Source organism: Microtus pennsylvanicus, chromosome 3, assembly GCF_037038515.1.
Source record: "Microtus pennsylvanicus isolate mMicPen1 chromosome 3, mMicPen1.hap1, whole genome shotgun sequence".
Classification (NCBI taxonomy): domain Eukaryota; kingdom Metazoa; phylum Chordata; class Mammalia; order Rodentia; family Cricetidae; genus Microtus; species Microtus pennsylvanicus.
The window spans coordinates 84,778,282-84,849,960 of record NC_134581.1 but is presented as its reverse complement, the minus strand read 5'-3'; the positions used below and the strand labels follow the sequence as shown (position 1 = coordinate 84,849,960).

Below are 71,679 nucleotides of genomic sequence, written 5' to 3'. Positions count from 1 at the left end.
CCTGTCCACATGTGCCTGTTGTAATTTTTCCTCAATCATTGTCAGTTCCTTTTCTGCTTCAGCTGTTAATTCTCTGGGACTGTTTAAATCTTTATCACCATCCAAGGTTTTGTTCAAATGAATTATTAGATCAGGTGTTATCCCAATAGCTGGTCGTAGACTGGAAATGTCTCCTAACAGTCTTTGAAAGTCATTAAGAGTCCGTAGGCGATCTCTTCTAATTTGTGCCTTTTATGTCTTAATTTTTTGCAAACCTATTTTATAACCTAAATAATTATCAGAATCTCCCCTCTGAATCTTTTCAGCAGCAATCTGCAATCCCCATTTAGGTAAAAGTATCTTTATTTCTTCAAACAGTCTGTTCAAGGTATTCATGTTTGAATCGGATAACAAAATGTCCATGTAATGATATACTATAGATTTGGGAAATTTCTTGCGTATTATTTGCAATGGTTTATTCACAAAGTATTGGCACAGGGAGGGGCTATTTAACATACCTGGGGGAGGACGGTCCTCCTCGAAGGTTGAGAATTGTTATAAGTAGGCACTGTGAAGGCAAATTTTTCTCTATCTTCTTTTTGTAAAGATATAGTGAAAAAGCAATCCTTTAAATCAATAACTATGAAAGGCCATCCTTTTGGTAATAAAGAGGGCAAAGGAATTCCAGATTACAGAGGGCCCATAGGTTGAATAACCTTGTTGATAGCCCTGAGATCTGTCACCATTCTCCATTTACCTGATTTTTTCTTAACCACAAATACAGGAGAATTCCAAGGGCTGGTAGATTCTTCTATATGTCCAGCATCTAGTTGCTCTTGTACCAGCTGTTCTAAAGCCTGTAACTTTTCCTCAGCTAAAGGCCATTGCTTTGTCCATATTGGTTTCTCAGTCAACCATTTTAGAGGCAAGGCTGTTGATATCTCTGAAGGGATATCAATTGTTTTGTGTTCTTGTACAGCCCGAATGGCCAGTTTTCTCCGTTTGTAATATCTTTTAATATTATTCTCAGAAATATAGGCTCTAGAAGTAGCAGGAATGTTAATTTGGGTATTCCATTGTTGTAATAGGTCATGACCCCATATATTCACTACAATATTGGCTACATATGGCCTTAATTTTCCTATTTGTCCTTCTGGCCCTATGCATTCAACCCATCTCATGCCCTGCTTTACTCGAGATAGGGTTCCAATTCCCAGGAACTGAACATTTACATCCTGAAGAGGCCAATACGGATGCCAAGATTCTGGGATAATGATACTTACATCAGCTCCTGTGTCCAGCAGGCCAGTAATAAAAATGCCATTTACACATACTCTTAGCTTTGGTCTTTGATCACTTATAGAAGTTTGCCAAAAGACACGGAACTCCTCCTTCTGATCATTATTCCTTGTAACAGTAGTCATGGGGCTTCCTAATTGTCCTGACGAAGCATGTTCTCTGCAGTAACTGGAAATGACTGAACCATGTTTGCCATGGCGGCCTGTGAGGCCCCCCTCTCACGTTTCCCATCTGTAACAGGTTGCCTTGTCTATCTCTTGTAGACCTGCATTCATTCATCCAGGGTCTGCCTTTCCCACATCTTCTACATAAATCTGAAGGCTGAGTCCTCCTATTTCTGTTATTTCTAGAAGATGCATTATTATTATTTCTGAAAATCTGTTGTCTACAATTCCTTTTCATATGACCCATTTTGCCACAATTAAAACATTTGGTATTCTGGTGTCTCCTTTTACCATTGGAAATTGCTTCTTCTACCCATGCTTCAGTGACATAATCAAATGGATCAACATTCAGTGTATGCAAGACCCATTCTTCCAAGGGCACTGATCTGAGCTTTAAAGGCCCCAAGATCCTTTTGCATTCCACATTTTTATTTTCATAAGCCAAAGACTCAATCATTATACATCTTGTTTCTGGGTCAGATATCCCTATTTGTACAGCTTTAGTTAGTCTTTGTGAAAAATCACTAAAGGGTTCTCTCTGACCCTGCTTAACTCTGACAAATGATTCCATTCTCTGTCCTGGGTCTTGCACCCTGTCCCAAGCCCGTAAGACTGCTATAGTACATATGGAGAGTGTGTTTTCATCAAAATTAGCTTGTTCCTGAGGGTCTGAAAAGAGCCCTTCACCTAGAATTTTATCTAAGGAAATCTCAATTCCCTTTGCTCTTTCCTGCTGTTCTAAGAGTCTAGCCTCTTGCCTGAATAAGCATTTCCAGTTCAATTGTGGTCCACTCTCAAGTACCACAGAAGCTAACTGAATCTAGTCAAAGTGCGTGGCCCTGTTTATTGTGGCCCAAGATTTTAACATCTCTTTAACAAAGGAGGCATGCATCCCAAAAGTCATAACAGCCTGTTTAATTTCTTTGAGATCATTCATACGGACAGGCTCCCATGTATCTTCCTTGATGACCCTAGGGTTTCTGGAACCAATCACTTTCTCTGTTGTTATTAGTGGAAAGGCAGGTAGAGCTGTAGGTAGAGCTTTGTGGGAATTATCTCAGAGAGATTTACCCACAGATGGAGTTAAAATTTGCCTTTCTACCCTTTGCTCCTCTTCATCAGAATTTAGAAATTCCTCAATCTTTTCAATTCTATTCACCATTGCTTTTTGTAATGTCTGAATCTCCTGTCCAGAATTATGTTCCAAAGCCTTCATTGAGGATTCTAAAGTGTGAAGTTTGTCCATTAGAGATAACATCTCATCTTTGGACATAATTTTTATGGCATAAACTGTGCCTTCTTGAATTGACAATATTTCTACCAATCTGTCACAAGCTTTAGACAAAATCCAATTGTCGCATTCAGCAGTTTTGATTCTCTCAGTTAATGTTTCATTTCCTACAGAAAGGGACTGAAGCTTACGATCCAAATCAGCTGTTCCCTCTTCCATAGTAATGAATTTCTCCTTAACATCAGCCTGTACCTTTTCTAAATTTTGCTCAGTTGATCGAGTCATGTTAAACAAAGATCTGTTCTCTTCCTGGAGAACTTCAAACTGATTCTTGAGAAGATTGTTGTCATTTTCAATTGTTTTTAAGCGTTCAACCTCTGCCTTAAGAATCCTGGCTTCGTCTCGTAAAGACTTTATCATATTTCTATTATCAAACCATATATACGGAGGAAAACTATGAATCCCAGAAAGATCCATAGATGTGGGGTGACACCTCTTGTAAAATCTCCCACATGGTACAATTCAAAAGGCTGTTAAAGTCTTGAATGGTAACGTTTTTAGACATTTTCAATCAAATCAGTGTTTTATTTATAAAAGAAGCTTTTTACCTGTAATGACCGTTTTCTGCCAGTGGTGGTGAAATGCACCTTAGTCCACGTGGCCGAAGTCAGAGCTGGTCTGAAAAGTTTACTCAAAACCCAAAACTGAAAGTTAACTGTTAGCAGCAGGGGGGAGGGCCAGGAAACGGGGCAGAGCCAAGGCAGGACTCAGCCACCCTCGGGGAGGGAACACAGAGCAGTCATGTGCGCGGAGTGGCATTGTGTACTGATCACGCTGTTAAATACAGAGGCGCTTGCACCAGTTGCTAGATCCGAGCAATTCTGGTGGGCAGGGCTGGGCCGCACAGACTTGTGCTGGGCGTGGCTCTGTTTAGTATGGTGGGCGGGGCCAAGTAGGGTCACGGAACTGCCGAGCTGCTACTGTACGTGGCCTGGGCTGAGCTGGTGATGAACCTGCAGCTGGATGGGAGTGGGGGATGGGAAAACTAGCTGGGAGCACACTGTGAAAGCTAGTGGGCTATGCCCGCTGGAGCCTAGTCATGCTTCCTGAGCTCCGGTAGCTGACTTGCTCTCAAAGGCTGGGAAAGATAGAGCTTGCACCCCCAGCTGTGCAGGGGCCGGGTAAAAAAGCCCGACGTTGGAGCGCCAAACTGTAAACGGCATAATAACCAGGCTAGCTTAATATGAAACAGCAAATTTTAATGAAGGGATAGCTTACAACACCAGGGATCCAGCGATGAGCAGGAGATACAAAAAAGAGAGCAGCAGGGCTCACGCCTGCCAGATTTATATGTAAACATTAGCCCCAGGTGAACACGCCCCCCCTAGTGGGCTGGGCTTTCCCTACATAGAGCTAATGGGCCAAGCAGTGATTTAATTAATATGGTTTCTGTGTGATTATTTCAGTTCTGGGTGGCCTGGACAAACAAGCGGCCTCCTGACTACAGTGGTAGGGTACGGTTAGCTTCAAAGTCATATCTAAAAGATTATGTGCATCATATGGTGAGGCTGAATTTTTAGGACTAACTTTCATTTGTTCCCAGCACTTTCTCTGCATTCCTATCATGGTTTGAAAGAAAATGACCCCCAGAGGGAGTGGCACTAATGGGAGGTGTGGCCTTCTTGGAGTAGGTATGTTGGAGGAAGTATATCACTGTGGGGGTGGCCTTTGAGGTTTCCTATGCTCAAGCTACACACAGTGAGTTAGACCATGTCCTGTTGCCTGTGAGTCAAGATGTTCAGCTTCTGTTTCAGCACCACATCTGCCTCCATGCTACCATAGCGCACCATTATGATAGTGGATGACACCTCTGAAAATTCAAGCCACTTCAATTCAATGTTTTTTGTTTATAAGAGTTGCCAGTGTCATGGTGTCTCTTCACAGCAATAGAAACCCAAACTAAGATACCTCTCCTCTGGCAGGTTACCCTAAATCTGGAACAAAGAATTTTATATTGCTCCCTGAGTAGGGGGTGGGTCAGGATTGCCAATTCTTTTAATTCCTAGACACTTATTGGATTGTTTTAATTTCTTATTATTGAGATAATAAATGATTACAAACTTAAGTGCTTAAAACAACACATATTTATTCAATTTGTAGAACTCTGGAGTTACAAATAAATCATCTGGGGATAAAATCAAGTAGCAGCATTGCACTGAGGAAAATTAATTTCATTGTCCTTCTCAGCTTCTGAATCTTTGTTTCATCTTCAAGGGACATCACTCCAGTTACTGCTTTCACAACCATACAATAATTTCCTCTTCTAGAGTCAATTCACCCCTCATCTTAGAAGGACATTTGTACTTGCAATTAGGATCTACCCTGACAAAAAAAATAACCTTCCATTAATAAAATCCTTACCCACATTTTCTATGCCTCTTTTGCCATCTACAGCAGCATTCACAGATTCCAGATAATAAAATTAAAACCTTTGGGAGACTATTGCAGGTCTAGAGACTGCAAGCTGGATAAGTAAAATAACATGGTAGGTACAGGATCATTTTGCAATGGTCATGAATTTAAGGGTCTAATGGTACAATCAAGGAGCCCTTCAATGAAATGAAGACACAGCTCCTGTTGCTATCTCAGGGATCTCTGGCCAGTATAGAAACAGTGTAGGAAAACACATTCCTCATATTTCTTGGTATGTAATTTTGGATCTTGTACAGAAGATGATCTTCTCCAAGAGACTCTTCTCCACCTAGAAAGTGTTACACAAGTTTTTGTCACAGCACATTAAGAAAGTCTCTTTCCCATCCTTAAGGACACTCCCTTCCGTGCAGTTAGTCTTGCACAGTTGCCTGGAGGACTCATGTTTACTTCCTAAAAATAAAGAAGCCGGTTATACATGCTGGAGGAGATTATCTTAATACAACTTCCTAAAATCACTGCCAAGAGGAAAACCCTTTCACACTGGATCCCCTTCCTAGGCTCCTTGGGGTCACACTCCCATCCTGATTCTGACTCTGGATGCCAAGCCCCTCAATGATAAATTAGAAAGTACTCTTTTCCCTCCTCCCCACATTTCACTCACTGCCTTACCCCTTAGCAAGGCTCAACAATGTTTAGTCCTTTATCCCAGGTACTAGAAGGAGTAATAGTCTTCTGATGGCATTTTTTTTGTAGTCTGCATCAGCCTCACTTACCCAAATATTCTGATTCGGTAGCACATAACTGATCAGGGTATGCAAAGCATCTGCCTCGGCCCCTTTTACATATTGATTGTTCTGCATCGTCACAGACATTACAGATCAGACCTGTATTTGTTGAGTAAGGAGAGAATAGGATATTTAGGATCAACTATAAGGCTATGGGAATGAGTGATTATGAGATCAAAGAGAAGCTTCAGTGTTACACATGGACTGTACTGTCCATTTACTCCCTCAGCTACTATTCAGTTTAGCTTTGTGAGTTAAGCTAGGTGGTGGATTAACATAATGGTGGCATTATTTCTGTTACCTGGTTAGTGCCTACGTACATTCGAAGATGAAATAAAAACACTGAGAATCAAATATATATATGTAGTCAATTGGATAAATTGTGTGATGCAGTTTGAGTATAACAACAGACAGATTCCACTGGGCTGAGAAGGCCTTGGACTTCAGTTGATTATTGGAGACATGGAGATGTAGGTTAGATCTGGGTAATTGTGTGTTGAGGATCCTATGAGGGCGTGAATAAAGATTGGAATAATAGTGGAACATACAGAGCGGACTGCGGTTACATTCATTGCTGATGATCCCACCTAGCTCAGCTCTACTTTCTCTCTCTTTACCAAGCAGAAAAATGATCTAGGAATCTCTGTGATCAGGTAGCAACAGGGCAAGGGAGGTAGGGCACAGAGATGACATCAGAAGCGATGACAGATTTAGCATTTAGGATTAAGCAATATTGATGGAGAAGAGGTAGTACATTATTTGAACCTTTCATCCTAGACATTTTGAGATTATTGAGTCAGACTCTGTATGGAGTCTAGGAGGACTTGAGTGCCATTGACTTACGTCTGGTTTTGAAGACAGTTGTGCCACATCTGTCTTATATATTCCATGCTCCCTGCTCCACTAAAACCGCCTTTACAAATGTTGCTAGTAATCTCCAATGACAGATCTACTTGTCCTTGCATGACCAAGGGTTTGTTCACTTCTAAGTAATGATGATTTAAAGCATACGGGAAGATGTTCACAGGTTAGAGGCAAACATAGTGTAAAATTTTATATCAAGAATTTGAACATTCATGGATTTTGGTATCAGGAACAGACCTGGAGTGAGTTCCCTTTTATAAGTCAGTGAGATGGCTATACACCATACATAATATGCACTTTGATTTCTTTTGAACAATATATGATATAAGAAAAATATTCCATTATAACTTTGTAGCATGCTTTAATTAATCAATTCCTTATGTATATTTATTTCTATGTTTTGATATTACTTGGCACAGTAAATGATCCTGAACACTATTCATTATAATATAATAAGGTTGTTATTATATAATTCATTTGCATGTGGTTATATCTGTAATATAATTTAATATAAGCAGAATTGCTGGATAATAAATTATTGTTTTGATAGTTTTGCAAGATTTCACTTTAAAGGCAATGAAACTATTTATACTCTTGTTATCAATTTTTAGGCAGTTCTCACCTCACTACAATAAGGACACTACACAGTGTTATTCAGTTTCTGAATGTTGACAATCTGACAGGTTCTTTGAATATGTACTTCTTCACTATATAAGGAGTGAGTCTGAGCACATTTTTGTACATTTAATAGTTATTGGTATTTACTGTATGATGAACTTTTGATGTCTCTAACTTATTTTTCTGTTAGATTATTAGTGTATTTTAAGTGTTTTTATTGAAAGTCATCATATATTAGGGACGTCAGCCATTTGTTCACAACATGAATTGACTTTTTGCTTTTTATTATGAGGAATTTTTTGATTTTTATTTCTTTCTTTATATTATTTTTATTTTTGAGATTATAGTATACTTACATCACTTATCTCTTCTTTTCCTCTATACAAGCCCCCCATATGGCCCTCTTTGCTCTCTTTCAAATTTATATGGTCTTTTTTTTTTAAGAACTCTAGTTTTTTGAGTTATAGTTAGAAAGGTCTTCCCCAAACTGGTAAAAGAATAATCTTACATTTTCTCTAATATTTTATGGTTTAGCATTTCTTAGTATTAAAAGGGTGGCAGAATAGAAACACCATTGTACTTTGAGTACATTTAATAAGTAAGATGAATACAAATTAGACATTAATTTTAATTTAGTCATGAGCAACAGCTATGTGGTCAAGGCTGCCTTTCAAGCAGAGTGTGCACTCACTGGTGTAAGACGGAGTCTCAGCAGAGAGATCTGCCTGAGGAGTGGAGCTCACTATTTTCAGCTCTAAGTTATAATTGGAGCCTTGGAGGTGGGAGAGGACCTGTGTGAGTAGTGCTGAGCTTTGAAGGTAAATAAAGATTCCTACTGACCTAACACCTGCAAAATACGTGGAAAAGAAGTAATGAGGCAAAGAAGGGGGAAGAAGAAGGGTGTTGTGCAGGGTGCAGCATAACAGTGTTTCAGGAGAAAGGAAGATAAGCTGAAAACCTGTGCATAAAAACTGGGGGTCTGAAAATTGCTGTCCTGTTTGTCTGCGATTCTTCTGTTTTCTTCTTGATTAGTATACCACATGATCTCCCTAATGCTCAGCACTTCAGTCTTTAGATTTGCGTTGCAATGATGCCCAAGTGTGACTGGGGCACAGTGGTTTAGGTAACATCGCCCCTAAGACCTCCCTCCACTCCCCATGGTGGAAACTTACCCTCTGCCAAACAGAGAAAAGACAGGGTCACGATGAGCACTGTGCTGACTTTGGTCGCAGGACTCATGCTGGGTGATAGATGGTACCTTGAGATACTGTGTAAAGGAAGGCCACCTGGTCTCTTTATAAAGCTGGAGACCAGGAAGTAATCTCCAAAATCAGCACAGGAAGAAATGCCCTTTCCTTTTTCAAAAAGTCAGATGTGCGATAACATGGGAAGCACAGGGTGCCCAGCTGTCTAGCTACAGCCGAGTCAGATCATTTCTCCTCCCTTATCTCATCTCCTGTGTGTACAAGTGTGTGAGACGCAGTTTTCTGCTCCTCCAGAAACCCCTCTCTATATACTAAGTGGGAAATGTTTGCTCATCCTAGGATTCAGAAATGGGAAACGGTGACTTTGAATTCAAGGACTTCCAGAGAAGGAACATGGAACATGAAGATTTCCTGCACAGCTTATTCCAGTGTTGGAGCATTCTCCGGTTTGAGTCACAAGACAGGAGGAGTTTAGAGCCTGAGAGTCTACACACAACTCCCTAGCTCCTGTCTCCTAAGGCCTCCATCTTTCCTCCTTAGAGAGTTCTAGTGCTCTTCACTCTGGAAGTCTGGGATCTCAGGTTCCCAGCAGATCTTACAGTTGGGAGTTCAGGGGTGAGGGGAGAAATGAGGGTGCTTCTTCAGAGGCATTTCCAGTGAGCTCCTTCTTGGGGTCTGAGCACAGTTTCTGTGTATTTCCTGTCCTGGACGTTCTGGAATTAAAGCTAGGACCATGCCTCCACCACACTCAACCCTGTCTCAATGCTCCTGCTGTGTGTACTCTAGAAAAATGAAAGGTCATGGTCCCAACCTCACGCTGAGCCATTCAGCTCCATTCTAGAACAAACTTGTAAATCGAAATTTCTTGCTTGTTCTTGTGACCTCCCAACTTCTCAGGGGGATTTACTTCCTTCATGAATGCTGCCATCTCTGGTGGGGTGTACTGTCTCCACCCCCATTCTAGTTGTTCCAGGTCTCATTACCTTCCTTTTCCAGGTGACCGTGACTTTGTGTAGCTCCATTGTCTGGGCTTCATTTCAAACCAATATCCATGAAGGTCTTTTCTGTTTCCTTGTTGCCCTTGTCCTCTGTGGGATTAGCTGTGTGGCATGTTCTAAGACCATAACAGATGGGTTCTCTTCCTTTTCTTCTGCTCCTTCCATATACTGGATCCTAAAAACAACTCTGGGAGTATGTGTAATACTTATTGTTTCCTTGAATGAAATAATAAGTCCAGAAAAATTCAGTAATGGACCCAAGGTCACATAGCAGCTAGCAAGTTGCAGATGAAGTGAAACCATGATTGTCTGCAGCAAGGTTATATTTGAGATAAATTTACAGATCATGCATTTATTCCTATTAGTGGGGTTTTTATGTATTTATCAATCCTTGAGAAAATATTATTTTTTAGTCAACTTACTGGAAGTTCACCATAGTGAACAAGAAATTCAATTCTATATTCTTAGAGTTATAAACATATGTTTCCTATGAAACTTCCAACAGTAGCTTATAATGCTATGAATTACTCAAGTTCAAGAGGGATAACATCTTATGGAGCTAAACAATAAAGATGTCAGTTGCAGGTTAGCTCCTTCTGGAGACACTAAAGAAAAAAAATGTATTTCCTTCAGTATCCCATATCTCACGACCCATTTCTCCATCTTCAAAGCATGTAACTTCAAAACCTACTTTCATCGTTACATCTCCCATCCTCATTCTATAGTCGACCCTACTCCCAGACTCTGGCAATCAAATACTTGGCTTTGCCAATGCTAGGCAAGTTCTCTCCCTTTCAACTCTGACCTCGTCCTCCACTTCTCTTTTATAAGATTATTTGTGATCATATTTAGGGGCTCAACCACATGAAACATGATAACCTTTCACCCAACAGTCCTTAACGTAATCAGATGTTAAAAGTCCTTTGGGGACATTATAGTAGCATTCCTTGATAACAGAAACTGGGGTATAAAAATCTTTGGAAATTATTATACCAATTTCCCTATTTAGTACTCTCAACTGGACACAGCCTGGGTCATTTGAAAAAGACTCAATTTGATAGTTATCTTTATCAGGTTAGTCTGTGGGGGGATTTTCTTGGTTGTTAATTGATTCAGAAAAGTCCAGCTCACTGTGGGTGCCACTGTGGGTGGCACCACTCCTATGCAGGTGATCAATAACTTTGAACCTGTGTGTGTGTGTGTGTGTGTGTGTGTGTGTGTGTGTGAGAGAGAGAGAGAGAGAGAGAGAGAGAGAACCTGTGTGTGTGTGTGTGTGTGTGAGAGAGAGAGAGAGAGAACCTGTGTGTGTGTGTGTGAGAGAGAGAGAGAGAGAGAGAGAACCTGTGTGTGTGTGTGTGTGTGTGAGAGAGAGAGAGAGAGAGAGAGAGAGAGAGAGAGAGAGAGAGAGATAAGAAAGAGAGAGTCAGTCAGAAAGCAGTGTTCCTTCATGGCTCCTGTCTCCAGATTCCTGCCTTGAGTTCATGCCCCAACCTTCTTCAGTGGTGGATCATGGTAGTGTAAGCCAAATAAACTCTTTCTTCCCTAAGTTGCCTTGGTCTTAGTGAGAATGATTTGTCATGGCAGCATAAGAAGACTAAAACACTGTTCACCACACACTCTCAGTATCATGATCATGACACCTTCTGTTTGCCCAACGCTACCTCTACAATAAGGTACAATTGTTTCAATACGTACATCCTTATATTCACCTCATTTATGCAGCAGCAAACACCTGCTTCTTTAACAGTCTGTCCAATTATTTAAAACTTCTAATCTTTGACATTTGCGGTTCCTCTGGTGCCTTCATGATCAGTCTTTCCCCACCCAAATATGTTCTTACTAGTTTTCAAAGTCTTCTTTTCTCTCTATTAGTTAAATTTTATTTTAATTAAAATTAAGCATAACACCCCTTCCCCTTTCCAACTCCTTCTGTGTTCTTCCCATCACTCTCTCAAATTCATGGCTTTACCCCCCCCCTCTCTCTCTATATATATGTATATATATATATATATATACATACATATATATATTTGTAATCTGATGAGTCCTTTTTTATTGTTGCTTGTGTGTATTTGATTTCAGGGCTGATAATCGATAACCATGATACCTCAACACTATTGCTGCCTAGACAAGATGTGAACAGTAAAACCCCAAAGACATGCTAGCATGGAAGGGGGAAATGTCATAGGACCCCACCCTTAGACAAAGGAGCACATGTAATTAATAGGTGCCGAGAGAAGGAGAATTAGTCTTTTAATTGACTAGGTAATACTGAGTAGCCAGTCAAAGTCCTTCTTTCTGAAGAGAGGCTTCCCTGGTAAACCCGTTTCATCTGAATCCCTTCTGGGCCCCGATGGCCAGCTATGCTGGACACACTTGTGACCTCATTGAGATGATTTCATGTTCTGTGAGGTTCCTCAACCAGTGTCTTGGTTTAGCAGAAAGCCTCACACTTAGTAAAATGATCACTGAGAGTTTAATGAGTTGGAAAATTTGTCAGTGAGGAGAAATTTTAAGGGCAGGGACTTAGTTTAACTGTAGGGAGAATTTTATAATAAAGAGTGCAAAGCTACAATAGGGCACATTGTGCAGCGGCTTCCCAGTGATTGTGGAGTTAGGGTGCACTCTCTCCTGGGAGTGCAGGGGTGAATCAGGTAGGGGCACTGTGTTTTTGGAAATGTCCTTTCTGTAATGTGATCTTATAATCTGTGACATTACATGACTAGTCTAAGGGCATATCACCAAGGGGACAGTGAACTCATCCCCCAGGGAGGGACATGGTGAACATCAGAGAATACCTGATCCTTGCCTTTGCCCATACTGAGAACAAACATTCTGCTCTGTGTTTACAAATAATTTCTGGAAATGCAGGAGCAATTGGCAGGAGAGAGAGAGAGAGAGAGAGAGAGAGAGAGAGAGAGAGAGAGAGAGAGAGAGAGAGAGAGAATCATATTGTTTTTAAAAATGGCCACAAGAAAATACGGTAGTTGAGTGTGAAATTATCAGTCGGCAGTTGGCAGAGAGAAAGAGAGAGAGAGAGAGAGAGAGAGAGAGAGAGAGAGAGAGAGAGAATATCATATTGTTTTTAAAAATGGCCACAAGGAAATATGATAGTCGAGTGTGAAATTATAAGAATTTTCAATAGCACAATACTAGGTTAAGTCTGTGTCCTTGTGAAGTCTTTGAAGAATGTTTACTTAGGAGGATGGCTGTATTTGACTCCCTCACTGTGAGTATCTCCATCCCTCTATTCTCCTACTTGATCCTCAGCCTGTTGACTTCTCCCCAAATTTATCCCTCCTCCATTGTAAGGCTTACTGGCTAAGCTAGAGTTCTTGCCTTGTGTTCCTTGGATAACCTTCATAGCAACTCTATCTACCTGAGAATATAATACTGCTTCCATATTTGTGCAAACTGCCAAATGAGAGGTCAGGAGAACCACGAATTATAAAAGAGCCATAAATTGGGCAATATCAAAACTAACTTTCTTCATCAGTGAAATGGAGAATGAAAAATACTGGTCTCAGACTTGAACAGTTCAACTGCTATTGACAACTGAACTCTGATTATTCTCTTGAAACACTATAAATAAGGACAAATGCACTGCTTAAAGTCTTAGCTAAGAGCAATAAGATGAGAGAAGGAAATAAATGGGATAGAAACAGAACAGTGAAGTCATAGTATCCCTACTTGCTGATGACATCATTCTATATCTAATCAACCTTAGAGATCACACCTTAGATAGATACTTTCAGCAAAGTGGAGGACTACAACATGAATACATAAAACTTTATTTTTTCTCTGCAGCTGTGTCAGCATTTGTTGCTTTGTTTTCTTAGTAATAAACAGTTCAACTAGGCAGCCGGAGAGATGACTCAATGGTTACAAGCACTGGCTGCTCTTCCAGAGGACTGGAGTTCAATTCCCAGCACCCACATTACAGTTCACAACTATTTGTAACTCCAGTTTCAAAGGATCCAATGCCATCTTCTGGCCTCCATGGACACTAGACATGAATGGTATATAGACATTCACTCAGACAAAACAATGATGCACAGAAAATTAGAAACAAAATCCAATGCACACTTAACATAGTTTTCATTTACAGTTTCCTGGTGGCTAAATATAATTAATTATTTTTTTGTGGTTGCTGTGATAAAATGCAACTTAAAGAAGTTTATTTGGCCTCACAGTGCCAAGGTTACAGCAGGAAGTCATGGCAGCAGGAGCAGGGGCAGCTGGTCACATTGCATCTGAGGTCAGGAAGCAAGAGAGATGAATCCCCACGTCCCTGTTATGTAGTCCAGGACCCAAGTACACAGGATGGCGCCACCATATTCCATTCTCTGATGCTTACTGCCCACTCCTCTACTGAAGGACGTTGCTGTTTCTGAGTTTAGTCAGTTATCAATAAGGCTGCTGTCAACAGCTATGTGTGGACAGCATAAATTATAAGTCCCTTTGCCAAAGATCGGGATGGCTGGATCATATGATAACAGTGAAAAGAATTTTTAATTTAGTAAGAAATTGCTAAATTATGTTCCAAAATGGTTGCATATTTGCATTTCCATCTAGGAAGATTAGATAAGAACCTATGTGCCCCTGCCCCAGGCTCGCCACCTCCCATAGCTCAGTGGCTTGGTCCACTAGTGAATCAATATGCTGAAGAGCCCGGCTCTGGGTTTGGTCTGGGATCAGGTTCTCTTTTAATCTTTCTGGACCAGAGTTTATGGATATTCTAGAAGAAAATTTACTTGAACCTCAGAGCTTGCCTCTAAGAGAGATGACCCTCAGAGGCTCTCAGAACATCCCCAGGAGAAGGAAAGTCTGAGATGAAGGAAGAAAGCAAGGCACTGGTCACGTGTGTGGAGGTCTCTGATGGCCACAGCCCTCCGAGTGTGTCTTTGCTTACTCTGGCCTGCGGGAGGTACAGCTCCAGGCTTCTCTTTTCCAGGCTAATCGGTTTGTTTTGCTAATCTGTTTGCTCAGCTATCTGAGAGAATTCAGCCTGTTCTGAACCTCAGCCCAGACTTCAAAGGCTGCTTAGAAGAACTTGCTCTTGATTTCTTGCTCACTCTAACATGCATACCATACTGAAGCCATGTGGCCTTTTTTTTAGATAACTGTTTCCTACAGCTCTCCCCACTGTCAGGTTCTTTTCTTTCCCATGCCAGGGTGTCACCCATAGGCCTTGAGCGGCTCCCCACTCTGCCCCCCTCCTCATGATCTCTAAAAGTGGCTCCTCACTGAAGCATTTGAGTCTTTTATTTTTCTTCAAGACAAGGTCTCACTCTGCAGTCCTGACTATCCTGGAACTCACTATATAGATCAGGCTGGCTTCGGGCCCACAGTGATCTGCTTGCCTCTGCCTGCTCCTGGAGTGCAGAGATGAAAGAGGTACACCACCTCCCCTAGCTCTGAGACCTGATTTTGCTAGAGATTCCAGATGGCTCCCGAGAATTCCAAATGCCAAGAGTTCTATGATCTCACATCTCTTATCGGGTTGTGCTTTGGTATTGGAGAGCAAGGCTGACACAGCCCTGGGGTCACTTTTGCTGATTGAATGGATTCTATACAATGATGTTGCTGGGCAGTGCGTCCCCCGGGAACCTGTTTGGGAATCTGTACAAACGGAAGGAAGGCCCACATGGTGGTGATTCCGTCTTGGGATCTTGCTCAGGTTCAATTCCTCTTCCAGTTAAAGAACTAGAAGGCAGGAAAATCTCCTGGCACCCACCAGGAGGCAGCGGAGAAATCTCTTTGAAATCTAGACAGCAGCAGACAGAATTAGCAGTTGGGAAAAGGCTTTTATTAGGGCCGAGGAAACACATACGTGCAGCAGACACACAGAGAAAAGGACTTTTTGCAAAAGGGGTGGTGGCAGTGATGGGGAGCCAAAAATTTCAGTCTCTTTGTAAGGGTCAGTTTTTCTTTTTTTTTCTTTTTCTTTTTTCAGTCCCAAAGCGGGAAGCCATTTTTTTAATTGATTTTTTTTTTTTATTGAGCTCTACATTTTTCTCTGTTCCCCTTCCTGCCTCTCCCCTCCCTTCAACCCTCTCCCATGATAGCCATGCTCCCAATTTACTCAGGAGATCTTTTCTTTTTCTACTTCCCATGTAAATCCATGTATGTTTTTCTTAGGGTCCTCATTGTTGTCTAGGTTCTCTGGGATTGTGATTTGTAGGCTGTTTTTTGTTTGTTTGTGTTTAAAAACCACTTATTAGTGAGGACATATGATAATTGTCCTTCTGAGTCTGGGTTACCTCACTCAAAATGATGTTTTCTAGTTCCATCCATTTGCCTGCAAATTTCAAGATGTCATTATTTTTTCTGCTGTGTAGTACTTTATTGTGTAAATGGACCACATTTTGCTTATTCCTTCTTTGGTAGAGGGTCATTTAGGTTGTTTTCAGGTTCTAGCTATAACAAACAATGCTGTTATGAACATAGTTGAGCACATGTCTTTGTGGTACAGTTAAGCATCCTTTGGGTATATATCCAAAAGTGGTATTGCTGAGTCTTGAGGAAGATTGTTTCCTAATTTTCTGAGAAATCTCCACACTGACATCCAAAGGGTTGTACCAGTTTGCACTCCCACCAGCAATGCAGACGTGTTCCCCTTTCCCTACAACCTCTCCAGCATAAGTTGTCATCAGTGTTTTTGATCTTGGCCGTTCTTGCAGGTATAAGATGGAATCTCAGAGTTGTTTTGATTTGCATTTCCCTGATGACTAAGGATGTTGAGCTTTTCCTTAAGTGTCTTTCAGACATTTTAGATTTCTCTGTTGAGAGTTTTCTGTTTTTAGGTCTGTACTCCATTTTTTTTTATTGGATTATTTGTTCTTTTGATGACCAATTTCTTGAGTTCTTTGTATATTTTGGATATCAGACCTTTGTCTGATGTGGAGTTGGTGAAGATCTTTTCCCATTCTATAGGCTGTCATTTTGTCTTGTTGACCATGTCCTTTACTTTACAGAAGCTTTTCAATTTCAGGAGGTCCCATTTATTAATTGTTTTCTCAGTCAGTAAGCCATTTTCTTTTTTTCTCTCTTTTTAAAATTTTTTTTATATAGAAAAAAATTTTCGCCTCCTCCCAGCCTCCCACTCCTCTCCCCCTCCCTCCACTCCTCTCCCCTCCCCCGGCTCCTCTCCCCTTCCCCCACTCCTCTCCCCTCCCCCACTCCTCTCCCCCTCCCCCACTCCTCTCCCCCTATCTCTCCAGTGGAAGAGCAATCAGGGTTCCCTGCCCTATGGAAAGTCCAAGGTCCTTCCCCCTCCATCCAGGTCTAGGAAGGTGAACATCCAAACTGGCTAGGCTCCCACAAAGCCAGAACATGAAGTAGGATCAAAACCCAGTGCCATTGTCCTAGGCTTCTCATCAACCCTCATTGTTCGCCATGTTCAGAGAGTCCGGTTTTATCCCATGCTTTTTCAGTCCCAGTCCAGCTGGCCTTGGTGGGCTCCCAATAGATCAGCCAAATCGTCTCAGTGGGTGGGTACACCCCTCGCGGTCCTGACTTCCTTGCTCATGTTCTCCCTCCTTCTGCTTCTCATTGGGACCTTGGGAGCTCATTCTGGTGCTCCAATGTGGGTCTCTGTCTCTATCTCCATCCATCGCCAGATGAAGGTTCCCAGTGATGGCTCTCCTGGTGCTGAGAACAGATCTCCGTGCTGGTCAGGTAACTCGTAAACAAAGGGCCTACCTTGCTTGCTGCAGGCAGGCTATTGAGACAAAGGAACTACCGCCTGCCCGGTTGCCCTCACGACTCCCGACTCCGTCCCAGCACCCAAACAGGCTGAGCTGGGTGATGTTATGTGCCCGAAGAGGGGAGGGAGGCAGAAGTGGGGAGGGGTTTCTGGATGCAAGCTGGGTGGGATAGGAAGAGAGAGGCAGTATCCGGGGAGTATAGCCCCTGCAGGAAGACAGGAAGTATAGCCAGTTTTTCTTTTTTTTTCTTCTTTTTTTTTAAAAATATTTATTTATTTATTATGTACACAATGTTCTGTCTGTGTGTACGCCTGAAGGCCAGAAGAGGGCACCAGACCTCATTACAGATGGCTGTGAGCCACCATGTGGTTGCTGGGAATTGAACTCAGGACCTTTAGAAGAGCAGGCAATGATCTTAACCTCTGAGCTATCTCTCCAGTCCCCAGTTTTGTTTTAATTCACCATTCCTTCCATTCATTTCCTCGACCTCCCTCCTGCCCCTACCCTGCTCCTGCTCCATCTCCGTTCATATGGGGTAAAACCTTCCATGGGAACCAACATAGCATGGTGTATCAAGTAGAGGCAGGACCAAGCTCCTCCCTCTCTTTACCCCCTATCAGGGCTGAACAAAGCATCCTGCCATAGGGTATAGGTTCCAAAGAGACAGCTCATGCATCGGGAACAGGTCCCAGTCCCACTGCTAGGGACCCCACAAAGGACCATGCTACACAACTGTCACCCAGATGCAGAGGGACTAAGTCAGTCCCATGCCGGTTCCCCGGCTACCCGTCCAGAGTCCATGAGCTCCCACAAGCTCAGGTCAGCTGTCTCTGTGGGTTTTCCCATCATGATCTTGATCCCCCTCCTCCTTGCTCCCTCCACCCTCTCTTCAACTGGCCTCTTGGAGCTCAGCCCAGTGCTGAGCTGTGGATCACTGCATCTACCTCCATCAGGTACTGGATGACAGCTCTCTGACAAAAATTAGGGTAGTGATCAGTCTGCTTACAGGGGAAGGTCAGTTCAGGCACTTTCTCCACTATTGCCCCTCCCTTGGCAGCAGAGGGGGAATGGGTGAGGGGAGGCTCTGGGTAGGAAGAGAGCAGGACAGAACAGTTTGTTCTACAATCCTTGGACTAAGAAAGAGCAGTGAGGAATGACAAGGCTTTGGGTCAGAGCCAGTGTTGAGGGTGAGAAGGTTATATTTTCCAGGCTTAGAAGAAGACTCAAGGAAAGGCCAGCGTGACTCTGGAAGTCTAGATAAAGGGGTGGGGAGGAGAGGTTGGATAACAAGTCTCCTCTCTGTGGGAGGGAGAGGGGTCTTCAGGTATCACAGGACTGTCTATGGTCCACACAAACCTCGTTAGGTTGAATGTTTTCAAGGCCCTTCATGGGGTTCCTCTGACTATTGAGACATGGACTTGTGATATATGTGGGGAAATAAGACTGGATGGAAAAATGGTCCACCATTTCTTAGAGGTAGATGTTATGCCCAGAACTGTGAAGTCCCTCCAAAACCAACAAGGAGACTGAGTCCCATATGTAAAAGCAAAGAGCCTTTATTTTATACAAGTTTGCAAACTCGGTCTCTCCATGTGCCCAATGTATTGGAATAATCAGAGAGGCTTGAGCCCAGATAGAGTTGGGTTTTTATAGCAGTAAAAGTGAGGGTGAGAAATTTCTAAGGTTCAGGACCCCTGATTGGCTGACATTTGTCTAGGGGTGTCCTGGTGAGTGTGTGTTGGCAGGTGATCCTACCTACAATGGTTGGAATATTAGGAATTTCCTTTGGATGGTCTGTTCTTGGGTGGTGCCTGCGTAATCTCTGTTTGTGGTCCTTCCTGCAACCAGGTATTGCTTTAGGATAAACTACTGAGACTCAGACCTCCATTAAGCTTATCCTGGCTGGGTCCAACACTGCCAGGTGATAATGGCTCGAAGGTAAGAACTTCCTTTAGGTGGTCTGTTCCTATTAAGCTTCTCATGGCTGGGTCCTACAGTAGAGACAGAAAGGTGATTTTCACTTACTTTTTAACAATCTTGGTATTGTTCTAAATTTCCTATTACTCTTATTCTGGGAAAGATGTTCAGAGTTGTCTGGAAAACTATAGAAGACTGGGGTTGGGTGGAGCTGGGCATTCCATCAACATGTTTAAACACTGGACACCCATGACATCTTTCTGGATGGGGCAGGAGTCTTTTGCTGGGAGGAATGAGATGATGCTCTTAGCTCCAGCCCCTGAAGACTGTGCTGAGAATCACATGTTCCAAATGAGAGTCCTATAAAGGGGGTCTGCAAAGCAGCATGGGAATTCTTTCCTGCAATAGCCTGTAAATTCTAGAGTCCAGTCAGGTCCTTGGAGCCTTCTAGTCTCAACAGGATCTGCTAGTAACTGTAATCTCTGCTAGGCAGAAAGAAATTCATTTTTGTTTTGAGGAGAGAGACTCTCAGTTGTGTCTCACTTCCCATTGTTGTGAGGAGCCTAGGCAGATACCTTCCAGATCAACCCTGGAAACCCGATTCTAGACTCTGGATGCAGAGCTGGACTGGAAAGATCTAGGTTATTCAGACAGCTGTGCACCTTTGTTGTCTTGGTGAAAAACCATTTCGTCTCTAACACCCCCTTGGTCTTCATCAGTAAGATGAAGTCAGTTATTTCTAACCCACGATACTGTCAGAGAATTCAAATGTAAATGAGCAACATTCTGGAGAAAGTCTAAATTTTCATTCTTAAATTGGGCATTGTTAAATGTAAGCACCCACGCTTCCTTACCGGGTCAAGGTCACCTGATACAGCTGCGAGGAATTAAACTGGCCAGTTGGAAGGGGCCACTGCAAGACTGAAGCTGTGACAATTTTATTGAGAACAGTCAGGCTTTTCATACCTTTAACAGAAACAGAATATAATGGCAATTACCAGAATCAATATAGTTGTAGTTGCCCAGTTACAGTGATATTTGCAAGTTTTACAGGGTTTATAAGATTAATGTCTGAAGCCTATTTTCCTGATGAGCATCATGATTCTTTGACTTCTGTGGGAACAGAGAAACGAAAAATGGCCGGAATATGGCATTGCCTGAGGGAGTGTATTGATCTCTAGGAACAGGCAGGTACATTGTGCCCCAGGAGCCATGGACGCTAACCAGAAAAACTTCTGATGCCTGCCGCTCAAGGCAGCTAGGTCAGGTCAACTCCATGGTTCCCTACAATTAAATATGTATTTCCTTCTCTTCCTCCTCACCCATGTACAAGTTTCTAAGTCCTAACAACTGCCTCAGAGTCTGCATATACCTGTAATACTTCTTTTTATCTTTAGAGTCACGGAGACACAGAGAAGGCAGGAAGGACCCTCAGGCTTCCATCCTTCCTAGCCAGCGTGACAAGAGGGAATGCATTGGATGGTACATGAATCAGGCTTTGGGAACCTACTCAAATAAACAGGTCCTCTATCCACTCTCTTCCCATCACAGAACAACCTGTCATTTCCACTGTCAACTCTGCAGTGACAATTTGCAAACTGAAGAACAGGAATTTCATTCTGCAAGTTTGTAATCAGGGACTGTGGGTCAGTGTGGACGCCTTTGCTTCACTCTCTGACTGCTCCCGGGTGTGGCATCCAGTAATGTCATTTCTCTTCCTGCCGTGGTCCCGAGGATCTGATATGTTCAGTTCATGATTCTAGACATGGAAGAGAAAGTGGGGAACTCAAGATGTGAAGCCAGCATCTGGAGGGGGCAAGGAACAAAATGAATACAAGTAAGAAAAGCTCTGGGATCACAAGACGAATTAGGCACTCTGCAGGGAAGGCAGAGAGAAAGGTGGTCATCTACATATTTGTGACATCATTGAGATGGTGGGACCTGGTACTAAAATGGAGGCTGTCAGGAAACTGTAATATCTCTGGAGCTCTCACCAACTTATTTCCACAGACCAATCCAGTCACACCTCCCTTTAGGTGTGAGTCTCTGCCACTGTCATCATTATAGGCTTTGTCTTCCTCAGAAAAAATGAATGAACTAGGCTCATAAAAGGCTGACATGATCTTTCCTTCCCTCTCTTGTCTCTTTCCCTAAGACTGTCCTACCCCCTCAGAGAGAAGCTGAGCAGTCAGACCACAGATGAAGTGCTAGGCTCAGGTCCTGTTGTCATATTCTGCACGGAACTGAGGGCCTGCTGGATGGAATGCACAGGTGAGTCAGGAAGAGTGCGATCTCTCAAAGGGGCTGATTAAGTCACTCAAAAACGCTTTGTTACCTTGGGTTTATTATATCTGAAAAGATGCCATGTACATGCAAAGCTAAGGTGTGTTTCACCCAGTTAACAAATCAATGCAAGCAAAATGAAGCAGCAAGAGATTCTGTTCCAATAAGAACTGGTGTCTTATGATTGAGTTAATAAAATGACATGAAGTATCTGGGTCATCTGAGTTTAAAGTGTTAGAGGAATGTAAACACAGCTGCATCCATTTACCTGGAAATTCCACTTTTTACAGCTAAATAATATTCCATTGTGTACAGGTACCACTTGCTTTAGATTTCCATTGTTCACAGGTTAACTCTCTTATGTTTTAGGGTTTCCAGATATGACTACATTTTAATCATACAATCATACAGTATATTTATTTGTATGTAATATTATTTCAGACATAGCAGTAATGCCCCTCTTTGAGTTCCTTATTGTGTTTGCTTATTAGTTTCTACCATGTTAAACTTATGTAAATAGAATAACATATTTCAATCTAAAAATTACTTTCAAAACACCTCAAGTGTCAGTAAGAAAGGACTTGTCCAAATCATACAACATTAAGATAGAGATTAGAGTTTAACTTTACATCATGTGAAAAATATGGCAGATGCCTCCATTGGGGTCTGGCTAATTACTCCATGTGGACAGAATAGAGATAACAGCAGGAAGTTCTCCTGATGAAAAAATCCTTGGGAAAATTACAGTGTATACTCATTGTACCTGGAATGATCCCAGCAAGTAAAAATCATGTTGAAACAGAAACTAAGAGAAAGGTTCAAACTAAAGAAGAAATAACAAAGTAGATGTGATGAAGGTAAGTGACAGTGGGGGCGAAAGAGAGAGACCCCAGGACAGCAGGAATGGACAGCCAAACACAGCTAAGCCTGAACTGGAGATAATCCGCCTTTGGCAGAATCAGAATCATATCCCTCCATGTGGTCTGGCCTTCCTGAAGTCTGATCCTGTATTGGATTTCCATGAGATTTTGAATCTCATGTTGCCCCACATTAAAATTATTTTCTTCCACTATTGAGGTCTAGTTACAATAAACTTGTTCAAAATGTCTTACAAACAACCACAAGCAAGTCAGAAGTCAAGAGAATGATCAAGAAGGCCATATCTTATATGTGGCAAATTTGAATCAGGGTCTCAAATGCCCTTCTTGGTCAAAGATATCTTGATGCATGATGGATTTGTAGTGGCAAAACTGGTGATCATCCAGGGAAGACAAAATCTTAAAAATTATTTCAGACTCACTGGATCCCCATTTACATAAACAGACCTCACAATGTCCTTAGACAGAAGAAAGTTCCATAAATGCCAATAAGCAATTTATTGGGTATTTACTGACAGAAACATGGTACTAACTCCTAGCAAGACCAGTGGATTCCAACACACACACACACACACACACGTTGGGGGAAGTTGTTAGTTTGTTCCTGGATGCCCAGATCACAAAATAATTACTCAGTAGCTATACTGTTTGTAATATTGTTTGGCCAACAGTTTAAGCATATAACTAGTTAGCTTTTATATCTTAGATTAACCCATTTCCATTATTTTATATTTTACTATGAGGCTCATGATTTATCTGCAAAGTTATGGCGTGTCTGTCTCTGGGGTGGCTTCATGGTTTCTCATTGAGTCTACCTACTCTCTCTATATATATCTCTTCCAGCCTTGCTGTATTCTGTTAAGCCATGGGCTGAAAGCAGCTTCTTTATTAACCAATAAAAGCAACTCATATAAGAAAGACTTCCCACACCATATATATATATAAATAAATTGCAAATACATATTAATGTTAGCATAAATTACTATATTCAATATGTTAATATTTATTGATAATTAACATATTATTAATATATTAATATCATAGCATAATTATAGTAACATATCATATAATGTTAATAATATTAATGCATCAATATATTGCATTACTATTAAATAACATATTAGTATTACTATGATTAAGATATGTAGCATATTTTATTAATAGCAATATGATAGTATTAATAATATTGTTATGCACGATATATTGTAATATATTATAACTGACATAAGTATATTATAAGTATATTATAATATATTATAATGTAATATGATATAGGTAATATATAGTATATTAATATATAATTATATATAATCATATACTAATATATGATTTACCAAAAATTTTGGGAGCAACCTCAGGACTGATGACATGAGTGTATGGATCATAAAACTCCACAGAACACCAATGACTTTACTTACATTTAAGATAATGGGAAATTATCAATGGGAAACCAAATAAGATTATTTAGTGGTAGTCATAGTAGTTACATCTCAAAATGGCAGTAATAATGTCAGTCTGTATCACATGCTTGTACCCGCGCAAAATAAATGCAATGCAGATATCAAAGAAATTTACCACTTTAATGATAAACTTACAGAACCAAAGTTCCAGCGTAGTACAGGTAGGGAGGAAAAAAAGGGGCTAGCCGCCTCTCCTTGCACCATTTATTGGCAGGCATTCGCCTGAGGCAAACCCCGCCCTCTAAAGGGGGCTGACTTAACCCTTCATCTCCCCCTTTTGTCTAAATAAGACACAACTAAACCAAATATAACTATAACAATAATAACAAATGATAAATATAACAAACAATATTGAGAGCAAAAGTTTTGCTAAAGAGTAACTACAAATAAATAATCTTCAACTCCATCAAAGATCTGAGAAGGGAGAAAGGGAATAAATATTACTTAACAAAAGAGAGATATCCAAAATGTGCAACAAATGACAGAGACAACTGACTGCCTGGGCAATCACCCAAAATCTCGTTTGCAATGTTGAGTCAACCAACTTTCGCTAAGGCCTAACATAACTGACATACCATTCTCAAATGCAAGGAACTTTCTTAGGATTATCCTACCCTGTCTTGGCAAGATAAGACAATCCTGTTTTATATCTTAGTCAGTAGTTGAGGTATGGGTTTTTCTTAACCTAAAGGCCAGTTCTGCCAAGAAGACAAGCTCCCAGTGGAGTGTCTTTGGTGCTCAACGTTCTCTCGGGAGTAGAGTGGTGTTGCCAGGAGTAAATTGTGTCTCGATGGCACAGAATTCTAGGTTAGATTAAAGGCCATTTTCTACAGCTCTTCAAAGAGGCTGAAGATTATACTATCTATACTGAAAATAATCTCTATGTATCTAAAAGACCTGATTAACCTAAAAATAATATGACAAACATATAATTCTCAATACCTATCTAATTTGAAAACTAAGGGAATAAACAATTGTGCAATGTATGAAGACAATGATCTTCACCTGTAAACAATGTCATTACTTATCAAATGTAAACAATGTTATTACATAAATAGTACCAGAGGTAGAAATGTACATTGTGATATGATAGATGTATCCATACAATATAAGCATACTCTTATACCAAAATAGAGGTAGGAACACTCACATTCAATATTCAATATATCAATATACAAGAAACAGTACCCACATAATTTTCTAAAAACAGTAAGTCACAAATACCAATCATCCCATCAACCCAGTTAATCCCCCTCTTTTTTTTTTAATATACCCCTAATTCCATACAATATCTCCCCATCCCCTCACCCCTAAACCAACCACTAAAAGATGTCCCTAACCCTGTGGGCAAACTCTGTTGGGAGAGGGGACGTCGTCCTCTTAGATTGCTTCTAGCTGACATGGGGGCGACGTTCTTCTTAGGGGCCCCTGTGAAAGCAAACGATGGTAAAATTCCCAAATTAACCTTTGACTTAAGAAAATTATAACTAGTCTCTGTGTGTTTCGAGAAGGTCCGGCCAGAGCGTTGTCAAAAGTGTGCATCATATGAAATTGTCTCTTGCAGTTGGTACCAAAAAACAGGTCTAAAATTAGTGCTTAAAAAAAAATTCATGACGTCATAAAAACCAGATTGAGTTGATGTTGTGGGGCCCCATCTTCATCCTGGAAACTTCAAAGATTACTGTAGGAAAATATGTTGCTTGTTATGGGAAATTTAAACATTAACAACAAGGACATGTACTGACATATAAAGAAAGACACAGATGTGAGGGAAGGCAAAGAAAGTTTATCAAGTATAAAATTATTCTTATTCTGTCCCATTTCATGGCTCCTGACCTGAGACAGAAACTTTGAAATATCTCTTATCAACAGGCTTGGAATTGAAGAAGGACTGAGCCATAGTCCAACTCCAAAACCAGCTCTACACATTTATAAAGAAGTGTTCAATAAAACATATAAATATATATATATATATATAAAATCAATACTTACGATATGTATAGAATTTTATTGTTGATGTTTAATGGGTCGTAACTATTTTCCATCCATCAGTAATTAAATATTCAGGGTCCCTCAAATTCTTTGGAGATGAATATTTTCCTGTGGAGATAAGAAAAGAACCCTGCCCCCATCCTATCAGTAATCCTTACCATCTGTATGTCGGTCATCCTTGTGAATGAATTGTTATTTATCTTTTCCAAGTGACTTCTCTTCCTCAAACCGAACCTTTATTAATTTTGACGGTATCCATAATTTTTCCTCACCTGTGGAGATAAGAGCAAAACCCCTTCCCCAACGCAGCACATCTCCTGGCTTCCATTGTGAGGTCAGTACATCCTTGAAATAAACTGGTTGATTTAGTTCAGCAGACTTTTCCATTATCCAATGTCTTTCAGCAGCCGTTGTTCCCTTCTCATTAGCGTTGAGAAAATTCAAGGTTAACAAAGCATTATGTAACCTATTTCTGGGGGTGTTTTCCACCCCTTTCTGTTTGTTCAACATATCCTTTATAGTTCGATTTGATCTTTCTATGACTGCTTGACCTGTAGGATTGTATGGTATACCTGTAACATGCTTGATATTGTAATGATCAAAAAACCGTTTCATTTTCCTAGAGACATAAGCAGGACCATTATCTGTCTTTATTTGTGTAGGTATACCCATGATAGCCATGACTTCTAATAAATGAGTGATTACTGAATCAGCTTTTTCTGAACATAAAGCAGTTGCCCACTGAAAGCCTGAATAAGTGTCGATGGTGTGATGAACATACTTCAATTTGCCAAATTCTGCAAAGTGGAACACATCCATCTGCCAGATTTCATTTCTATGAGTGCCCTTTGGATTAGCTCCTGCTGGCAGTGGCGTTTGGGTATAGAAAGAGCAGGTAGGGCATTTCTTCACAATCTCCTTAGCTTGTTGCCATGTAATAGAAAACTCTTTCTTCAAACCTTTGCTATTAACATGATGTTTTTTATGAAATTCAGAGGCTTGTAGCACACTACCAATCAATAATTGATCAATTTCTGCATTACCTTGTGCCAGAGGACCTGGCAGACCCGTATGGGATCAGATATGTGTTATGTACATAGGGCAAAGCCTGTTCCTGATCAAATCTTGAACCTGGATAAACAATGAGGTTAGTTCTGTATCATCAGGTATAAATTCAGCAGTTTCAATATGTAAAATAACTCTTTCTGCATATTGTGAATCAGTAACTATATTAATAGGTTCTTTAAAATCTCTTAGTACCATAAGAATGGCATATAATTCTGCCTTCTGGACAGAATCATAAGGACTTTGTTCCACCTTACCCAAGTCTTCTGATTTGTAACCTGCCTTCCCTGATTTATTGGCATCAGTATAGAATGTACGGGCTCCAGTTATTGGAGCATCACGGACTATTCGAGGAAGGATCCAAGAAGTTCTCTTTATGAAGTTGAGCCGCTTGCTTTTTGGATAGTTGTTATTAATGTCTCCCAAAAAATCAGCACAAGCTCTTTGCCATGGTTCATTATCTTCCCATAATTTCTTTAGTTCATCAGCAGTGAAAGGCACTATAATTTCTGCTGGGTCTATGCCTGCTAGTTGACGAAGTCTCAGCTTGCCTTTTATAATTAACTCAGAGACTTTTTCCACATAAGTTTTCAGTTTCTTACTTGGTTTATGTGGTAAAAAGATCCATTCCAAGATAATATCATCTCTCTGCATTGAAATTCCTGTAGGAGAAATTTTTGATGGTAATATGATGAGAATACAATCGAGCTCTGGATTCACTCTGTCCACATGTGCCTGTTGTAATTTCTCCTCAATCATTGTCAGTTCCTTTTCTGCTTCAGCTGTTAATTCTCTGGGACTGTTTAAATCTTTATCACCATCCAAGGTCTTGTTCAAATGAATTATTAGATCAGGTGTTATCCCAATAGTTGGTCGTAAACTGGAAATGTCTCCTAACAGTCTTTGAAAGTCATTAAGAGTCCGTAGACAATCTCTCCGAATTTGTGCCTTCTGTGTCTTAATTTTTTGCAAACCTATTCTATAACCTAAATAATTAACAGAATCTCCCTTCTGAATCTTTTCAGGAGCAATCTGCAATCCCCATTTAGGTAACAGTATCTTTATTTCTTCAAACAGTCTGTTCAAGGTATCTATGTTTGAATCAGATAACAATATGTCGTCCATGTAATGGTATACAATAGATTTGGGAAATTTCTTGCGTATTATTTGCAATGGTTGGTTTACAAAATATTGGCACAGGGAGGGGCTATTTAACATACCCTGGGGGAGGACGGTCCAGTGGTACCTCCTCGAAGGTTGAAAATTGTTATAAGTAGGCACTGTGAAGGCAAATTTTTCTCTATCTTCTTTTTGCAAAGGTATAGTGAAAAAACAATCCTTTAAATCAATAACTATGAAAGGCCATCCTTTTGGTAATAAAGAGGGCAACGGAATTCCAGATTGCAGAGGACCCATAGGTTGAATAACCTTGTTGATGGCCCTGAGATCTGTCACCATTCTCCATTTACCTGATTTTTTCTTAACCACAAATACAGGAGAATTCCAAGGGCTGGTAGATTCTTCTATATGTCCAGCATCTAGTTGCTCTTGTACCAGCTGTTCTAAAGCCTGTAACTTTTCCTCAGCTAAAGGCCATTGCTTTGTCCATATTGGTTTCTCAGTCAACCATTTTAGAGGCAAGGCTGTTGGTATTTCTGAAGGGACATCAATTGCTTGTTCTTGCACAGCCCTAATGGCCGGTTTTGTCCATTTGTAATAACTTTTAATATTCTTTTCAGAAATATGGGCTCTAGAAGTAGCAGGAATGTTAATTTGAGTATTCCATTGTTGTAATAGGTCACGACCCCATAAATTCATTGTAATATTGGCTACATAAGGCCTTAATTTTCCTATTTGTCCCTCAGGCCCTATACATTCAACCCATCTCGTGCTCTGCCTTACTCGAGATAGGGTTCCAATTCCCAGGAGCTGAACATTTACATTCTGAAGAGGCCAATATGGATGCCAAGATTCTGGGGTAATGATACTTACATCAGCACCTGTGTCCAGTAGGCCAGTAATAAAAATGCCATTTACACACACTCTCAGCTTAGGTCTTTGATCATTTATAGAAGTTTGCCAAAACACACGTAACTCATCTTTCTGATTACTATTGCTTGTAACAGTAGGCATGTGGCTTTCTAATTGTCCTGACGAGGCATGTTCTCTGCAGAAACTGGGAATGTCTGAACCATGTTTGCCATGGGGGCCTGAGAGGCCCCCCCTCTCACGTTTCCCGTCTGTATCAGGTTGCCTTGTCTATCTCTTGTAGACCTGCATTCATTCGTCCAGTGTCTGCCTTTCCCACATCTTCTACATAAACCTGAAGGCTGATTCCTTCTATTCCTGTTATTTCTAGAAGACGCATTATTATTATTTCTGAAAACCCGTTGTTTACAATTCCTTTTCATATGACCCATTTTGCCACAATTAAAACATTTGGTATTCTGGTGTCTCCTTTTACCATTGGAAATTGCTTCTTCTACCCATGCTTCAGTGCCATAGTCAAATGTGTCAACATCTAGTGTATGCAAGACCCATTCTTCCAAGGATGCTGATCTGAACATTAAAGGCCTCAAGATCCTTTTGCATTCCACATTAGCATTTTCGTAAGCCAAAGACTCAATTATTATACGTCTTGCTTCTGGGTCAGGTATCCCTATTTGTACAGCCTTAGTTAATCTTTGTAAAAAGTCACTAAAGGGTTCTCTCTGACTCTGTTTAACTGTGACAAATGATTCCATTCTCTGTCCTGGGTCTTGTACTCTGTCCCAAGCCCTTAAGGCTGCTGTAGTACACATGGAGAGTATGTTTTCATCCAAATTAGCTTGTTCCTGAGGGTCGGAAAAGAGCCCTTCACCTAGAATTTTATCTAGGGAAACGTCAATTCCCTTCGCCTTTTCCTGCTGTTCTAAAAGTCTAGCCTCTTGCCTGAATAAGCATTTCCATTTTAATTGCGGTCCACTCTCAAGGACCGCGGAGCTCAGCTGGAGCCAGTCCAAGGGGGTTGCTCTGCTTGTTGTGGCCCAAGATTTTAGCATCTCTTTAACAAAAGAGGAGTGCATCCCAAAAGACATGATGGCCTGTTTAATTTCTTTGAGATCATTCATACGGACAGGCTCCCATGTATCTTCCTTGATGACCCTAGGGTTTCTGGAACCAATCACCTTTTCTGTTGTTATTACAGGAAAGGCATGTAGGGCTGTAGGTAGAGCTTTGTGAAAATTGTCCCGGAGGGATTTATCCACAGATGTAGTTAAAATTTGCCTTTCTACCCTTTGCTCTTCTTCATCAGAATTTAGAAATTCCTCAATCTTTTCAATTCTATTCACCATTGCTTTTTGTAATGTCTGAATCTCCTGCCCAGAATTATGTTCTAAAGCCTTCATTGAGGATTCTAGAGTATGAAATTTGTCCAGTAGAGATAACTTGTCATCTTTGGACATAATTTTTATGGCATAAACTGTGCCTTCTTGTATTGACAATCTTTCCGCCAATCTGTCATAAGCTTTAGACAAAATATCGATTGTCACATTCAGCAGTTTTGATTCTCTCAGTTAATGTTTCAGTTCCTACAGAAAGGGACTGCTGGAACTTACGATCTAATTCAGCTGTTCCTTCTTCCATAGTAATGAATTTCTCCTTAACATCAGCCTGTACCTTTTCTAGATTTTGCTCAGTTAACCGAGTCATGTTAAACAAAGATTTGTTTTCTTCCTGGAGAACCTCAAACTGATTCTTGAGAAGATTGTTGTCGCTCTCAATAGTTTTCAAACGTTCAACCTCTGCCTTAAGAGATTTGATCATTTTCCTATTATCAAACCAAATAGTGCTAAGGAAAATTAAGAATCCCAGGAATATCCATATATGTGGTGTGGTAGACACCTCTTGTAAGATCTCCCAAATGGTGCACTCAAAAAAACTGTTGAAATCGGATGTGGTCACGTTCTCAGACATTATTTATAAAAGAAAAAGTTCTCTTACCTGTAATAACTGGTTCCTGCCAGTGGTGGCGAAAGAGTCCAGTTGAATCCACGTGTCCTAAATCTGAAATAAAATGACTCAAAAACAAAATTGAAACAGACACCAGGCTGATAAGTAAAGAAAAGCCAGCAAAGTAAACAAATCAAATGGATGCCGGCATTTTTTTTTTCTTTTTTTTTTCGGGGCTCTCAGGCCGCTGTCACGTGACCCGAGCGCTGGCGGCGCGCGCCGGCGTGAGAGGGCACGGGAAATCTGGCTGGGGCGGCTCGGAACAGAGACTTAGGCGCTGTTAAAAAGGCTCTGTCGATTTCAAACCCACTGCTTGATACTCTAGCAAGCAGCAGGGAAAATTGAGTCACTCAGAATCTCAGCTGTTTCAGCGCGCGCCCAGAGAGACTGCTCAAAATCTCAACTGCTTCCGCGCACGCCCAGAGAGACCGCTGCAGCTGCCCGGGGTGCAAGAGACTCCGATTCTGGGCCGGTTCTCGGCAAAGCCCCACGGGGCAGGCGCCAAATGTACCCGCGCAAAATAAATGCAATGCAGATATCAAAGAAATTTACCACTTTAATGATAAACTTACAGAACCAAAGTTCCAGCGTAGTACAGGTAGGGAGGAAAAAAAGGGGCTAGCCGCCTCTCCTTGCACCATTTATTGGCAGGCATTCGCCTGAGGCAAACCCCGCCCTCTAAAGGGGGCTGACTTAACCCTTCACATGCTGGAGTATTATTAACATGAGGAAGATCATAGCTTCATTTGGGTAAATATATGCAAAAGGATAGAAATCCAATAAAATATGTTTACTGATTAATTTAAAACTAGATTTCAGACCCCAAAAACAGCACAGGGTATTTATTAACTTTGTCCTAAATCCACCACTAGATCTTGATGGTATACTGTATTGCTGAAAAACACTACACAGTTTGGTCACAGAACATAGAGAAACCAAACTGATGAAACCTGGAAGCTTCCATCATATGGCTAGCTTTCTCAGGATTGTAAAGTGTTTTACATGGCATTGGAAGAGAGAAATAACCAACAGTTTTACTCAGCTGTGAACTCCAAGAGCTACAATAATGAGTGATGCTTTGAGAAATACACACAGTTTTGAATGCCATGGGAGTGACCAATCATTCTGACTGCATTTAAGACCCATCCCACAAGATGGACCACATACCTGGTAATGTTAACTGGGCCAAAAATCCATGATTGGATAAGTCTTAAGCCCTAGCTGAGAATCTGTTTTGATTTTAGTGTTATTTGTTGTTAGTGACAAAACAATAAACTGCTCTCAAAATAATTATCTTTTAGAAAAAATTTATTCACTTATTCATCTGTTTCATGTCTATGTGTGTTTGCCTGTGTGAGTGTATACACATGTCATGTACTAGAAGAGGCATCACATCATCTGGAACTATAGATACAGGTGGTTGTGAGCTACCAAGGGATGTTGAGAATAAATTCACCATGGCTATGATACATTCACAAGACTTGGATAGGATCAAGGCATTCAAATTATCAATTTGGATGGGAGGGGCTTACAAAGTCCTGCTCTTAGGAGTTATTGGTAATTGATGACTGCCAAGGAAGGGAGTATTAGTTTTCTGTAGGAATGCAGATCTTAGTAGGTTACCCATGCTCCAGTGGTGGTCCTATGCCCATACACATACCAGCATCACTAACTGGACTCAGTAGTTTTTTTTTTTTATGAGTACATGAAGTTAGGAGGGAGATGTGAGATGGAGGGAAAGATCATATAGAAGTTGGAGGGAAAGCATGAAGGCAGATTTGATCAAAATACATTATATACATGTCACAAATTCTAAAGAATAAAAGTATGTTTTTAAAGAAAAAAGTGAGGGGTTTGTATTCGCTGGCAATTTTATGCTAAAAGATGTTCCCTAAGTGCTTCCTGAATAGAACTTAGCAATTTAGATATTCACTAATAGTTTTTGTGGTCCTATGTTCTGTGGGATACTGTCAAACTTTTCAGGGTTTATGAACCTGATGTGTAGACAAGAAAATTCAACTCTTACTGGTAGTGTTTGCATTTGTCTTATATAAGAATTGACTCTCTTTGTGCAGGGTTTTGCACTTCCTTTATTGTGAATTGTTTTATCATTCTTTGCCGACATGTGCTGTGGGGTCTTTTGTGATCACCAAGACCAACAGAGTAATGATCCATGGGAGGTAAGAAGGTAGTTTGCTTCAACAGGACAAAGTAGACTGTGTTGGTTTGAATGTTGAGACTCTGACCCTAAATAGTTTATCTTAAGCATATTTGAACACAGCACAATTTAATGAGAACTTCCCTGGTGGTTATTAACTCAATCCCATGTGCACAATAAACCATAAAGTAAGTTAAATAAAGATTAAATGTGACTAAATTAAAATACTTTGTAAAGTTCATGTAACACCTTACATAAAGATGGGTTTACTGATTGAGAAAAACAGGTTTGCAATAAGTGTCTGGGGGAGGATCTGGTGTGATCTTGGCCACTTATAGGGCTCAAAGGTTGCCAGGCTATTAAGTGCATCTGCTGCCAGTCTTGGGGTGGGTGGTGGGAAGGCAGCTTATGTATCCTTTCCTTTGACAGAACAATCTCATGTGTTTAACATTTTTAGTGCTTATCTATGAACACAAAGGACCTACCATGCCTTCTATAATGTGCATATGTGTTCAAAGGTTATTATTTCCTAACTGATTTTTAGGAATACTTTATACTTTAAATAATTGATTCTTTTTGGATGTCTCATTGAAAAATGAACAACTTCTTTCTGAGTTCTCTAAATATTGGAGCCTGGCAGGTGGTAGGTGTGGTGAGTTGAAATTAGACACTGTTATGTTTCGGCTTGCTTAAATGTCAGCTGCTCAACTAGGCTGAAACAGGTTTAAAGGTCTCCCTTCTGTGTGTATTCTAAACCACTTCTGACCAGTATTAGCTTTGCATCATGTGGGCAAGTATGGATCTCACTTGTTCCAGACTGTACACACTGGAGTCACAAATGTCTAAGTCAAGGGTGCCCTAAGTGTTTTGGTTGTAGAGGACACAGAGTCCTGAGAGCTGTTATTAGAGGACTCATCTCAGTGCTTTCTGATCCTGCTCAACACTAAACACCCCGTGCAAAGGAGGAGTCTGTAGGGAGTATGAGTTTAGTGTTCTCACTTCCCCAACAGGATAACTTCAAAGCCAAGAAGAAGCCTGACTTCTGGTTCAGGGTCACCAATTTCTTATGTTACTCTCTTCTTCACCAAAAGGGTAGGGCTACCTACCAACCCACGATTGAGCTCTTCATTGTCTGAGTTTCTGTATACCTGAGTTTCTCTGCATGTCTTCATTTAGATCTCCTGTGTTCATGACTACCTTGTGTTGCCAGCTCCAACCCAGGGTGTATGGTTGTATATCTTTAGGCTCTCCAGTCTGTGATTTGTTTTTTGTTCACCATCATGTGTTGTTCATGGTTGCAGTCCACCACCTGAATGGAGTCATGCAGATACTGTAGACTGATCCAATGTGAGGAACTGCAGAAATGTTAAAATATCAAGAGCATGAAAACAAAAGGAAGATTGTGAAACTATTCTGGACTGGGAGGACTACTTATATGTGGTAACTAAGTGTGATATTGTGATTGTGGGTTGAATTATTTCATCAAAAAATGTTACTGAAAGATTGTTGAAACTTAGCCAGTAGATGATGATACATCATTTAGTCATAAACTTGTGATTGCGATGAGCATCTTGTGGATATGGGGGAAATGTTCCTGTTTATAAGAAACATGCTGAAGAACCCAGAGTTTCTAAAGCATAAGGCAACAAAATCTGTAATATTGAAGTCAAACAAGACAAACAATCAGAAGGAAAAACCCTCAAATAGTCAACAAAAATATTCTTTGTGGTATTAAAAATGTAAGACTTCAATAAAAAAGATCAGTTTATATGATTTACCCAGAGTTTGATCATATTAAATACATTTTTAGAAAAGGAAACAAGACAATATGGAAAAGGTTAGAATTGAAATGGCCCAAAAATTTCATGAGGAATGTTAAAATAGACTGTCAGAAATTTTCACATATAGGAAAAGTGCACTTCTGAAGTTTGTTATGCCACGGAACACTGATGGGAAAGATCTGTACACAGAAGGAATAGGAAAATGAATAAACCAATAAAAATCAAATACTCTAGTTTGACAGGGAGAGGAAGGGTTCATTTTATTTTATACTTCTAAGTCACAATCTGTCACTGAGGGAAATTCAAGAAGGAACTCAAACAGGAATCGAAGCAGAAAGTATGGAGGAATGCTGCTTCCTGGCTTTCTCTCTCTGACTTGTGCTCAGACAACTTTCTGATACAATACAGGACTGTCTGCCCAGGGATGGCAGTGACCACAGTGGGCTTGAATCTCCTTTATCAACTAGCAATCACGAAAATGTCCTACAGACTCACAGACAGGCCAATACGATCAATGCAATCTCCCAGTTGTTTGATACTACCTCACATAACTATGGGCCATGTCAAGTTGACTGCTGAAGTCAACTAGGAGAAGTCCTCAAATGAAAATTTCAATGTTTTAAAATTCTATTTTTCTTCAATTTTTATTGTGTGAGAATTTCCTCCATGCATATATTTTTAAAATTTTATTTATTTATTTTTTTGGTGGCTCATGCACACAGGAGGTTGGCACCAGAGGAAAATGAGTTTTGAGATCAGCTTGAGCTACACAGTGAAGACCTGCCTCAAAGCAAAGAAACACAAAATTCCCACTATAAATCAATTCATGAAATGCAAAAAGCTGATGGGTGTAGTTTACCACTTGAAAATTCTGGCTTCCGTAGCAGCTATCATAATCCCATCCCAGTCACTCTCATGTCCCACTTCAGTGCTACCTGCAGCCGGGACTCTGCTTCATCTTTGGGTGAATGCTTGCACAGTCTGTTCCTTACTTGAGACACTCTGTAAGTACAGCTGTGACCTGGCAGCTGTGGGAGTGAGCAACCCAGTATGATGTCTGTGTCCTTCTTCGGGTGTTGAGGGAGCTGCGGGCTGTGTTCTGCCTCCTGGCTCCTGGCACTGGCTAGCTTTACCCGAAATAACAACACACAAACTGTATTCTTTTAAACACTGCTTGGCCTATTAGCTCTGACCTCTTCTTGGCTAACTCTTGCCTAACCAATATTTAGTAATCTGTGTAGCACCAGTCTTACCGGGAAAGATTCAGCATGTCTGACCTGGCGGCTTGCTTCATCGCGTCTGCTCTGGACAGGGGAGGCATGGCGTCTGAGCTCACTTCCTCTTCCTCCCAGCATTCTGTTCTGTTAATTCCACCCACCTATGTTCTAACCTATCAGGGCCAAGCATTTTCTTTATTAATTAACCAATGATCTTCCTCCACCATGCGGGAACTTTTTTTTTTTGTCAGCATCTTCTCTCCCATTTGCTTTCTCCTAAGGTCTGGCAGCTTAAGGCTAGGAGATGGCATCCCGATCTGCAGTCTCCAGGACAAACTCAATTTCATAGGCAGTGGAGGTCATGCAATGTTGGACTAATTTATTCTCTTTCATTTAAAAATTAGGGAAGTTTTTTTATTAGGTTCTTCACAGGACTTTTAATTCAAACTGAAAAATAAAATATTCTTAAGTGATATGCACACGTGTAAATTCAAAGCAAAAAAATTATTTTAGAAAGGATGAGACAAATAGCAACCTTTTTACTTAAAAGTAAACCCAATACTAAGTGGAGGGAAGAAAGGACTTGCAATGCACAGACAAGGTTGGTCTAACTAGAAGAAACAAAGTTTTTAGATCTCTTTTGGGGAGATATAGTGGTTTGGGACCCATGGGTTTCAAAATTCAGTTATAGTTTTCAATTTCAAAAGGATTCTGGTGAATAGTCATTAAATACGTGACAATCGACATTTCGTCTGCAAGCCTAGAGCAATATCTGTAATTGTAAGGTTCTTTGGGGACATACTCATGCTAGATGCCAGAGGGAGGGCTTACAATGTACAGAAGATGCCAGACTAGGACTCCCACTTGTGAAGACCAGCAAAGAACATCACAATGCCAACTGTAAGAAACAGCAGTTGAGTGATTGTACCCATTGCATCCTGGGCCGCTGTTTAGAGCCACCATGAGTGTGTTACCTGTGTGGGTCCACTGAGAAAGAACACACTCATACACAATTATGTGAAGCGGGTTTATTATCTGTAGACAGGTTGTAAAGGACTGGAGTCCTAGGTCCATTGGGCTCTACATGGTGACCTGAGGCTCATGGGAGATGCTGTGGGAGGATAAAAATGCCCCTGAGTGACCAGTCTGCAGCACAGATGAGGAGTTTTGAAAGGCTTCCTGCTGGGGCCATGGGTCATACTGGAGAAAGATTAGAAGCACAGCCCACTTTTACTGGGAGAGTACGTGTTGCAGTGAAGGAGGAGAGGTGGCTGGCAAAGGGGGAAAAGAATGGAGAAGGAGACTAAATGCGATGCAATGTACTATTGACACTCATCTCTAGAGGTGTACTCATGGCCTAATGTGATCTGGGAATGCCACCAAGGCCGAAGTCCTATGTTTACTATGCCCTGTAAAAATGTGTGAGAATGTACTTTGTCAAGAACATCAGAATGACTGAGTCTGAAATGGGCACTATCTGCCAAAGGAAATAACTTTGCATTCACAGAGCAAAATCTTTGGTGCCCACCTCTAGTTTGTTCTATTTCTGCTGAACCATTATGGCGATTCATGGGATGTTCAACTAAAAAATATTTGTGGGTTTTTTATTGGAGGCTTTCTGATCCACCTCAATTATCTAAGCCAGTAAAGAGTTATAGGGTGGTCCCGTTTCATATCTTTCTGTGCAGAGTTTTCTGGGACAGGTCTTTTAGTGGATAAAGATGCCAATTCTAGCAGTAGGAAAACATCTATTGTTTAAAACCATCATCCCCCACCATCCCTTGTCCAAAGTGAGATCCAAACTGAAGGAGCCAGGAAGGATGATGTGGAGTTAAGGAGGGAGCAGGAGAATCTTGCATACATATGGGGCAGAAAGACAGGATAGGTAGAGTGTAAAGGAAGAAAGACTCCTGGACCTTCTAGAATGAGGTCTGGGGGGGGGATATCTTAGATTTTGAAGTTACAATAATCGTAGTTACAACATTTATGAACATAAGTCCGATTGTTGAAGTTGTACGTTAAGTTCTTGCAGAATCTCTGGCACACCATGTATGATATCTGGAGAGTGTTATCTGCAATAGGAAGGAACCAAAGATGTTAGGCAGTGACCTCAGTATTCAAGGCAGAACGTACATGGCCTTAACTAGACAGGCTTATGGATGGCTTCCCAGTGTCCCCTTCCCAAGAGCTCCAATGCATAAACTGCTGGAAAGCCGTAAAGTTGACTTGTTTCCCTGTGGTCCCTGATAACTCAATGCTATGCACCCATTTCATTCCTTCTCCTGCTAGAAAGCGAGAAAAGCAGGGCTTTGGTATCTGCGAAGTAAAAATCTGTGTGGCTGTTTTCATCCTGCCCTACACCTTCTGCCTGCACCTTCATAGGCGCCCTGCCACTTACTGGAGTAGATCCTTAGGCTCATGCATGTTTCATACTTCTGAGCATGGCAGATGCCAAAGCCTCTTCTGCAGTGGTCTGACGGTGTGCGGAGGTGGCATGTTACACAGGTCAGTGATGTTGCTTCTGGTGAGAGCACAGAGCTTGACGTGAGTGCAGGGACTTGGCGTGGGGAGGGAGATGGCAGAGTTGGGTGGGGCAGCCTTCCAAGGGTTACTGGGCAGGTGAAGAACTGATGGTTGAGTGTTTAGGAAGTGACAGTTGAACCTTTTGTCTATTCTTTTGCCTTTAGTGATGGAGATAAAAGGCCATTGAGCATGGGAAAGGATTCTCAGTCTTTACATTTTGGATAATTTTCTCTCACTGGTTCAGGGGTCATCTACTTGGTTCAACTGGCTGGCCAGTGAGCTTCAGGGATCTGCCTGTCTCTGCCTCCATAGCACTGGAGTTGTAAGGACACAACACAAGATCTGGCTTTGTTTTAGGGTAGTTCTGGGGACGATACTCAGGTCCTCGTTCCTGGGCAGCATGAGCTATCTCTCCAGCCCTTAATTTGTGTAAAGATTCCACTTCTACATCCTTTATTCCTCTAGCTTAAAAATGGTCAGTGAGGAATACCTTCGAGAGGTTCTGGAAGAGTGAATAATTAAAATATGGGTTCAATTAAAAATTATTTGTAGAGGCTAGTCAGCTGGTTTAGCTGGTAATTTGCTGGCAAGCCTGAAGGACCTGCATTTGAACTTTAGGACCCACACTATAGAAGGAGAGAAATTACTTCCAGAAGCTGTCCTCTGATCACAAGCATACTATGGCATGTGCAACATACATACACATGCATGCATGCACGTATGAACATATGCACACATGCTAAAAACTGTTTAAAAATGTCCTCATGGTGCTAAAAATAGAAAGAATGTAATTTTTATTGACCATCTTATTAGGACCATGCTGTTTCAAATTATATCAGATTTAACTAACACACTGTACTCTGATCTCATGGGTCCTTGTAAGAAGGTTTTGTCTCCACGTATCAAATTAGAGAATTCAGGACAGCGACTGGACAAGTTTGGGAAAATCTGTTCAATTCCAGGATGTACAGAATTTCTTCTCAAAATGGCTTGTAACTAGGCCCCTGGAATAGCTATCAGAAACCAATGTCTAGGACTAAGACACACACAATATTTTTGAATGGCCAGCTCCCTGGGCAGCATAGATTTAAGAGTAGAGTGGATGCTTTAAGGACATTTTCCTAGGCATCTGGATTATGGGGTTTGGCAGTGGCAGAAAGGGTAACAAAATAAAGGCCTACACACCCAGAGAGATATGACAGAGTGCTGGAAAAGACAAAGAAGATGGAAGAAAAGGCAGAGAGAGCATTCCGAAGGCCATCTCCCTTCCTTTCCTCCTAAATAGGGTCAAAGCTCTGCCCGGACGGACATGGCTGCGCACATGGAGATTCATCGCAGCTCTCTTGATCCTGCCCCTGGAGCTCATCCCTCAGGTCTGGGACTCACCCACAACGAGGCAGAAGAGGGAGAAGAGTAGTAAGACATGCCTGTTCATTTGGGCCCAGATTGTCTTGAGTGGAGCAGAGCTATGAAGGGCTGCAAGCAGAAGTCCGCTGGGCTCCAGGGAGAGGCTCTCTGCTCCAGCAGAAGTTGGTGATTATTCATGCCTAAGGGGAGCCGGTCACACTAGGTTTATTTTGAGTGCTCAAGTTCATTGGCTGTGGTCTCCAAGTCTTGAGTCCTGGAGTCGGAGGTTGACCAGGTAGTTTTAAGGTAAAAGGACCCTGAAATGTGAACAATTTCTTGGTTAGAAGCTAGAAATGTCTTTGAGCCTGTGAGCAGCCTTGTGCTTGCTGGAGACCCAGGGTGTTTGAGGGTTTTAAACTAAAACGTCTCTGATTCTGTTTGTTCATTGGATTTTTCGTATGTTGAACCATCCCTGCATCTCTGGGGTGAAGCCCTACTTCATGGTAGATGATGTTTCTGATGTGTTCTTGGATTCACTTTGCCGTTATTTTATTGAATATTTTTGCATCAGTGTTGATGAGGGAGATTGGTCTTTAATTCTCTTTATCAGTTGCCTATTTGTGTGGTTTGGGTATCAGGGTAACTTTAACCTCATAAAAAGAGTTTGACAATGTTCCTTCTGCTTCTATTGTGTGGAACAATGGAGCATCGGTATTAGCTCTTCTTTGAAATTCTGGCAGAATTCTGCACTGAAATCATCTGGCCTTGAGCTTTTTTGGTTGGGGGACTTTTGATGACTCTGTTTCCTTATGGGTTATAAATCTACTTAATTTGTTAATTAATTCCCTGTTTAACACGCTTATACACAGAGGCAAGCAGATAATCCAAAGAAAAGGAGTCAGGCACAGAGTGAAGAACGAAATCATAGGTTTTTATTTTGCCGTTGGTTGATGAGAAAATAGAGGTTTGGAAGAGTATTGACAGGGACTTCTCAGCATTTCAGATAGCACATTCTGTGTTTTGTTGAGATGCAATTACTTTATTAAGAGAGAAATGTTGGGGGAATGAGCAAGAGCCAGGAAAGGCTGGCATGTGGCAGCAGTAGGCAAGAACTATGCTCAGTAGTGCCTCTCCAGACCTTCCCATTTCCTTTTCTGATCCCCAGGTTCCCTGTTAGAAGAAGTGGGTCTTTCTGATATTCTTTCAGGAACATGCAGTGGCCAGGAGCCAAGCATGTAGATTGCCTTGGCGGGCCACTTAGTCTAGGGTTAGTAGCCCGCCTGGCAGGTCAGTTATTCCAGGGTCCCGGAGAGGCACTACCTGGAAGATATGGGCTAGGAGACAGGAAGAAGGCCATGCAAAGTTTGTCAGAGCCTCCGTTTATTAGGGACGAGATACAACTTTTTATAGGGTAAGGAGTTGGGGGATGGGCACAGGGTTCTGGGCTCTTGCCGCGTGGTTCACGCTGGTCACATGGTCCTTGTTGGTCACGTAGCCAGCAGGTTATCTTCAGTCAGGCCACTGTAGGTCTGGAAGTTGACACACCTAGCTCTCTAGATAGTTTAGAATGCGGGGTGGGTTCCGCTAACAGATAGCTCTCATTAACAGCCAATTTGGGTGTGAGGTAGGCTTTGTCAATAGAACCATTCTTAACACAATTAGGGGTGTGGGGTTCTCTGCAGACTCCCCAGGGTGATGGTTCCTGTAATGATTTTAGTAGGAAATTGGCTCCTAACACAAGCAGCCAGTGGTGGGGGCAGTGAGAGAAGGAAGAAGGCGTCATCAAGGAATTAGAGTGGACACCCACAAGCGACAAGACTTTCACTAAGGAGTTGAATCAATGGGTTAATGTTTGTGGATGCTGTGTACAAAAATTAAGGAAAATTTAGCAAATAACCAAAACAACATATAGGAACTTCATTAACTTTATACCATCTGTGGAGACATGGCCAATTCTATGACCTTATGGAACTCTTCAGAATTGGTAGAAAATCACAGAGGCAAAGTATCAGTTTATAGGTGACATGCAAACAGAAGTAATAATTCCCTGGAGCCTATGACTGCTCTTGTAGCATTTAAAGCTTTATCTTCAGAATGTATTATAGTATTGTCTAGAAAGCTAAGGAAGTCACTCAAGTACATGACTTTTATTGTTAATATCTATAAAACTATGGAAGTGGCATTGTGTGAATATATTTTACAGATCTGTTTGATTGTCTTCTACTTAGAGATGTAAAAGATGGACAGATACTCTGTCCATGATGACCTCTTCCATCCATGGACATACTGGCTTAAAAACAAGACAGTTTCTTTGTCTTTCTGTAACAAATAGTGACCTGTCTTGACATTAGGTCACATTGTGGATCAAGATGTGCCACACTAATGATGACCATTTAGTGCAGCTGGAGAATTCAGTATACTTTGCTTTGAATTAATCAGTCCAGCAGTTCGCTTGCTGTATTTATAGTAACTATTTTTCTTTTGACTGGTTAAGCAAGAAGGGCAACAATGTGATTCTCCTCCTTTGTTCTCACTTGAAAAGTGTTCCAGAACAAACAGTACTTCTTAGTTCCCAGGATCATCATGCCTGACTCCCTCAGGACACACTCCTAGGTAAGAGTAGAAGCAAGGAAGCCAAACAATAAAGCTATTGGCTGGTCAAGATAATGATGGCTCAGATGATGGCAAGGGCAGTGGAGATAGGGAAAAATCTATGCAGCTGTGGAGAAGCCAGTAGGTAGAATGGATGAGGTTTGCTCACTCTTCTTTAAGGATGGGACAAAGGGAGTTCTAACAACCAACTCCAAGATTTGTCAAGCCCTGCAGCCCAGAAACAGGAGCAGGTTTGGGGAATCAGGGAGATCACAACTTCACTTTTAAGATCCAGGAGTGTGTCCTGAGGGAGTCAGGCATGATGATCCTGGGAACTGAGAAGTACTGTCTGTCCTGGAAAATTAATAATGATGTAATTTAGATGAACAGCCCAAGGACAGGCCAGCCTCTCCTCTCAAGTGAGAAAATAGCCTGTACCTTCCACAGGAAGCTGCTGAAGGCGAGGGTTGCAGGATGTGCGCTCTGTTTGTGCTGGGGATGGTTTTTCTGTCGTACCCGTATTGGGGTAAGTCCCGGCAATGAGTATGCAGCTGGTGGTTCCTTAAGAAGTTTCTAGATGCTGGGAAAGGAGGAGTTTTTTAAAACTGGCTCTGGGGCTGTGGATGTCTGTGAGACTGTGACAAGGGAGACTGATTTTTCTTCTCTTTGTAGGTGACCTTCAGGAAGTTGGACAAGGTATGCCCATGGCTGTTGTAAAATGTTTGGTAAACAGTTCATTTGTGACATGTTTAGGAGTAAACCCCTCTTCCATGGCATCCTCAGAATCCAGGCTTCTCCTGGCACAGGTACTCTGTTTCTGTTAGTAAGGAGGTGAGAATACCTTTGTTTCCTTTTACCCGTTACTGACAAAATATTCAGAATCATGTAGACAAGATGTTTATTACTTGCGCCCTCTAGGTAAATTCTACAGGAATCCTGATCTCCTCAAATGGTAGACCTTTGGTTCGTGTCTATAAACTTCTCTTTCACATTCCCAGCACTTGGGAGACAAAGACAGGTGGATCTCTATGTCTGGACTACATTAAGAATTTCAGGACAGCCAGGGCTATAAAGAGAGACCCTTTATCAAACAGAACAGAACAAAGCAAAGCAAAGCAAAATGTTTCTCTCTCACTCAAATCTTATGGGAGTCCTATTTGGGGAAGGTTAGAAGCAATGAATTAATATTTAACTTCCCACGGAGAAGGCTCCAATTGCAGAATTTTCTTTGAGATTACATTCACCAAGTACTTCTTTGTGTATCTCAAAGATCTCGGAACAATGTGTTATAAATGCAAGAAGTATCATCTTGGGCTATGCTATGATGTCATGAGTTCCTGCACACTGAAGCATAGACAGTCCTGTGCTGCTGAGAACTTTTACATACTCACAAGAAAAGGTAATGTAGGGAATAGAGTGATGGGCAGCTAACCATACCTTCCCTTCTAAATAATAGTGCTCTTTGAGCTTTGGATGAGTGGGAGAGTGGAGTCGATGAGGATGAGTGGTCTTGTACAGGGGTGGAAAGATGGACCTTTCCCTAAGATAACACTGAGTGATGGAGGGGTATCAACTTTACTCAACTCTGGAATAAATCCCTTCTCTGGGTTAGCAGTGAGTAGAGAAAGGCTATGATGGTTTGAAGATGAGCTATTACCAGGAATATAGAAGGATTGAATGGTCTTTAAAATTCTTTCTCTCTTGCACTTCCTCAGGGCAGAGCATGTATCATTATTCAAGACTGTCATGTATGACCAACTGTGAGGACATCAACTTCCTGAGTTATGAAAAGAGAATAGAACTCATCTGTTGCAAACATAGTAACTATTGCAACCTCCCAATGGGACTCTAGTTATGAGTTCCTATGGATTTGGCGTCATTCTTCAACTTACCACCCACTCCCTCTACTCCAAAGTCTGTATTTGCTCTCCCCTCCTAACTAATGGTAAATGAGAAAGTCATTTAGCAGTGAAAAGGGGAGTGGTCATGGGAGAAATTGGGCTGGGAGCTCAACCTCATTGCCAAGCAAAATTTGTAAATTGTTTTTCTCATATCTGACAGAGCACTTGGGTTTGCTGACAATGCTGCTAGTCATAAATAGGCTTAGAATTAGTTAGCCCCTATATGAAAACATAAAGTCTTGGGTCAAAATGTTATCCTAACTTTTAAGAGAAATCTGTGTGTATACTCTGACCTCCTCTGTACCAATTGAATTGGGATTCTCTTTTGACTAGCTCTGAGACTTCCTGGCACAATACTTTCTCTCATGAATTCGGAAGGTAGGGAGGAGATGACTCCTGCTTTTCAATGTGCTGATGATCTGATCCAAATCTTTGCCTGTTAGATTTCATGGGGGGGATATCTCTGGTGAGAAAAAGCTAAACAAACAGAGAGATTAAACAACAATACTTTAGAAACTTGTGGAAATTGTCATTGATGCAGAAACAGTTAAGTGTGTGTGGATCTGACTTGTATTATCAAGGCTCTTGGTTGAACCAGGTGATTGGATTGGGGATTGAGGCCTTGTTCAAAATTGGCTACTCAACTCCTTCTGATGGGAATGAAGAAAAAAGGGAAAATAGGTTTCTATTGTAGTTAAAGGTAACAGAATATGTAGAAATAGCACGAGGTACCATGTTCTAGCTTCATTTCTGTTGCTGGGATAAAACATTCTAACCCAAACCATCTGAAGCTAGGAAAGGGTTTATCTGGCTTATACTTCTAGATCTTAGTCCATCATGGAGGGAAGTCAGGACAGGAACTCAAGGCAGGAGCCTGGAGGCAGAAACCAGAGAGGAACAATGCTTGATAGTGTATCTGCAGGCCTCTGCTTAGCTAGTTTTCTCATACAACACAAGACTACTTGTTTAGGAATGATACTACCCACAGTGGTCTGGGCTGTCTTATGTCCATAAGAATAATCAAGATCGTCTCCCAAAGGCATGTCCACAAGGCAATCTGTTCAAAGCAATTTCTTAGTTGATGGTACTAAGTTGACAAAGTTAACTAGGACATGGTGTTTGGGTAATAATGTGTGCCACTGTAAGATAATGTTATGAGTAGCAGAAAGAATGGAAGACTAGAAGTTAACACCAGTAAGAGGAGGGATATGCAGGCACTACATGAATCAAGTACCAAGGAATAAACAAAAGCAGAGCCGCACAGACACTGAAGCGTCACACATGGGGCCAGGATGAATAGAGGGCAAGCACAGTTCTCTGGTTAGGAAGCTGACTGTAAGTGATGGTCCTGGATTCTTATGAGCCTTCTCAACTGTATTATGGCACAACAAACTCCCCAATAAACAAATTGTCCTTCTACTTGAAGAATTAAATGAACTTCTGTCCTTGTTTTGTGTCTCAGAATGCAGTTTGTTGCTTTTATTTGTGGGGGGAGGGAATCCTCAATTTGGACTTTATAGCCAGGATAGATAAAAACACAAAACAAAAACCCAAACCAAATTAAACCAACCAACCAACCAACCAACCAACCAACCAACCAACCAACCCCGCTCCAAACCAAACCAAAACCCCCAAACCAAACCAAACCAAACCAAAATCCATGGAAACAATTTTTCAGAATAGACAAGTAGTTTGGAAAAGCCAATGGAATATGGGCGTTTGAGTTTGTGTCCTGGGGTTTTGGTGTACCTGGACACATGAGGATAGTAGAGGTCAGTGTAGGAAAAATTATTATTTATCACTGAGTTTCAAAATAACTTTTAAAAAGATCATGAACCAATGCTTAACAAAGCCAAATCTGAATTCATTGAAAATGAAGAGTTGTCATTAATTAGAAACTTGTTCTGTGCTTCCTGATTGGACAGCAGGAGTAGGAACCGCATAGCACTGGGTTTGATGCAGACGTGGGTGTTTTTGATGCCTGCACAGACTGTCCTTGTAGGTGCTCAGTTGCATGGATCTTTGACTTTTGAAAACTCTGTTGCTTACTTATCTATAGATTTTTCTCTCTGCCAAACAGGATTTGCTTTGTCCACTTGCTAAACTCTCACTTTGGGTGTAGTCATTGGCTGATGTGTGTCTGGACTCTTGGATTAAGATGGGATCAGTCTGTGGTATAATTTGTGCCCAATACATTTTATAATGGGACAAGTCTAAAGCCAGTCTGTAACTAAGACCATTAACATGTTCCTTCCTCACTTCTTTCTTTCATTTTTCCCCCTAAGTTTTAGAGGGTGTGGTATGATGCTGGGAATCAAACCCACAGCCTTATTCTCTAAGTTTTAAGAGGAAACAACCCAGTCATTGAGAATGGAGCTCCCAAACAAGATGAGTCAGGTTGGAAAATGAAGGTGTGTTTTGTTTCTCTTGAGTGAGAGAGGGTGCAGGGTCTGAATGCATAACTCATGAAAGAGGAGACTCTGATGTGGTTGAGTAGTCACATAGGGATTATTTTACAGATATCCTCTTAAGAGTTGTACTTGGGCCAGTAACCTGTAGATCTGGAATTGACCAACAAATAATTCACACAACTCCATAATTAATCCAAAATGAATTTCACATGTATTAAAGCTATCATTGTGAAAAAAATCAAATAAACGTTGACTTTAAAAACATGTTGTGTCTATTATCATTTAATATATGCTAAGCAAATTCTAAATACCTTATATATATGTATAGCTATATAATATCACATGCTTTTCACAGTTTCTGTAATCTAGGCAAATTGGTAGATAAGAAATCTGATAGCAGGCTAGTGAAATAAGTAGATAAGTATCAGAAAATTACATTTTCCAGTCCTGACTACTCTCATCACTGTGATCAAACAAGTCCTTGACTGAAGTAACGTATTATTTTGGCTCTCGGTTTCAGGTTCACAGTGAATGGTACGGGCTCATGTGACAGGAGACTTCAGTCTGAACTGTTTACATATGGGAAGGTCAGGGAACAGAGACTGCACAGGAGCAGGAATGAGCTACTGACCTGCAAAGCTGTGAGTGGCAGGCTAGGCTCTCTACACCAGTTCCCAAAGTCTCTCCAAACATGGCTACCAGCCTGGAACCAAACATTCAAACATCTGAGCCCGTGAGGGACATTTCATGTTGAAACCATAGTACAGTGCTGTGTAACACATTGCTGAGCACACATCGTGCTCACTGGAAGTGTGTGTCAGAATTTTGTAGGTAAACACTGGGGCTTGTCTCTTCTCCTTGATGTTCAAGGTCTCAGAAGAAAGACAGAAAAAAAAAAAACCAGAAACTGGAGATTGTATCCTGTTTTTTTTTTCCCCCCAGCCTTGGGGGTCATGTTTGCTGCACTACACTGATTCCCTGCCTCCACTAGAGGGCAGAAAGTTCTATAAAGCTTGTGATATGGGAGATATGGTTACAGCAATCTTTGGAAAATACAGTTTACTACAAATCATTAATGGTAGAACTACAGTTTAATTCAAGATCTGTAGAATCCATTCTCATTCTGTCCTCACTATTAGTTTTTTTAAGGTTTCTACATATCTAATGGTTGAGGAAAGCTTTTCTAACTAAGTTATCAGTTAAAAAGATTGATAGATTTAACCACACATTAAAGTAAATACTTGATAAGTTAAAATCATTCCTCTTGGAAAAATTATAGGAATGTAAGAAAAAAATTATCTGATGGTTTGTCTCCTAAATATACCAAAGTTCTTGCATATAAATAAATATAAGGTCAACTACAAATTAAATAATAAGAAATGAACAATTAAATAAAGTACACCAAGAATACAAAGGAGGAATATAAATTGTTACTACACATAACACAATATCCACAGTCATTTATGATACCAGATATGCAAATAAAGAAAACAAAGACCCCAGAACCCTTGATTAATACATTACCAACAAGAAATGACTTGTGCGCTAGGGATGCTACAACTAACTCTGTAAATGGACCTAGTAATAAACTGCCCCTAAATTGTTATCTTTACATCCATAGGTTATGCAACTCTCAACCTTTGTCAGAGAAACTTCTTTTTGTTGATGTCAACTAATACTGAGACCCATGATCTGTCCAAGTGTAGAGAATAAGAGACTGGAATGCCTGACTCTAAGTGAGACATCTCTATCATACCCTCTTCTCCCAAGGGTAAGGGATCATTACAGAAGAGGAACCAGAGAGACTGTAAGAACCACAGGGCACAGATGTCTGTAGGGAAAAAGCATTTACTGGACATGACAACATAGTTGCACATATAGACTTGCATAGGCTGAGACTGTGTGCACAAGACTTACGCAAGATCAAGTCAGACAAAATCCCAGCATGGGTGTGTCAGAAGCTCACGATATCCCACCAGAGTCCAAGGGGCTATTGTCTACTGATAGCTTCTTGGGGAGTGTTTGTCAGTTTTCTTTAGACATACAGGTCCTAAAAGGTGACCCATGACCTAGTAGATGATCCCATACCCACGAACATTCAAGCAGCATTAAATAGCTTCAGAGGGTAGTGACAAAAAGAGAGAGCACATAAAGTTAGAAGAAAAAGTATTGGGGATAATAGTAGGTGAAGGATTGGGGAGGATTTGAGCTAAATACATCATATACATGTATGAATATGAAAATATATTTAAAATAACAATACATATATATATATATATATATGAATATCACGTTCATAAGCTTAATTTCGGGAAAAAATTAGAGAGGAAAAATAAATGCAAAGATAACAAGCTTTATAGTCATATTTTAATATAAAAAAGCAAAAAGAAGCTGTATTTGGGGCTGGAGAGATGGCTCTGCTCTTCCAGAGGTCCTAAGTTTATTCTCAGAAATAATATGGTGAGAGCTAGCGTTCTCTTCTTGTATACAAACATATATATGGGAAGAATATTGTGTACACAATAAATAAATGAATTTTTTAAAAAGCTGGATTTGTGCATCCGTGTGTGTGAATATATGTATATATATTATATATATATAAACTCGTGTTTGAATATATGTACATATTCATTCTATCAGTTCTGATTCTTTAGTGAATCCTAACTCTATCATAGTAATAAGGTAGATACCTTAAAGAAAAGTCATACTGGGGTGACTCAGACTCCCTAAAATGTAATCTATAGCTACTAGGGGTGAGAGATGGGCAGATGAGGGATGTCTTGTCTCATAATATTTCTCTGTAGCTTCGCATTAAAAATCTAGTATGGATGATGCCAAATTTCTCATTTAAGCTATCAAAGTAGTTAAGTCTCAGTGAAGCGTGGGAAACAGTCAAGAGCAGAATTTTCTCTAACGCCACAGGCCATGCCTGATTTCACTACTTCAGGCAATATGTGCTATGACCTTAGAACAGAAAGTTTCTGGATAATAGATTAATAAGATAAAACATACAGACTGGAGTGGTGACTCACCCATAATTCCAGCACTCTGAAGGCTGAGGCAGGATGATCAAAAGTCCAAGGCCAGGCTAGGCTACATAGAGAGACCCTGCCTCAAAGGGAATGGGTAAGCAAAGAAAAGAAAACATATAGGTATCTTGCTAACACTGAGAACAACCAAATACCTTTATCAAGGTGCAGTGAGAAAGAGCATCTACTCAGGACACTATGATCAGGGGAGAAGAATAGCATGCCATGAAAACCCTTAACCAAGAGGCTGGCAACAGGAAATGACGTGGGTCTCAGTGCTGCACGAGAAGAACAAATGCTAGCTCAGACATGTGATTTTAAAGACACAGCAGCAATCTCTGTAGTTGAGGGTGAGTTGATTCAGAATTACTCAACTTCAGAATTTCTCCAGGGTTGACTCGGAGAGGGAGGGACAGAAACTATCCTCCATTTCCATCTCCCAGGGACCTGTCAGTGTCCTCCTCTCCTATATCATGGGTCTCTGTAAAGAAGGAAAGCTTACTTCACCCCTAAACAGAGAGCCAAATTCTCAACCTAGGGCAGAACTGCCTAAAACCCCGAGGGCCACGGTTAATTTCCTAAGTGCTAGGAGAAAATAAATCACTGATTTCAGAAACAAATGACAGAAACTAGAATGTCCTGAGAAGGACTCGGCTCAGCTGCTCCACACACTCTCCTTATCAGGAGAGGAGGCACAATCCTTGTACATGACTCTATCTCCCCCCTGCCCCTTACCCTGACCAATCAGGCCAGCTTACAGTTCTAAGTTCAAATGCAACTTCTTTATGACGAGCTTTCCCATGACCCTCTCTGCGCCGCCTTTCTTTATTCCCTATATTTTCTATACTATTTACAGGTGTATTTAATTCTAGCTCTTTGTAGCAAGACCATTTTCTAGAGAATTTTCCAGAGCTGCCTGTATGCAAATCAAACACCTGGGGTTTCCTGCATTTATGACTTTGGCAACTAAAATTTAATCTCTCACTGCCTCACTTTCTCTAACTGTAGATCATTTAGGTGGGCATGCTACCATGGGTGTGCAGGTTTTTCCGGTGAAGTAATAATTCTTACAGGAAAATGACCAGTAGGTTGTGAGACTCAAAGGGTCACCAATGCACAGTTCGTGACACGAACTCCCAGGTGGTTCTGCTCTTCACTTCCTCTCTTACTGTGCGTGTGCACACTCTGATTTCATAGCTAACTGATTTGATAAGGAGGAAATTAGAATTTACAAATATTCTGTCAACCATGACTGAAGAATTAAACTCTGATCAAAAATGTTCCTGAAAGACAACAATGAAGGAAAAAAAATTGCTAACATAACAATTGGTTATTTGTTTCATTTATAGCTTTAAGATAATTCAGGGTCATTTGCTAACACTCTGGCTGGAGGTAAAGCCTGAGCATCATGGATAGAAGTTATTTGTACTGGAACAAGCACATATCTTAGATACAACTGCTCCTGGTAACAGCGGTGCTTCCAATGCCATTATTGCAGGCTTGGAAAAGCCCCAGTCTGTGCCAAGACAGCTCACATAGAACCTAAGAACCCATTTTATTACAAAGATGATGCAGTAGTGGGCTCACGGCTGTGAAGACTACTGATCTCCCATGTATCTCATTAGCTGTTAACCTAAGAGATGGGGGCATGTGTCAATAAAACCTCAGTTAAACTATGATTTGGAATCAAGCATTACAGTGATTGCCTATCAAATGGGATGTAACATATGCTCTCAGATAGGTTAATATATGGCTCTGCTTTACAACTGAACGGGAAGCACAAGGCCAGGAATCAAGATTTAGAAGTCAGAACAAATGATTGTGTTCTTAGCATTTTTACTTGTCTGCAATGAAATGTTCCCAAGGATTTGAAGTGTGTACTCTGATGAACTAGGGCTCCTTATGCTACCGCAACAGTAAGAACGGAAGTGTTAAGAGTGCATATTCACTCACACTGGATGACAGAACTTGGTGATGGGTGGTGTGGGGAAAGTTTTCGTAGTTTGTTCTGGAAAGTCTTCCTCCTTCCTCCACCTTCCATATTAACTAAAGCGAGGGAGCATCAGCTCCTGCCAGATTTAGTCAGCTTCTAAGTCCAGGGACACCACTGGCTGTTCAATGGGCCCAGTCACTGGATAGGACCAACTATCCATTCCCTGTTTCAGGGAAATGTTGTGAAGGACATAACAAGACAAAATGATGTGACTGGATTTCTCTGGCTACTACTGCAGTGCTCCCTTCCATCTATCTGGGCACCGGAGCCTAGAGCAGAGGATTTGCCAAGTCTTCTCCGTCACACTGTGGATTGCAGAATGGGCCCTATTATAGCTGTACTCTGCTGGGGTTTCAGCATTATGAAGTGGAGTCATGAGTCAGGTGTGGAGAAAGAAGGAACTGTCACCTGGATGAAAGACCAAAGAGAATGTGACTATTGGGAAAAGGAGAGATGCTTTCTTCATGTCTGTAAAGAACCTTTCAAAGATGATCCTCTTTGTGGTAGTTTGAATGTATTTGGCCCCCATAATCTCGAGAAAGAGACACTATTAGGAGGTGTGACATTGTTGGAGTAGGTGTGGCCTTGTGGGAGGAAATGTGTCACTCTGGGGGGTGGGCTTTGAGGACTCTTTTTCTTAAGCTTCCCTCAGTGTGACAGTCAATCAACTTCCTGTTGTGTCTGAGTCAAGATGTAGCATTCTCAGCTCCAGCATCACATCTGCCTGCATGCTACCATGCTTCTCCTCCTTCATGATCACAATAGACAGAACCTCTGAAAATGTAAGTGGCCACCCCCAATTTAATGTTTTCTTTATAAAAATTGTGGTGGTCATGGTGTCTTTTCACAGCAATAGAAACCCTAAGTAAACAGTAATTAAACCTACCGAACTGCACACACTCAAGAAGTGAAAGTCGAAGGGGCGGGGTACTTGAGGAGGTGATGGGTGGAGTGGAGGACAAGGGAGAGTAACAGGGTGAGTTTGATTGGAATACATTCTATACATGTATGTAAATGTCACATTAAAGCCAATTATTGTGCATAACAATTTTACATGGTAATACAAAATTTAAAAAACATAATGCCATAAAATAGAAGAAAGGAAAAGAAGGAGCATCATTTGCATTTTAATTATTTCTTTTGTCCTGAGTACTTGGCCATCCAATGGGTTTACTAACAACTCAAACACATGCTGATCTCTATAATAAGGTTGTATCTATTCACTTTTTATTGATTTCTGAATGGGAAGGCTCTTCAGAGAAAGGGTGCATTTCCTCTTACACGTAGGTGGCAGAGTCATGTGCTTGCAGTCCTTCTAAATGTAGAGCTAGCCACAGGGAGTCCTTGTGGAGAAGCCATCCCTTCACTCAGATGTTGAAGCACGTCTAAAATGTTTCATTGCACATGTCATAGCCCCGGCAGCACCTGAAGTTTACCAGATAGGGGCCCCACCTTATGTTTTTCACATTGGCACAGTTCTTTAAGCAGCCCATGAAGTTTAACCAGATGGTACCATCCCCTGCAGAAGAGGGAAGAGCAGATCAGTAAGCCCGGCAAATGCTTCTGTAAACCAACCTCTCTCCAACCCACACTGGCATCTAGGCATCACCATGCAGTGTCATGATCCATTATCCAGACAGGAGGGATTGGAAGGCATTGGAAGTTGGTGGCTACCCAGAAGAAAAGAAATAGCCGTGCAGTTTTAAGGCTTCATTGGCAGTAGGAAGGTCATGAGAAAAGGGGTTAACTAAGAGAGAGGTTTCTACAGAGAATCTCAAGGCTTGAGTATCACTGAGGGTACAAAACTAGAGAAATCTTATATAACCTTATTCAGAAAGAGATGCAACCAGGGCATATTGCTGACACTGGCCCCCTTGTTTCCATAGCTTGGAATCCCATTCTTGAAAAAGCCTGGGTAGGTACACAGAGGGCTGCTTTCATTACCAAATGGCTGCTCTCCTGAGGGTGAGTATTACATCCTTTCTTTCCTGCATTCTGCCCCCCCCCCCATCTCTTTAGGCTTCTTTCTGTAGCCTTGAATTTTACGTTAGCTTCAGCAGCTATTTCCACTTCTCCTTCATTATAGTGAATCACAGGAGTGATATTACGAGCTACCTTAGAAGTGAGGCTGTCTGTAGTAACTGGAAGTTCCCGTGTTCATCCCCGCGGCCCACACGTCCTGCTTCTTCTTCCCCATCTTTTCCTCATTACCGCACCACTTACTTTTGTACATCTTTCCCACCATACAGGCCTCTTCTGCTGTTGCGGTACATATTCCTCTTCCTCTGGAGCACTTTTCCCCAGGGAACTGGAGGTGGCACATTCTACACTGCACAATTTCCACAACTTGAAGAGAGACACGAGCGATGACATTACCATGAAAGAGCCCCTCCATTTCAAGTTTGAAGCATACTTAGCGCTGGATGTCTTTCTCACCATGTCATGGGCCCCAAACCCCCTCCACGCATGGTTATGTGTCTCTTTTAGAATGGGAGAAACCAAAAGCGTGGCAGGAGTTCATGTGAAGTCTCAGCAGATCCAGCGTGGAAGATGGTAGGGACAGAGAGGGGAATCAGAAGGAAAAAGAAGTATAGTGCCAAGACGGTCAGGCTAGGGTTCCTTTGTACTCACCGTTGTTATTTTCATGAACGAGTACTTTATCTGCTGCTCATGTGAGACAAGAGAGTGAGTCGGCACTTCTGTCTGAGATTTACACCATTTGCTTTCCCTCTCCCCCTAGGGCTCATTCTGTCTTCTAGCTTGCTGAGTGTGGGAATTATGTCTATTTGTGGTTTACTTTGAGCCCTCAGTGCCCACCCCACTCCACTCCTACTGGATTCTTCCTTCTTACTCATCTTCACATCCATTTTTTTACTCACATTTGTCTATCTCATGTGGAAATGATGCAGAGAAAACTGTTGGAAAAAACCAAAAAGATGAAAATCATACTCTCTGAAGAGAGTATACTTTTCCAACCCCCATTTCACAACTTCCAGGAATCTCTCAAACTGTTAGTAAATCATCAACTTTCTCCTGTGGGCAACAGGGCTTTGGTTATGGTCCCAGTGATCTAATACAGGGTGAGTGGAAGGCACAGAACACAGGGGCTGCTCTTTCTGCTGGCTTACCACGGCTGACCTGCATCATGGGACTTCTCACCCATCGCTGGATCTTGGACTTTGCTCAGCAACTGGTGACTCTCAGGACTCACCCTTCAAATAGCAGAGTAAGATGAGATATCCCGTTAAGTGAGGCTTGCCCATTTGGGAGGCAGAAAAGTTCAAGTTAGGGCAGGAAGCATCCCTATTTATACACTGGTGTGGTTGGGCTGCTTCAGTAGGAGTTAGGGGTGGGACACTCGGGAAGTCATTGAAAGCTATGCCCTGGTCCTAAAAAAATCGACCACTCTAATTTCTTTTCTTTGTAACTTTGGGGAAAAGAGACTGACTAGGAAAGTCCTAGACTTGATTTATTCTGACTCTCAGGATTTCTGATACACACCAAGTGCCTGCTTTCCTGAGAACACCTTTATCCTATTACAGTGTCGTCATTTACAGTTCATGTGTTAAACACTTCTGTGCACATACTTGTACTACCATGCCTGGCCAGTATAATTCCTTATCTGGTCTCCTACAGAGACATTTTCTTTGGTGTGCCTCAGCTTTTCGCTTCTGTCTTCATTGCAGCCCATTTGATCTCTTAAGAGCTTCTAACACTTTTACAGCCATTCTGTAAACACACACACAAACACAAAAGAGAGAGAGGGAGGGGGAGGGGGAGAGGAAGGGAGGGAGGTAGGCAGAGAGAGAGAGAGAGAGAGAGAGAGAGAGAGAGAGAGAGAGAGAGAGAGAAGAGAGAGAGAGAGAGAGAGAGAGAGAGAGAGAGAGAGAGAGAGAGAGAGAGAGAGAGAGAGAGAGAGAGAGAGAGAGAAGGAAGAGAGGGAGGAAAAGGGAGAGTTATAATTCATGATCTGATAGTTGATATTGGTGATTAAGATTTGAATAAAAGAAAATGTTATTGACCATAGCTGAGTGAACTAAAGCCATGAAATCAGATGTAGTTTCTGAATTTATAACAATAAGTTTAGTTAATAAAGTCTTACACTGTGGAAAGAAACAAATGTGTCCATCTGTTCTTGGCATAGCTCATACATATTTAAAAGAAGGATCCAAGGGGGTTCAGTGAGTAAGGTGCTTGCTACCAAGCCTGAAGACCTGAGTTCCAGCCTCAGAATCCACATGAAGGACATATAGAACTGGCTCCTGCAAGCTGTCCCCCAACACAAATGTGCAGGAGTACACAACGCTTCCCTCTTCCCAACAGAATAAATAAATAAATGTAAAAAGTAAGTAAATAAGTAAAATAATAGAATTGCCAAATTGAAATCTTTTATTAAATTTGTCCTTTGGCAAATATGCATGTATATGTATGTATGTATGCATTTTCAAACATATATATGAAGTACCTTTTCTTTCTTTCTTTCTTTCTTTCTTTCTTTCTTTCTTTCTTTCTTTCTTTTCGTGAGACAGAAATTTTCTGTATAACAGCTCTGGCTGTCCTGGAATTTGCTTTGTTGATCAGTCTAGCTTTGAACTCAGAGATCTGCCTGCCTCTGCCTCTCAAGTGCTGGTATTAAATGCACGCACCACCACCACCTACTTATAGTGTGTTCTTATTACTGTCACCCCTACCCCTTTTCCTCCCATGACCCCATTACTCCTGCCTTTCTACAAATCCTTTCCCACATTCCTGTCTTTTGGCTTTGTTTGTGACCCTCTTCATTCATCCAGGGCCATTTGTGTTTTCGCTAGTCAGGAACTATCCACTGGAACATGGTGGTCACCACTGGGCTCAGAACTTGAAGACAATTCTTGTCCTTCCTTCAGAACCCATTAGAAGAAGTCCACAGCCCAGCTTCGAAGGACAGGACTGCAGAGGCCACTCCCTAATCTGTGATTGATTGGTGACAGAGGCAGTCTTGTGCAGGCTTATCACAGGTATCTACTTCTGCCATGAGCTTATGATTCATTGATTATACTATGTGTTTAGGGGTGAGAACTGGATCGTCATATTCTTAACATTCATATTTTTTAGTTTTCTTGCAAAGTATCAAGCTTCTATATGGCTTTTCAATGCACACATCATTTTGATCAACTCACCCTTTTGATTTGCTCTCTTCCTCATTTCTCCACTCTCATACCTGGTTAACATTCTCCGCTTGCCAGCATTACGCGCTCCCCGTCTTCACACCACCTATACTCTGCTGCGCCATCTCCCTTGAAGCATCTTTCACTCTCATGATCCTTTACTAGTTTCCTGGACTCTTCAACAAATATTTACTTTATTTTCAATTATGCATATGTGTGTATGTGAGTACAGGTGCCTGAGGACGTTACCAGAGGGTTTAGAATTCCCTGGAGCTTAGGTTATGTAGGTGGTTATGAGCTGCTTGACATGGGTACTAGGAGACAAATTCAGTTCCTTTCCCAAAGCAGGATGTGTTCTCAACTGCAGGCTCATTTCCTGCCTTCTACAGGTTTTCTGAGATAAACTCAGAAGTCTAAAGACCAGAAGCTAGGATCTGCACATGAAAGAAAGCTTGCAGGTCTGTCTTTCAGGCTTGTGTTGTTTGCTTAGGATAAAATTTCCAGTTTCGAAAATCCATTTACCTACAAGTTTCATAATTTTGTTTTCCCTTACAGTTGAGTAAAATTTTATTGGTTTCTTACCACATTTTTCATTAACCAAGTCTTCCATTGATGAATGATTGTTTTTATTCTCTTGTTTGTTTGTTATTAAATAGATCTAGGGTTGGTGAGAAGGCTCAATGGGTAAAGGACTTCCCCTATGAGCCTTGTGGCATGGGTTCAATCTCTGGGATTCCTATAAAGGTGGAAATGGAAGGAGGGGAGAGAATTGATTACACAAAGTTGTCCTCTGACTTCTATGTGTTGTAGCATGTGCACACATGTGGACGCACATACGCTCGCTCACATACACACACAAACACATCATGCATATACACAGATGTACAATAAAAAATAATTTTGTTCCTCATAAGGTATACAAAAATCCGTAGTTTCACTGGTGGTGGAAATGTCTTCACATAGTGACCTTGCTGGATAGGTCAGTGAGGCTGGCGGTGAACAGTTGATTTGGAGGAATGAGATCTCAGTGTGAACAGATTGCCTGAGTGATCGTGGAACAAAGAGAAAGAGCCTCAGCTGTTGTTCCGTTGCAATGCCTCAGTTTTCTGGAATGTGCTCAGTGCCCACGGGATATCTACTGATGAACCAGTGAGGGAAAGAACAACTTCTTCATCAGCGTTTGAAGTAGTGGTCAGATAAGAACAGCCCGTTTCACAGCCTCAGGGAAGCAAAGAACATACTTTTGTGTGACAGGGAAAAGAAAAAACAACCAAAGAACAAAACCAACAAAACCAAGTTTCTACCTTCATGGATGATACGGGGAGTAGAAAATATCTAGATAATATGTACTAATCCAAGAAAGAACACACATGTGTCTTTGGAGAGTGTTCATATTTACTTTCTTCTGTCATGAGATCAGCCAGGTCTCAGACTGTCAGGAACCCCAAATTGCCTGTCATCTCCACACTTCCACAGAGTACCTTCTCTTGTGCTGAGGACTGGCGAGGAAATGAATGACAGCGAGGTGTCTGAGGAGGTAGATCTGGATTCCAAGTATGAAAAAGCCCAATGATTTATTTACTGTTCCTGTGACAGCATAAGGATTAAATGAAGTTATCTGAGCTTTTCAATAGACTGTATCAATACAATAAACCTATGTGTCTCCTGAGAACAATTTCTAAGGGTGGCCCTAGCTAAGGAGAAATGAAGTGCTCCTTACTTTCAATAGAAAGGGGGTGCCACACCAGACAGCTCTGCATGGCCTGCCAGCAGTTAGCTTGTGAATTTCGATTTGCCTCCTTTACATAATTTCAGTGTCTTTATTCACATTCTTTACTAGAATTGTTCTAGATTCTTTCCTTTTTAACTTAAGGTTTTTGATTAAAGAAGAAATATTTCAGATAAATAACCTTAAGTTTTACCTTAAGAAGTGGGAAAAACAAAAACAACTGAAATCCAGGCCAACAAAACTGAAGATAAGATTAGAGATCTGAACTGAAATAAACAAAACATTAAATAGGAAAGCAATGGTGGGTGGAAGTAATGGCTTACTGATTAAATGCACACACTGTTCTTACAGAACCTAGGTTGAGTGGCTCACATTGTTCTGTAACTACAGCCTCAGGGGATCCAGTGTGTTCTTCTGGTCTCCAAAGGCACATTTTTAAACACCCCCCCCCATATGTGCACATAATTAAAAACAAACGACAAGCTTGAGAAGTCAATGAAAGCAAGCGTTGGTTCTTTGAATAAAGCAATGTTGAAAGACCTTTAGCACAGCTCATGAAGCTAAAGAAAGAGGGAGAGAAATGTATGACTGCTGACACTGAGAATGAAAGATGGCATATTATTTCTGACTCTGCAGAAGCAGAAAGGGCTATAAAGGAACATGTGTGATAGCCATGCACAATCAAATTAGACACCTAGGTGAAATAAATATGCTCCTTGAAAGATGAAATAGCCAAATTTACTCAGGAATAAGTATAAATTTGAAAAATCTTCAACAAGTAAATATACCCAATTAGCAATCAAAAGGGTTCTACAAAGGAAAGTTCAGGCTTAGGCAGTTCCATTGGTGGATTCCACCGGATGCTTCATGAAAAATAAGCATCAATGCTTCAAAAACTCAAAAGCACAGACAAGTGGTAAAATCTTCCCAATTCATTATACAGGGACAGTGTGGTCCCATCCTTAAACTACAAAAAATTATAGGAAAAGAAAACTAAATTTTAATAACATTAGTGAATATAGCTGTAAATACCATTAAATTTTCTACAAACTTGATGATAGTCAAATTTATTAAAAGTATTATATATCTTGATAAAAAGGGGCTTTAGCATCAGGTTAATTCAGGATATAAAATTCATCAATGCAATCTGCCTTATTAACAGAATAATTACATAAATAGAATACATGAGTAGGGTAAACACAGCAGCAACAACAAAAATAGACGAATGTCCTGTAAAATGTCATGAAATTTGTGGCCCAGGACTCCTGAACACAAGCTCTTCCACAACTCATTAGCATTCTTAGAGTTTTTCTTCCTTAATGAACTGTTTCAAATTCTGGAAGAAGGAAGAGGAGGAGGAGGAGGAGGAGGAGGAGGAGGAGGAGGAGGAGGAGGAGGAAGAAGAAGAAGAAGAAGAAGGAGGAGGAGGAGGAGGAGGAGGAGGAGGAGGAGGAGGAGGAGGAGGAGAAGAAGAAGAAGAACCCATAATTGGATAGCATGAAGAGAAAAAGAGCCTTTGAAGTGCTCTGCCCTATATAGGATGTCTACATCACACTCCTCCATGTTAAGTATTATGGGACTTCCTTGATCCCATGCAGAAGAGAAGGTGGAAGGAATTTGGAGCCAGAAGGTGGTAGGTAGCTCCAAAGACACAACAGAGCTGGTGCACACATGAACTCACAGAAAGGGTGACAGGCATGTGCAGTACTTGCCCAAGCTCAAGCCAGCATGGAAGACGGGGAGTGGGTATGAAGACCCACCCCTATCCAAGAAGCTGTTTGTCATTGGCAGCTGCTGGGGGAAGGAGACTCTGTCTTCTCCAATAAAATCACACTGGGTATATAACTTGTACTCTTAGTACAGTTCCCATGGTTAGAAATAGTCAACCAGTACAAATGGGACTCCATACTTTGTCTTTACACAAGAGAAAGAACGTGAAGTTGGGTATGAAGGGAGGTCATGGAAGATCAAGGAGCAGTTTGAAGAGGGGCAAGAATATAATCAAAATATATTGTAAGAAATTCTCAAAGAAATAAAAAAATTTGAAAAAGTGTAAATGTCAAGGATGTCACCAAGATGACAGATCAGACTTTACTAGTGCTTGTCCTTCACGCAAGCTTCCATGAGTGGCCGCACAAAGGCATTTTCCAAGGAGGGAAAGATTTAAGGTCTGGCATTCCAGCAGTGGGGTGTATCACAGAAATAAATAAGGCCAGGTACTTTGCAAATGGTATGGAGTTTAACTTCTCATTACCAAACTCGCCTCTCCTCCCTCACACAGAGGAAACATAGCAGAGATGGAGGGAGGGAGGGGAGAAAGGAGAGCAGAGAGAGTAGGGAGAGAATGGGAAAGGATGAGTATGAATCTCTTTCTGGGGACAGGAAGGGGACTAAGAATGTGCCCCAACAAAATCCTGCATTAAGCCGGCCATTATGACTCAAATTCTAGGTCTAAGTATTTCATCTCCAGTACGAGGACAAAACCCTTAGCACTGGGGTCAGGGCAGTGCCTATGGACCCCAGGTCAAGGCTGGCCTCTGACTTCAGGACTGACTTAGCACCAGAGAGGTCCTTCGGCATCAGGCCAGCCACTGTGACCTTTCTCCAGATTAATCCCTATGTCCCATGCAACCATTGATTGGTCACTGGGGATGTTTAACTGGAAAGGCATACTATTTTACTTGAAGAAAATCAAATTTCTTTTTGTGTTTGCCTTCTTTAACTCCATGCAATATAATGTTTACATCCTAGAGGAAGGGAAAAAAGGAAAACCATAAACTTATTATAAAATAATTCTACAAAAGAATGGTTGCAGGAACTTCTTCTGTACCAGCTCTAAACTGGGAAGAACATTGGCATTCTCAAATGGTGAATGGGTAAATGGACAGTGGTATAATGGCAGATTATTCAACAACAAAAGAAAATGAATGATTAATAAGTCTAGCAAAAGTATCATACAGAATAAAAAGTATTCTCCAAAATGATTATTCATTGTATGATTCTACCTGTAGAATAGTCTCAGAACGGTAAAATTATGAGTGGCAAAGACCCCAGAACTGGAGCTAGGTAGAAAGATTGACTCTAACAGCACAGAGTTTCTTGATGATGATGGACAGCATGTGTCTTGATTTTAGGGCATTTTACACAAATTCCATAACGATACATCCTAAATGAGTATATGTCCTACTGACAAAACACAAATACGTTTACATTTAACACTATTGTATTTCTGTTTCCTGGCCTAGAAGTTGCATCATAGTGATTGAAGATGGCACTGTTGGGAAAGCTACATGAAAGGAATACAGAAATTATTTTTCAACGTTTTGCAATTCTTTTTTTTCTCTCCCCGAGATGGGCTTTCTTTGTGTAGCTTTGGCTGTTCTGGAACTAACTCCGTAGACCAGACTGGCCTTGAACTCAGAGATCCTCCTACCTCTGCCTTCCCTTCTGAGTGCTGGGATTAAAGGGATGCGCAGCATTGCCTGGCTACTTTTGCAATTCTTAAGAAATTTAAAAACCAACTTTAAAAAAATTGATGTATTTATATGATTGATTTCCTGGCCAACAATCATGATCTGTTTCTCCATTTATCTTGTTGATGCTTATTATTCCTGTTTCTTAACCCCAGAGAGCTTGTCCAGCATACATGAGATTTCTTCGTAGATCCTCAGGACATTGTTCCAGGAATGGCCTGGGATGCAGCACACGCTGTTAGGACCAGAACATCCACTCCTTGGGGGCTTGAACTGAGGACACTTTGATGATAAGATTCAGATGGGCAGCAGATGAGAGGCAAAATGCTTAACCAGGCAGGAATAGAGACCAGGTACACTCAAACAAGCAAGCACTGGAAGTCTCGGCAGCATTCCAAGATGTATGGAGGTCGAAAAAGAAGCTGTGAGAACATTCGGGATGTACAGTCAAACCTAAAAGAAGCAAAACATGTCTGGCCCTCCAAAGACTAAAACATGCATCCGAGAGATGAAATCGTAAGGCTATGGGAGATTATAGCCTTTACTCCTAGGCTGAGAAACTACCCGAGCAAGTATGCCCAGATGCACTACCTAAAAGTAAAACTCTGTTGGCTCCCTGCTGGGGTCAAACTCAAGGTCTGTGTATGCTGGTTGAGTTCCCCATCACCATGCTATGCTCCCAGCCCTAGACAGTGAGTTTTTTGTAATATACCTCTCTCTCCATCCCATAGAAGAGTCTAGAATGCAGCTCAAAGTCGCCCTTCTGGTTTGGCTTATATCTGTTACACTCGGATTGACTGCCACCAAATACTCAGGTGTCTATAGTAATAAAATTAATGTAATAGTCAAGATATTAATATTGTAAGCCTAACAGAAATATCTGTTTTATTTGTTTTGCTGTGAATTTAGTTTTGATTACCTTATTTTCCATCTCTTTGTTATTTTGTTTCCCGTCCCACCTCTTGTCACTCAGTGCCACCACTCTGCCTTCATAATGAGTGGTTTGATTTAGATGTGGTTTGGATCTCTGAGAGTGAGCAGGAGAAATAGTTTCTGAGGGAAGAAGCCTGCCAATGGATTATCTAATACCAATGGTCAGCTCTGAAAACATATATACAAGAAACATTACACAGAGCAAGCAGGTTTTACTTATATATTTAGGAGTATATGTGTGTGTCCCACTTACTTTCAGCATTCCATAGATGTAGGTAGTGTTTTGTGTAGGACTGAGGCCTTGTGGGCTCTCCCCATCCATATTAGCCTATCTGTTGCTGTTGTTCTTGTTCAGCTCCTACTGAGGCACTCACATTGGTAAAAATTTATGGGTGGAGCTTCAGACACTCCCAAGAGACACAAGGCCACAGAAAGAAGTCTGTCCAATGTCTGGCTTTCACAGTTGAGGACAACTCTTTCACAATGCTTCCCGAGTCTCACATGCAGGAATTATGTTGTAGACAGATGCATCAGTTGGAGCTGGCAATTCTTCACTTTGATTAGCTGTGGTTTTCTGTAACAGCCTCTGTCGTGAAGGGAAGTTTCCTTGATAAGAGGAGAGGATGGTACTTACCTGTGGGCATAAGGACAAATATTAAGAATGTGATTAGGGGTCATACTGGTTTAGTAAAGTGGTGGGTATGGGTTCTCTTCTTTGATTCACGACTTCAGTAGTTCTGGGAAGTTGGCTCTGCTTCCAGGACCAGTCATGATTTCCTCCCTTGAAGCCTCTATGCAGCTGTTTGGTACCATGAGAGCTAGTCCTCATGGAGGAGGCTGTAGGTCAGTTCCAGTTCAAGGTCCTCAACCCCTGTGTCTGAGGTGCATGGGGTCTTCTGCAATAGGGACTCACCTTCTACCTTGGGGGACAACCAAGGACAATAGCAATAGCTTGTAGTTTTGGGGAAATTTCTTGGACAATCTTGACCAATGATTCTAAGGGGGCTTTCTGATGTGTATGGTTACATGGACTTTGTCTTTTGAAGGAAGCATTTATAGTGATGGGGCGAACAGGCCTGCTTCCTACCGCCTGGCTCCCAGCTAGCTTTTCCCAAAATAATTACACTATTCATTTAAACACTGCCTGGCCCATTAGTTTCATTAGCCTCTTATTGGCTAATTCTCACATCTTGCTTTAACCCATATTTAGTAATCTGTGTAGCACCATGAGGTGGTGGCTTACCGGGAAGATTCTAACCTGTGTCCATCTTGGAGAGGAGAGTTATGGCGTCTGATTCATGGTGACTGACTCACTTCCCTTCTTCCCAGCATTCTGTTTTGTCTACTCCACCCACCTAATTTTCTGCCCTATCAAAAGGCCAAGGCAGTTTCTTTATTAACCAATGAAAAAAACACATAGACAGAAGGCCCACCTACATCAAGCATTGTCAGCCCAGATGAGAAAATTTCATTTAAACTATGTATGTATATTTATATATGCACTTATATGTATTACAGTGTTTTTAGGTAGATAATAATATGATTCCTTATGATTTTTTCAGACATTCTTACTGTTATTTGCCTTTGTCCCTTCTTTTTGCAATTTCTCCCTCTCTCTTTTTAATTCGACCCCCCTGTTTCTATTTCCCCAATCAGATCACTTGTGCCTTGTTTTCCCTTTTTATTACTCTTCAAGCTCCACCCCTGCTCCCAGCAATGGTCCCTTTTATTTTTCTGGTTTCTGTGATTCCTTCAGGATTTGTACTCACATCTGAGGATTTGGAGGTGGGAGCCTCGGATGAGAAAGCACACGTAGCATTTGTCTTCTTCTGTGTGTGGGTTGTCTAGCTTGGTATAATCTTTTGGAGTTCCATTTATTTACCTGCATATTTTATGTTTTCATTATTTTCTTTACAGCTGACTAGTATTCCAAAGTGCATATTTAATACATTTTCATTACCTATTCATCAGCTGATAGGGGTTTATTTTTTTCCCATTTATCTATTGTGAAAAGAGGGGCAATGAAAATGGCTGAGCATGTCTCTGTGGAGTAGGATGTTGAGTGCTTTGGGCATATGCCAAGGTGTGGAGTGGCTGGGACACATGATGATTTATTTTCAGCTTTTAGAGGATTCTCCACACTGATTTCCAGAGTGGCTGCTCTCAATGAAACCCCACCAACAATGAATAAGGGTGGCTATTTCTCCAAATCTATGCCAGCTCTTGTTGGTTCTTTTGTTGATCTTTGCCACTCTTACAGGTAAGATAAAATACCAAAATTATTTTAATAGATAGGAATGATAAACATTTTCTGAGCTATTCCTTAGTTTTTTATTCTTCTTTTGAGAACTCTCTGTTCAGGTTTCTGGCCCAGTTTTGGAATAGATTTGTTTCTTTTATTATTTTTTTGTGTATGTTCTTGTGTGTGTGTATATATATGTGGTATGTGTGTGTGTGTGTGTGTGTGTGTGTGTGTGTGTGTGTGTGCTCTTCATATATTCTGGATATTTGTTAGATGATTTTTTCCTTAGTTGTATGGAAACTTAAATGTCATGAATTCCTTTGTCTATTGTTGGCCTTAATTCTTGGGCAGACTGTGCTCTGTTCAGGAAGTCCTTTCCTACACCTGTATCATGTAGGATGCTGTCTATCTTTTCTTCTAGCAGGTTTGGTGTTTTAGGTTTCAGCTTTCACAGTAAGTCTTTGATTCATTTGCAGTTTGATTGTTCTCCAGGTGATAGATACAAGTGTAATTCCATTCTTCTGCATGTGGACTTTCAGTTTTCCTGGCACCATTTATTGAAAATGTTTACTTTATCTAGCTTTTGGGATATTTGTTAAATATTAAATAGCAGGATTTATATGTACTCATATTTTCATTTTTGATTTTGTTCTATTCGTCTATATATCTGTTTTTGTACCAGTACCATATTGTTTCTATTACCATGGCTCTGTAACATAGGGCATGAGATCTAGAATGGTAATTGCTCTACCATTCTTCTTTTGTTCAAGATTGTTTTGGCCATCCAGGGTCTTTTTGGTTCCATATGAAGTTTAGAATATTTTTTTTCTATTTCTGTGAAGAACAAATTGGGGGTTTTGATTGAGATTGTACAGAATCTGTAAATAACTTCTGGTAAGTGTTCATGTTTACATTATTATTTACATAAGTCTATGAATATGGGGTGTGTTTTCATTGTATTTCTGTCTCTTTCTTCAGAGGCTTGAAATATTCATTGTAGAGATCCTTCACTTCCTTGGTTGGGTTTATTCCTAAATATTTTAACTTTTTTAAGGCTATTCTGAATGGGAGTGTTTACATGACCACCTCTTTCTCTGAATGTATATTGTTTATATATATATATATATATATATATACACACACACACACACACACACACACACACACACACATTACACTATTGATTAGTGAAAGTCCTGCCACATTGTTGAATTTGTTTATCATTTCTGGAAGTTTTCTGGTAGAATATTTGGAATTTCTATAGTATAATTTGTACTTTAGGAATAGGGATAGTTTGATTTCTTTCTCTATTTGTAGCCTCTCAGTTTTCTTCTCTCGCCTTATTGCTCCACCTAGTGTTTTAAGCAAAATATTGAGAAGGAGTGGGGCTAGTGTACATCCTTGTCTTGTTTCTAGCTTCATTGTGACTGCTTCAAGCTTTTCCCCATTTAGGATAATGTGTAGCTTTTATTATATTGAGATATGTTCCTCTAGCCTTACATTCTCTAGAACTTTTATCATGAAGATGTGCTGAATTTTGTCAAGGCTTTTTATGCTTTTATTGAGATAGTTATGTGATTTTTTTCTTTACGTTCACTTAATTGGTCTACCACAGTTATCCAGCGATAAATTTCAGGGATAATGCCAACTTGGTCATAGTGGATAAACACAAAACATGTAGGAAATCTTGGACACCAAGAAAAGACCAAACTTGAGAATAATAGGGAAAGAAGAAGGAGAAGAATACCAGTTGAAGGACACAGAAAATATATTCAGCAAAATCATAGGAAACTATCCCAACCTAAAGAAGGACATGCCTATGAAGATAAAAGAAGCTTACAGGATACCAAATAGACAAAATAGTCCTCTCACCACATAGTAATCAAAACACTAAACATGCAGACTAAAGGAAGAATATTAAGAGCTATAAAGGAAAAAGGACAAGTAGCATATAAAGGCAGATCTAGCAGAATAACACCCGACTTCTCAATGGAGAAAACGAAAGCCAGAAGGTCCTGGGCAGATGTTTCACAGACACTAAGAAACCATAGATGACAGCCTAGACTACTATACCCAGAAAAAATTTTCAATCACCATAGACAGAAAAAACAAGATATTCCATAACAAAACCAGATTTAAACGATACTTATTCACAAATCCAGCCTTAAAGAAAGTACTAGAAGGTAAACTCCAACCCAAGAAAGTTTGCTGCACCCACAAAAACCTGGGCAATGGATAATCCCACACCAGGAAATTCAAAAGAAAGAACACACACACAGTAGCACCACCAACCGCAAAACCAAAAAATAAGAGAAATTAGCAACCACTGGTCCTTAATATTCCTTAATATCAATGGAATTAATTTGCCTATAAAAAACAGAGGTTAACAAAATGGATACAGAAAAAGGATCTGTCCTTCTGCTGTGTACAAAAGCACATCTCAGTTTCAAAAACAGACATTACCTCAGAGTAAAGTGTTGGGAAAAAATTTTCTAATCAAATGGACCTAAGAAATAAGACATCCTAATATCTATCAAAATAGGCTTCAAACAAAAATTAGTTAAAATAGATAAAGAAGGACATTTCATATTCAGCATGGAAAAATCCATCGAGATAAAGTCTCAGTTCTGAATACCTATGTCCCAAATTACAAGGGCACCCACATTTGTAAAAGAAACATTACTAAAGCTTAAATCACACATCAAACTCCACACACTATTAATAGAAGACTTCAACATCCCACTTTCACTAATGGACAGGTCTGCCAGACAGAAAATTAACAGAGAAACAAGAGAACTAACAGATGGTATGACTCAAATGGACTTAACAGAAATCTATAGAACATTTCACCCAAACACAAAAGAATATTCATTCCTCTCAACACCTCATGGAACCATCTCTAAAACTGACCATGTACTTAGTCACAAGGCAAATCTCAATAGACACAAAAAGTTGAAGTGACCCCATGTATCTTATCGGATCACCATGGCTTCAAGTTAGAATACAACAGCAACACTAACTGTAGAAAGCCTACAAACTCTTAGAAACTGAACAACGCTCAACTAAATCACCAGTTGGTCAAGGAAGAAATAAAGAAAGAAATGAAAGACTTCATAGACTTCAATGAAAATGAATGCACAGCACACCCAAATTTAAGGGATACTATGAAAACAGTGCTAAGAGAAAAGTTCATAGTGCTAAATACTCACATAAAGAATTTGGAGAAATCTCCACTAGCAACTTAACAGCACACCTGAAAGCTATAGAAAAAAAAGAAGCAAATTTACCTGGGAGAACTAAATGCTAGGAAATAATCAAACTGAAGGCTGAAATAAAAAATAGAAACAAAACAATACAAAGAATCAATGGAACAAAGAGTTGGTTGTTTGAGAAAAATCAACAAGATAGACAAACCCTAGTCCAAACTAACCAAAAGACACAGAGAGAATATCCAAATTAACAAAATTATAAGTGGAAAAGGGGACATAACATCAGGCACTGAGGAAATCCAGAGAGTCATTACGTCATGCTTAAAAAACCTAAACTCTACAAAATCAGAAAATCTAAAAGAAATTAAAAGAGCCTTTGGAGTCCAACCCCAAGACTCTCTTCAGTGTTCAGATTAAGAACTATAATATCAAAAAGGACATTCTTACTCTGGCTGTCTGAAGGTGAATGAACAAGCTCTCTCACACATGCTTTTTTAAATCTGTCTCTTTATTGTTCTTCTGCCTCTATTCTAATTTTCCTATCCTCTTTCTAATTTCTCCTAGCTTCTTTTTCTAGCCTTTTCTCCTCTGGCTGAAAAAACTCTCTATCTCCCAGGAGCCTTGAAGCAATAACGAAATCACAAGATTTACCTCTCATTGGTCAAAAGCATATTCCTAAGGGTAGGCAATAGGGAGCTAAGCCATTTCCATGGTAACACAAAATTCCAAGGTTGCAGGAGTAAGAACATGATCAGGCAAGAAGGAGCACAGGGCTCAGTGACAAACTTTGAGCTATAAGTCTATTGTTAGCAGACTGGCAAGAGAAAAATTGGCATGCTTTTCTTAGGGTGCTTTGTGTAGTAACCTGGTTAGACATCTGTTACCCTGATGTTTGCATAACTATATATTTTTTAAACTTAGGTTCCATTTACAAAAAGCCTTTAGTCTAGTTTGAACTTGCTCTGAGGTAAAAATGAGCTAATTCTGTGCAGTAGTCTTAGCAAAAGGAATAAAGCAGACTTTTAAGTGTCTACAGTCCTCATGGGACAAATGGATCTAGTTATGAAGCATGTCCTAATATATGTTCTATATATCAAAGTTTTACAGACAAATGAAAAGTCATCTTCCCGACAAGCCACAGATATATGTGCCCATAGGATTGAAATATAAGCATGAGATTACATGTACACATTACATCAAAATGCATGGTAATGGGGAGCTATCATAGCTATTGCCACACAAATGAAATTACAGATGAAAGCAATAGTTTTCAGAGTCAGTGGTCCACAACCTTGCTGTTAGTGTCCCTTATCAGAGACTATTTCCTCTGGTGGGTTGACATCTGAATTATCAATTGCTATATGCTATAATTACATCATGGCCCACAATAGCTCATAATAAACTCTCCTGACAGAAATGGACAATTTTCTGGAAAGGTACCACATAACAAAAATAAATCAAGAGCATATAAACAACTTAAATAGACCTGTAGCCCACAAGGAAATAGAAGCAGTCATTAAAAGTCATCCAAGGCCATATGGTTTCAGCACAGAATTCTACCAGAATTTCAAAGAAGAGCTAATAACTGATGTGGGAGTGTCATATATCAATCTGTTGATTTCATTGGTTAAGTAATAAAGAAACTGCTTGGCCATCATAGGTTAAAACATAGGTGGGAGGAGTAAACAGAACAGAATGCTGGGAGAAAGAAGCTGAGTAAGTGAGTCGCCACTCCAGGCAGACGCAGGTTAAGATCATTCCTGGTAAGCCAGCTCGTGGGCTACACAGATTATTAGAAATGGGCTAGTCCAGGTGCGAGAGTTAGCCGAGAAAAGGCTAGATATAATGGGCCAAGCGGTGTTTAAAAGAATACAGTTTCCGTGTAATTATTTTGGGGCATAAGCTAGAGCTAGCTGTGTGGGCGGCCGGGTGCCGGGGACGCAGCCTGCCGCTCCTACTACAAGAGAGTGGCGCCCAGATGTGATGGACTAAATCCACTTAAAAACCTGAGAAGGCTTAAAAATAAGGGAGAGAGAGTTTAACGCAGAGTTTTGCTCTTTGTTGGTGGCGTGCCGTAGAGAGATTTCCTGATTCAGCAACAGCAGCAGAAAAAAAGCTGCGTCATTTTAAAGCACAGCTTTCTGGGGCTGTGCTGCCAGCGTGAACTCTGGCTTTAAAGCATTTCAATGGATTTTATGGGACTGGATGTTTGTGTTCCTGCTTGGGATCGGAAGGAGAGTGCTCTGAGACTGTGCTGATGGCTCTGCGCTCCCTGCCTGCACCTGGGCAGACAGCCGAATCAGGCTTAGGCAGGCGGAAGGGCATGGCATATTTTCAGACTGCGCAGTGCTCTGCGTGTCAGATTTGGCTGTAACTTGGATGAAAAGAATTTCTGTGCTGCACACTCAGTCTCAGAATTAAAGTGCTGAGTGCCGCTCCTACCTGGCGGCCCCAGAGCTAGCACAAAATGGTACGTCCTCCATTTTGAAAAAGGGGACATTGCGTGCTGCAGCTCAGAGGCACAAGCAGCTCCGCCATGCTAGTGGTGCAATGTGCAAGGATCAGAGGCATGAGCGGCTCTGCCACGTTGGACTGGGCGGGGCCAGCAGGTAGTACCTGTTTTTGACCTAGGAATGTCACAGCTTAGATTCTTAAGCGCTTAGTGATTTAAAGGCGCAAAACAAAGTGCTCCTGGATAGTAAAAAAAAAAAAAATTACAGATTCACAGCAAAACAGATTCAGACATAAAAGACCACACTGTTGGATGAATGTACGTAGGCTTGAGAGAGAGAAGAAAAAGAATATAGAGAATGAAGTTGATGGTTTAAAAAAAAATGGAAAGTCTTTAAAGAGACAGAGTACAGATAGTTAAGAGATTAAAAGAAATAAAGAAAAATAAGCCACATAAAAATGGAAAATTCACAGAGAGTCTGGATTATGTACATTGTGTTTTCTTTAAAATTTTTGACTGTGAAGGAGCTAAGTACAGAGACACATTTCATTACATGGGCTGCCAAGCTAAACCAGAATGGATAGAAGGGTATTATGATTTCAAAATTTGGGTCTAAGGATATGATGCTTTGAAGAGGGTCTTCTTTTGTTTTCACAGAGGACCAGACCC

The 71,679-nt window shown here is 40.8% G+C and overlaps 4 protein-coding genes across 4 annotated transcripts; 1 reads left to right on the top strand and 3 right to left on the bottom strand.

Moving 5' to 3' along the window:
- Window positions 1-5,871: 5,871 nt before the first annotated feature.
- Window positions 5,872-8,623, bottom strand: Pate4 (prostate and testis expressed 4). The gene is made up of 2 exons (XM_075967528.1): window positions 8,546-8,623; window positions 5,872-5,990 (listed from the first exon to the last, which is right to left on the bottom strand). The coding sequence occupies exons 1-2, from the start codon at window positions 8,610-8,612 to the stop codon at window positions 5,872-5,874; spliced, it is 186 nt and encodes a 61-aa protein (XP_075823643.1). The 5' UTR covers window positions 8,613-8,623.
- Window positions 8,624-37,976: 29,353 nt separating this feature from the next.
- Window positions 37,977-39,987, bottom strand: Pate3 (prostate and testis expressed 3). The gene is made up of 3 exons (XM_075967952.1): window positions 39,939-39,987; window positions 38,428-38,550; window positions 37,977-38,101 (listed from the first exon to the last, which is right to left on the bottom strand). Exons 1-3 carry the CDS (start codon window positions 39,985-39,987, stop codon window positions 37,977-37,979), a joined length of 297 nt encoding a protein of 98 aa, XP_075824067.1.
- A 3,785-nt stretch (window positions 39,988-43,772) lies between these two features.
- On the top strand, window positions 43,773-44,417 carry Pate2 (prostate and testis expressed 2). Its single transcript, XM_075967951.1, has 2 exons — window positions 43,773-43,890; window positions 44,207-44,417. The coding sequence occupies exons 1-2, from the start codon at window positions 43,773-43,775 to the stop codon at window positions 44,341-44,343; spliced, it is 255 nt and encodes an 84-aa protein (XP_075824066.1). The 3' UTR covers window positions 44,344-44,417.
- An 8,628-nt stretch (window positions 44,418-53,045) lies between these two features.
- Window positions 53,046-54,988, bottom strand: Pate1 (prostate and testis expressed 1). Its single transcript, XM_075967526.1, has 3 exons — window positions 54,964-54,988; window positions 54,049-54,171; window positions 53,046-53,344 (listed from the first exon to the last, which is right to left on the bottom strand). The coding sequence occupies exons 1-3, from the start codon at window positions 54,986-54,988 to the stop codon at window positions 53,211-53,213; spliced, it is 282 nt and encodes a 93-aa protein (XP_075823641.1). The 3' UTR covers window positions 53,046-53,210.
- Between the last annotated feature and the right edge of the window lie 16,691 nt (window positions 54,989-71,679).

Coding starts and splice junctions, on each gene's coding strand:
- Pate1 (XM_075967526.1), bottom strand. CDS start 54,988: ATGGGTGAGAAGTCCCATGATGCAG. Junction 54,172..54,963: donor TGAGAAGTCCCATGATGCAG/GTCAGCCGTGGT, acceptor TCTCTCTTCAAG/TTGTGGAAATTGTGCAGTGT. Junction 53,345..54,048: donor GGTGGGAAAGATGTACAAAA/GTAAGTGGTGCG, acceptor CCTCTTCTGCAG/GGGATGGTACCATCTGGTTA.
- Pate4 (XM_075967528.1), bottom strand. CDS start 8,612: ATGAGTCCTGCGACCAAAGTCAGCACAGTGCTCATCGTGACCCTGTCT. Junction 5,991..8,545: donor TTTTCTCTGTTTGGCAGAGG/GTAAGTTTCCAC, acceptor CAACAAATACAG/GTCTGATCTGTAATGTCTGT.
- Pate2 (XM_075967951.1), top strand. CDS start 43,773: ATGTGTTATAAATGCAAGAAGTATCATCTTGGGCTATGCTATGATGTC. Junction 43,891..44,206: donor TTACATACTCACAAGAAAAG/GTAATGTAGGGA, acceptor GCACTTCCTCAG/GGCAGAGCATGTATCATTAT.
- Pate3 (XM_075967952.1), bottom strand. CDS start 39,987: ATGAACAGGCATGTCTTACTACTCTTCTCCCTCTTCTGCCTCGTTGTG. Junction 38,551..39,938: donor CCTCTTCTGCCTCGTTGTGG/GTGAGTCCCAGA, acceptor TGCTCTCACCAG/AAGCAACATCACTGACCTGT. Junction 38,102..38,427: donor GAGCCTAAGGATCTACTCCA/GTAAGTGGCAGG, acceptor TTCCTATTGCAG/ATAACACTCTCCAGATATCA.